Source organism: Quercus robur, chromosome 12 (assembly GCF_932294415.1).
Source record: "Quercus robur chromosome 12, dhQueRobu3.1, whole genome shotgun sequence".
NCBI classification, from domain to species: domain Eukaryota; kingdom Viridiplantae; phylum Streptophyta; class Magnoliopsida; order Fagales; family Fagaceae; genus Quercus; species Quercus robur.
The window spans coordinates 30594248-30662386 of NC_065545.1; the positions used below are offsets into that span (position 1 = coordinate 30594248).

Sequence of the window (68139 nt, forward strand, 5' to 3'; positions counted from 1 at the left end):
TAGTGAAGAAACGTAGCCCCTAGTGAAACTTTACGCTAGAACACTACATCCGGCCGTTGGAAATGAAGTGAAGGACTGCCTCAACCCACCACTAGTGCCAAGACACAAGCCCCTTCCCACAGACGGCGCCAATTGTAGGGCCACGATTTGTAGCGACCCGTAATAATGTTGGGTTCGCACGTAAAATGCCCAAACAATATCATTTATAGAGCGTGGGTTTGAAAGGCTAGGCCTTGGTCACCGGACGGTAGTTAGTCATGGTGTTCATATAGAATTAAATCGTGTTCGCTTCGAGGAGTCTTTCTCCTGAGGCGGACTGGGAGGCTCTGATTTTTGGCCATTTTTTCCCCGCCCCCCCTCTGGGGTCGCTTGTTCCTCTTTTTATATTAACCTGTATTCCTTATCCTTCGTCCACGTATAGGATCGACTTTCCAAGGTTGATACTTGTCCCATCAACCCATGCCCAAAGTGGTTAGGGGTGGTTGTAAAAGTTGAAGAGCATGGCTCTGTCAGGTGCAGAATATTGAATGTCAGTGATGACAGCTTTCCCTTTGTCCTTGGTCACTATACTATCCAGCGTCTCCTCCTCTATTGACATAGATATTTTAGATTTTTTCCCAAATTGTTCTTATACCGTTTTTGCCCTTTCCTCCAGGGGGACCTCGGAGATGCCGAGGACAGAATCATCCTCGGCTGTGTCTCAAGACTGTTTGGACTTTTATTGCCCATCCTTGGCTATACCCCTCCTCAGCTCGAGCCTTGGGCCCCAATGTAAAAATGGGCCAGGGCCACAAATTATTGGGCCCCACAGTTACCAAAAGTGATAACCTTGGGAGATTTAAAAAATATAGTGGTTGAGAATTTGAAAAATATAGTTGCTAGAACTGAATAAATGAAAAAAATTTAAAAAAGAAAAAAAAATTACCCAGTACTTGATTTATTGAAAGTAACATACCATACAAAAAGAAAAAGATAAACCACTCAACAGTTTATACTCTAAATACTAATTACTATCTTAAATATTTATAATCTACTTAAGAATATAAAATTTACAAAAGAAAAAAAAAAGTGAAAAAAAACTATCCAATACTTGATTTCTTAAAAATAAAGCACCATACAAAATGAAAAAAAAAAAAAAAAGATTAATCACTCCACAATCTACAATCTATATACTAATAACTATCTTAAATATTTATAATCCACTTAATAATATAAAATTTACAAAAGAAAAAAAAAAGTGAAAAAAAAAAATTTACCCAGTACTTGATTTATTGAAAGTAAAGCACCATACAAAAAAGGAAAAAAAAAAAGATAAAGATAAATAACTCCACTATCCACAATCTAAATACTAATTACTTTCTTAAATATTTATAATCCACTTAATAATATAAAATTTACAAAAGAAAAAAAATGAAAAAAAAAATTTACCCAGTACTTAATTTCTTGAAAGTAAAGTACCATACAAAAACCAAAAATTTTAGGATTAATGAACATAAAAAATTTTAAAAATATGGGCAATTTACACTTTTTACCTAATAATATTCTTACAAGACTTTTTAAAGGGTTAAAAAAAAATAAGAATAACTATCAATAATATTTAAATTATATATGTAAGAATTATATTATGCATTTTAATGTATATATTTTAAGTATATCCATGCATATGCATGGGGTTACAAGCTAGTTAATATTAATAAACTCCAATTACTTTTGTAAGGACACGATTTGCAACGACCCAAAACGATACTGGGTTCGCACGTAAATAGGCCCAAACAATATAATTTGTAGAGCGTGGGTGTTAAGAACTAGATTAACTTTCTTCTTTTATTTTTTTGGAATGAAAAGATTCACCCTCACGTATATAGAAGGCTTAGAGTTGGCGCAACGACCGTTTTTGTTTTAGCAATCGATACAGCTCTTCTGTTTTTCTTTTGTTCTCCTTCCTTAGTCTGTGCTTTCTTTTTTTCTCTTCTGTCCCCATCCCCTTTTACATGTTCTTCTTTCAGTTATATACCATCTTCTGTGTTCCATCCTCACCACATACGTGTAAATTGGGTTCTGGGGATTTCTTTCTGTCCCATCTAGCATCTCCTGGCACTTCCTATGGGCAGCTGTAAGGCTGCCTCCTTACTGTTCAGGTATCACCTCTACATTAATGCGGCCAGAGAGTTGGTTGAGAGGTAATCAATGCGGAGGCAGCTGTAGTTATAGATATTTGTTTCCCTTTTCTTTCTTACCCTTGGTTTGTTATCCCATCTTCAGTGGTGACAAAATTCCAAGGTTCGGTTGTAACAAGACCGCGTCCTGATCGTCCTTGGATGCATACTGCCGAGGAGTGTAATGTCCTCAAACGAATATGGAACTCCACTTTTGTGATATTGACTTCCACCTCCCTCTCGGTGATTGCCTTATGACCTGACCTGGCCTCCTCGGACGAATATGCATTCTCGGACGAGCCACAGGCCTAACGATCCTGACCTTAATGGGCTTGTTGATCGACTGGCCCCCACAATAGCCCCTTAAAATCCTACTTTTCGACTCCTTGGGAGAAAATGTGGATTTTGACGTCATAAGCCCGTACCCATGCGTGTTTTGGGGCATGCCCCTGACGCTTCAGCATCCCGATTTTGGCAGCATTAAATTTTGGCAACGCCCTTGTCTCCCACGTTCAACGGTGAGATCTAAATCAAACGGCAGAAGGCCTCCCTTATTTTGTGAGTGGGAACTTTACTGCTCACAATCCTCACATGACCATAGAGGCGTTCTCAAATTAACCCTGTACTTTACCTTCAATGATTACGTGGTTCCAGAGCTCATACATTGAACCTGCCTTTCTCTATTTTCGTTATTTTCCTAGCGACTACAAATAATCGTGCTTTGTCCGAGGTCCTTCCTTTGAACCTGTAAGTCTTCTCGAAGCTTTTACCACTTTTATTTCAAACCCAACAGTCTTTTCTGCTAAGTCTTTTAGAAAAATGGGGAAACAAAAGAATCCATTTTGATGTCTCGTTGAGTCCGAGGAAGGTATTAGAAACTTTCGCTCTAAGTATAAAATCCCCTCAACGGTAGGGATGAGGTACACAGCCTAAGGGGAATGGGCTGATGCCAGACAAACTGGGGAAGTAGTTGTTCCCATGATTGCCTTTATAGAAGCCGGGATGACTATCCCCATGGGTAGTATCACTAGGAATTACCTCAACTTCTTTAGGCTATCCCCCACTCAGTGTGCTCCAAACATATTTAGGGTCCTGGGAAGTATAGACGCTTTGAATAAGAGAATGGACCTAAAGTTAACCCATCATGATGTGAATTGGGTGTACAACCTTCATCACTTAACCGGTCAGGGGTACTATCTCAAGTCGAGATATCCTGAGGTAGGGCTGATTCAGTGCCTTCCCACTTCAAACAAGAACCTAAAGAAGGATTTCCTTATTCTCTCTGGGGAATGGCACGATGGTCTGCCTTGCCCGACGGTAGAGGGAACACCAGGTGGGCGCGTAGCCATAGATCTATAATATTCAGTTTGAGAACACATTTCGTTTACTTTTTTCTTTTTAATCATTTCTGCCTCCAACAATTTTCACTCTCGACTCAATGGTTTTGCAAATAGACGCTACACAAAGCCCAATCTCAGATTAGTCAATAAGGCGAGCCTGGATAAGTTATTGAAAGCTGAAATATATGTGAACGAGGCTGATGGTCAGCTCCGGGCAGCACACTTAATTCTTGGCTATACCCCCCTCTCTTATGCTTTACAGGCGCCGAAGTGCGTGACTAGAGCCCGCGACCCTCGGCTTCACCGTATCAGTGTTGCCTACGAGGGGTTCATTGTTCCTGAGGGTATTCCGCTTCCCCAGTACACACCTAGCACAGAGCCTCTTTTCGTAGCCAGCGTCTCGGCAGGAACCTCGTCATCCCTACCTACCCTCAGGGAAAAGGAAATAGAAAGGAGAAAGGCGAGGAAAAGGTTGTAGTAGTATCTGAGTTCTCGGACGATTTCGGGATTTTTGATCAACCCACAAGCCCTGAGGAAGATCCTGAAGAGATGGGGATACAAAGAAAACCCCAGAAAAGCTTGCTGGAGCTGATGGAAGGTCAGCTGGGAAAGAGCGCGCCTGCAAAATCAGTACCATCACAAGCTTCCTCTCTTCCAGCTAGGTCTCCTCCTCCTGCTCCTCGCCAACCTCCTCGGCCATCACCACAACCAGCGCTTCCTAACGCTGCCGAACAGAAAAGGCGCAGGGAATAGAAGGGCAAGGAGGTGGCAGACGCGAGCAAGTCTCGTCCAACTCGGGAGGAGGATGCCCAACGAGCTGCGAAGCAGCAGAAAACCAAGCACCAAGCCACACGGGGCCAAGAGAAATCTGATTCCCAATATCCTGAACCACAAGCATGGTTGCCAGCACCTATGCACGGTGGGGAGCCCCTGCGAGATGATGCATCTATAAGGGACTTTAACGGCGGCATAGGGTGTCACGTAGCCTCGGCCATAGAGGAAGCCTTATTGCTCCCAAAAGACATGGCCGAACTAAAAAATATGAGGAAGAATGAACTTGTCCTCGACAACAAACGATATTTGGGCATGGTAAGGAGCTAACTTTTATCTTTCTCATTCTGTGGTTGTACTCACCAATATGCACTTTTCATTGACTATAGCGTTAACCTTTTTCCTACAGATCATCCAAAATACTTTCAAGCTAGATGAGATGCTCAACGCCTGCTCCGATCAGTTAGATGATGAAAGAAAAAGACAGGTAACGGCTGTACAGACCTTGTCCAAATTTGAACAGGACTTGGCCGATGCAAAGAAAAAGTTACAGACTGAAGAGCAAGCTCGCAAGAGCGCCGAATCAGCATTAGAAGGCTACCAAAAGCAAGCCGAGAACCAGGGGAAACTTCTGCGTGAGGTGAATGCCGAACTAAAGAAGACTCAAGAGCAAGTGCTAGTTCTTAGGAAGCACCTGGAGGAAACTCAAAAGCTAAGGGAGCGAGCTGAAAAGTCCAAGGAGCAAGCCGAGAAGGCAAAAATCTGTACCGAACAGGCGATGAACGAGGCTGAGCAGAGAGGCTACGAGGTTGGCATAGCTGAAACTGAAAAGGCTTTGAGAGCTGAGGTTCCGGAGGTATGCCGTATCTACTGCGCAAGAACTTGGAGTGAGGCTCTTAACCATGTTGGGGTTGAAGCCTCATCTGAGTTACGTAAGCAAGAGAACGTATTCTATCCCGAGGCGATCCGCCCCTCAGTTCTTCTACCCAATCAGGCTGATGCTCCCTCTTTAGTTATTAACCTCAACGAGGAGGTTTCGCCTCACAGTTTTCTTCCCTGTGGCCAGCCTGAATTAGCTAAAGAGGGACTTGCCCCTCCAAGAGCTTCCTCAGACAAAACTACCACCACTTCGGAGGCAGAGACGGCCTCCCAAGGTTTTCAACGGGATTTGGACTCCATAGTTCTACCAACTGGGGGCGTTATCAAAGCCAAAGAGGGAATCACCAATTCAGAGACCGACATACCCGCCAGCCAGAACCCAAAGATCCAATTGAAATTGAAAAAGTAGAACTTGTTTTGTAGCTTAACTAGACATTTAGTAGGGAACTTCTTCGCTCATTTTCTTACCGCTTTTACTACTTTATGTTATTTTTGTACTCGTTCACATTGTTATTGTAATTTGGATAGGTTCATTTCAACTACCTTTTGCTTGTATGGGGCAATTTTACTCACACATATTGTCAATCGTTAGTTAGCAATAGGCAATAAGCATTAATACAACAGGGTCTTAGGGAGACATTTTAGATATGCACGTATTCTTTCCAATCAAATGCAATTCTTTACGAAAGTTCATAAACAAAATAAAATCATGCCTTCAGTACCTTGATTGTACGCCAACTTACGTCCAAAGATCTCTCTTTGATCCCCCATTGAGTGTTACAGGGCGTTATTTCCCGTTAAGTTCGTGATTAGAAGATCTATCACAACTCAATTACTGCTCAACACTTCAATACACATCATAGGACGTTAATTTCCACCAAGTTTGCGGTCCGAGGACCTGACATGACTTGGTTTCTGTTTAACATTTCAATATACAACATAGGACGTTAATTTCCACCAAGCTTGCGGTCCAAGGATCTGACATAACTTGGTTTCTGTTTAACATTTCAATATACAACATAGGACGTTAATTTCCACCAAGCTTGCGGTCCGAGGACCTAACATAACTTGGTTTCTGCTTAACATTTCAATATACAACATAGGACGTTAATTTCCACCAAGCTTGCGGTCCGAGGACCTGACATAACTTGGTTGCTGTTTAACATTTCAATATACAACATAGGACGTTAATTTCCACCAAGCTTGCGGTCCGAGGACCTGACATAACTTGGTTTCTGTTTAACATTTCAATATACAACATAGGACGTTAATTTCCACCAAGCTTGCGGTCCGAGGACCTGACATAACTTGGTTTCTGTTTAACATTTCAATATACAACATAGGACGTTAATTTCCACCAAACTTGCGGCCCGAGGACCTGACATAACTTGGTTTCTGTTTAACATTTCAATATACAACATAGGACGCAGGAGCACAGGATGTATGGTTGACGTAAATTAAAAGAGATATTTGAATTGAAGTACTTTTATTAATAGTAATACCTCTTGAGATTATTTACATTCCAAGGATGAAGTACAGCTTTTTCATCTAGATCTTCCAGATAATAAGTTCTTATTCCCGCTACAGAAGTGATCCGATATGGCCCTTCCCAATTAGGTCCCAATTTTCCCCAATTTGGATTCTTAGTGGCCCCCAGAACTTTCCTCAACACCAGATCTCCTACGGCTAATGGCCTCATCTTCACATTGCTATCATAGCCCTGCTTGAGTTTATGTTGGTAGTAAGCTAGTTGAACCATCGCACTCTCCCTTCGTTCTTCAATCAGGTCCAAGCTTTTTTCCAACATCGCATCATTACTATCCGAGGAGAATGTACTGGTCCTTAACGTTGGGAATCCAGTTTCCAGGGGAATGACGGCCTCGGCCCCATAGGTCATGGAAAAGGGAGTTTCTCCTGTTGAACGTCGGGTTGTTGTCCGATACGTCCAAAGCACATGTGGCAATTCTTCCACCCACTTTCCTTTCGCATCATCTAGTCTCTTCTTAAACCCATTGACTATTACTTTGTTAACCGCTTCAGTCTTCCCATTGCCTTGTGGATAAGCCGGAGTGGAATATCTGTTTCGTATACCCAGTTCTGAACAATATTCCCTAAAAGCATTGCTATCAAATTGGAGCCCATTATCTGAGACAAGAGTGCGGGGAACTCCAAATCGCGTAACAATGTTCTTTCAAACAAACTTCTTCACATCTACATCTCTAATGTTCGCCAAGGGCTCAGCTTCGACCCATTTAGTGAAGTAGTCTGTACCGACCAGCAGGTACTTCTTGTTTCCTATGGCCTTGGGAAAAGGGCCAACTATATCCAGCCTCAATTGGGCAAAAGGCCAAGGGCTAGAGAGAGGGTTAAGAACTCCTCCCGGTTGATGGATATTTGGAGCATATCTTTGACACTGATCGCATTTCTTAACGTACTCCTGCGCTTCCTTCCACATATTTGGCCACCAATACCCTTGGGTGAGGGCCCGATATAATAGAGACCTTCCTCCTATATGGCTTTCACAAATACCCTCGTGCAATTCTTCCAGGACTGACTCTGCTGTCTCAGGAGGCACACAAAGTAGATATGGCCCAGAGAATGACCGTTTGTATAACTTTTTATCTTCAGATAACCAGTACCGAGGAGCCCTCCTTCGTATTTTCTCAGCTTCCACCTTGTCTTCGGGCAATATGTCATTTTCCAGAAATTTTAATATGGGATCCATCCAGTTTGGCAACAGACTGGTTTGGTTGATTTGGCAAACCTCCTTTTCTGGTGAGGTGGGGGTACACAGGTCTTCAATGATAATCACCCGAGGAAAATTTTGCACCAAGGAGGTGGCAAGGGTTTCCAAGGAGTCAGCGTGTGTATTCTCACCTCGAGGAATATGCGATAAATCGAAAGAGTCAAACTTCGTTTATATACGCCTAACCCGGTCCAGATACCCCTACATCCTTGGGTCCCGGGCCTCCAACTCTCCTCTCACCTGGCCGACTACCAATCTCGAGTCTGAGAATAATTTCACTGCCTTCCCCCCCATTTTTTGGACCATACTCATTCCTAATATCAAAGCTTCGTATTCGGATTCGTTGTTAGTAGCCGAGAACCCTAATCTTAACGACTTTTCGATGATGACCTCCTTGGGGGATATCAACACCAATCCCAATCCTGCTCCCCGTTGGTTTACGACCCCGTCCACATACACCCTCCAGAAGGACCCACCTTGTGTGGATATTAGGCCAACCGATTTTTCATCCATATAACCTTGATTCACATTAACTTCTTCTGGGCATTCGGCGAACTCAGCCACCAGATCGGCAAGGACTTGACCTTTCACAGAGGTGCGAGGTATGTATTTGATATCGAAAGCACCCAGGATCGTGCCCTACTTAGCGATTCTTCCGGTGTAGTCAGCACTTCTGAGTACGGACTTAAAAGGCAGTTGGGTCAAGATAACCACGGTATGCGCCTGAAAGTAGTGCGGAAGTTTGCGTGTTGCATGGACCACCGCCAATATGGCCTTTTCTAATGACAAATATCTCACCTCGGCCTCATGGAGGGATTTACTTACATAGTAAACTAGCCTTTGGACGCTATTGTCTTCTCGTATCAAGATGAAACTAACTGCATGAGGAGCCACCGCCAGGTAAGCAAACAACACCTCATCCACCTGAGGGCTAGACATGATAGGTGGCCTGGATAGGTATTCTTTCAACTGCTGGAACGCTACTGCACACTCCGCAATCCATTCAAATCCTTGCCACTTATGCAATAAGCGGAAAAAAGGACGACCCCTTTCAGCCGACCTGGAGATGAACCGATTCAACGCAGCAGTCATCCCAGTCAACTTCTGCACCTCTTTTGGATTCCGAGGTGCTTGCAAACCGTTAATGGCCCTAATCTGGTCTGGGTTCACCTCAATTCCTCTATGGGTCACCATGTACCCTAAGAACTTCCCAGAACCTACTCCAAAAGAGCACTTTGAAGCATCTAAGCATAACTTATGTTTTCTTAATATCCCGAAGATACTCGTGAGGTCTTCCACATGTTCGGACGCCACTTTACTTTTCACGACCATATCATCAATATAAACTTCAATGTTTCTACCCAGTTACGGTTCAAACATCTTCGTCATCATGCGTTGGTAGGTAGATCCAGCGTTTTTCAAGCCGAAGGGCATCACCTTGTAATGGTAGTTCCCAATCGGGGTTACAAAAGCAGTCTTTTCCTGATCGTCAGCGTCCAGCGGTATTTGGTGATACCCTTGAAAGGCATCCAAGAAACTCATCCTAGGGTGGCCCACGGTCGCATCCACCAACTGGTCGATCTTCGGCATGGGAAATGGATCCTTAGGGCAAGCCTTATTGAGATCCGTAAAGTCGACGCACACCCGCCATTTTCCCATCTTCTTTTTTACTACCACCGTATTGGCTAACCATTAAGGATAAAAAACTTCCTTGATAGCCCCAGCCTGTTTGAGCTTGGCAACTTCACTTCTAACCGCTTCGGCGTGTTCCTTCGATGGTCGCCGAGAAGGTTGCCTCCTAGGCATAACGGCAGGATTCACGTTAAGTCGATGACAAATAAAATTCGGGTCCACCCCTGGGGCTTCATATGGGTTCCATGCGAAAACGTCCACATTGGCTCGGAGGAACTCCAGCAAACTTGCCTTCTCTTGCAAAGGCAATTTAGCCCCTATCTGGAAGAATTTTTCTGGATCACCAACAACAACTACCTTCTCCAGATCTTCACACTCTACTCCATTGGCTGGTACGTCCACGCCTGATACTAGGGACTTTAATTGCTATAACTCATTGTCGGCCGTAGCCAAGGTTTCTGCTTCTGGCCGATGTTGTATAGCCGCTACTAAACATTGTCGAGCAGCCGCCTGACTCCCTACTATTTCCAACACTTGGTCTCCGAATGGATACCTCACCTTTTGATGCAGGGTAGACGAGACCGCTTTAAGGGTGTGAAGCCAAGGTCTGCCCATAATAGCCGTGTACGGAGAAAAAACATCCACGACAATAAAGTCCACCTCCACCACATCTGTACCTACTTGCACAGGCAGCCTGATCAGTCCTTTGGGAGTGACCAACCTTCCCTCAAAACTTACCAGAGGTGAGTTGTAGGTTGTTAAGTCCTCTGGCTTCAAACCTAGCCCCTTGTACAAGTCTGGATACATTACATCCACAGCACTACTCTGATCAACCATCACCCTTCTGATATCATACCCGCCAATCCTCAACGTTACCACCAAAGCATCCTCATGGGGCTGTATGGTCCCAACCATGTCCTCATCCGAAAAGCCTAGAACCAAGGGAACATGCACCCTGACTCTCTTCAATGCTTGGGAATGATCCTCGGCCAAGGATCGAAATACCGACAATACCCTAGAGGGGCAAGACCCAGTCCTTCCAGGGGTCGCAAAGATAACATTAATCGTACCCAGAAGGAGTCTTGATGAAGCGTCCCCACGCACCTCTGAACCTGCCTGGCTCGCCCTTCCACTGGAGTGATGCAAGAGTTGCTTCAATTTCCCCTCTTGGACCAACTGAAGTGGTCCCATAAATTCCTGCAGTTATCCGTCGTGTGCCCATGATCCTGATGATAATGGCAGTACAAGTTCGGGTTGCGTTTCCTAGGCTCTCCCGCCATCTTGTTAGGCCATTTGAAAAATGGCTCGTTCTTTATCTTCTCCAAAACTTGTTGTACTGGCTCTCGAAATATTGCATTAACCACCTGGGCGTCCGCCGAACCCGACTGCCAACAAAATCCTTCCGGGATCGGCTGTTATTATAACGGTCCGACCTGAAGTCTCTCCTCTCCTGAGGGATCACCTTGGCCTTCCCTCTTCCTTGAAGTTGATCCTCCTCTACTCTTCTGTACTTATCTATCCTGTCCATCAGTTGGTGCACACTGGTAACAGGTTTACCCGTCAGGGATTTCCTCAAATCGTGATCAGCTGGGAGGCCAGCTTTGAAAGTGGTTATAGCCACACCATCGTTCTTTCCATCTATTTCATTAAACATTTCCCAGTACCTGTCCGAGTAATTCTTGAGAGTCTCGCCCTCTCGCATAGACAAAGCTAGCAAAGATCCCAAAGGCCGAGGAGTCCTGCTGCAAGTGATAAAGCGAGCACCAAAAGCCCGAGTCAGTGTTTTGAAAGATCCCACAGAATTGGCCCTTAAGCCATTGAACCACCTCATCGCCATCGGACCCAAACTCGATGGAAAAACTTTGCACATCAAAGCCTCGTCTCTGGAGTAGATAGCCATCTTCTGGCTGTAATAGCTTACATGTTCCACTGGGTCTGAATGGCCATCATACAGAGAGAACGTAGGCTGATGGAATCGCCGAGGATGAATGGCGTCGTCTATGTTTTTCGTAAAGGGTGACTTGGAAATTTGACTCAAGGCCTTGTTCATGGCCTCATTACCCAAACCCCTGCTAGGTGAACTTCTACGCCTACGTCGATGGCAACGCTCCTCCTCATAGGAGAAAGTCTCGCTTGGCGGAGTCCTCGATCTCCGCCTATAACTAGCCCCATCCGACTCCTCGGATGATGGTTCAGAGCAAGGTGGGGAGCGCTCCCGCCGTGCATGGCGCAACTCTCTCTTCAAATCGGCAATCTCTCACGTTGCAGATTCCCATCATGCTCTGCATGGGAAACGTGACTCTTCCCACAAGAGTGGCTTCTGGTGGTATGAGTTGTACGTACACTCCCCTCATGGCCTTCTCTCCGTTCGGGACCCCTTCGAGGATCGCCATGCTGGGAACCCCTTGACTCTGCTTGGTGCAGATTGACATCCTCCTGATGCGGTCCCACCGTGTGGTGATGTGGACCCACTTCCTCCATCAGAAACGTTGCACCGGAAGTCCTTTAAGTTAACACAAGCTCTTCCCACAGATGGCGCTAATTGTAAAGACACGATTTGCAACGACCCAAAACGATACTGGGTTCGCACGTAAATAGGCCCAAACAATATAATTTATAGAGCGTGGGTGTTAAGAACTAGATTAACTTTTTTTTTTTTTTTTTTTTGGAATGAAAAGATTCACCCTCACGTATATAGAAGGCTCAAAGTTGGCGCAACGACCGTTTTTGTTTTAGCAATCGATACAGCTCTTCTGTTTTTCTTTTGTTCTCCTTCCTCAGTCTGTGCTTTCTTTTTTTCTCTTCTGTCCCCATCCCCTTTTACATGTTCTTCTTTCAGTTTATATACCATCTTCTGTGTTCCATCCTCACCACACACGTGTAAGTTGGGTTCTGGGGATTTCTTTCTGACCCATCTAGCACCTCCTGGCACTTCCTATGGGCAGCTGTAAGGCTGCCTCCTTACTGTTCAAGTATCACCTCCACATTAATGCGACCAGAGAGTTGGTTGAGAGGTAATCAATGCGGAGGCAGCTGTAGTTATAGATATTTGTTTCTCTTTTCTTTCTTACCCTTGGTTTGTTATCCCATCTTCAATGGTGACAAAATTCCGAAGTCCGGTTGTAACAAGACCGCGTCCTGATCGTCCTTGGATGCGTACTGCCGAGGAGTGTAGTATCCTCGGACGAATATGGAACTCCACTTTCGTGATATTGACTTCCACCTCCCCCTCGGTGATTGCCTTATGACCTGACCTGGCCTCTTCGGATGAATATGCATCCTCGGACGGGCCACAGGCCCAACGATCCTGACCTTAATGGGCTTGTTGATCGACTGGCCCCCACAACTTTCATTTCAAACTTAATCAGTTCCAAATTTACCCCTATTAAAAAGAACTAGCCTCTGAGCATGCGCTCACGCACGTACTCATAGGCTCTTCTATTTTTTGAGTAAAGGTTGTTGAGGTACAAATTTTTGGGTCCTAATTTCATTAGCCCACTCACAGAAATATATACCCACACAAGCCCATAAACTATTTTGAGCCCACATAAATATTTTCCACAAATATTCCATAAATAAGCCTCATAAATTATCTTAGGCCCTCTCACACATATTACCCACATATTATCCAACTTGGATTTTCACAAAAATACCTATCATATTGTTACCAAAATTGGACTGCAAAATTATACCATCTCCACAAAAAAGCCCAAAATCATTTATCTTGTGGGAAAAATCCAAAAGGCCCAACAAAACTCTTTCATAAAGCCCGTTGCTACACGACACCTGTTAAAAGCCCGTTGCTACACGACACCTGTTAAAAGCCCGTTGCTACACGTCACCTCTAAAATCCTTTGCTACACGACACCTCTAAAAACCCGTTGCTACACGACACCTCCAAAGCCCATTGCTATACAACACCTCTAAAACCCTATTGCTACACGGCACCTCTAAAAGCCCGTTGCTACACAGCGCCTCTAAAACCTGTTGCCACACGGCACCTCTTAAAACCCATTGCTACACGACAATATTTTTACAAATTTTTACAAAGTCCAAATGCTATTTAAGCACTATTTTACAAAGTCCAAATATTATTTTGGCACTATTTTACAAAGTCCAAATACTAATTTGGCACCTATTTTATAAAGTCCAAATATTATTTTGGCACCTATTTTACAAAGCCCAAATACTAATTTGGCACCTATTTTATAAAGCCCAAATATTATTTTGACAAAATTTTACAAAGCCCAAATCTATTTTGGCAATTATTTATAAAAGCCCAAAATATTATTTTGGCAAAAACAATTACATTATGCTTAAAGCCCAAAACTATTTCTTGGCAAAATATCTACTAAAGTCCCTAACTCATGGGAAATATAGATTACTCATCTCTCAAAAATATTTCTTTCACAAAATGTACGGGAACTATGCTTATTTTTTCCACAATCAACTAACTACAAAAGTTCATATATATTACCTATGGCAAAACCATTCATTTTTGTATGGATGACCAAGCCTAAATAAGCTCAACTACAAAGCCCAGCTGAGCCAGCCCAACTCATACACAAATCCCAGCAACTGAAACTCACGTGAGCTGACCAGTTAAGTCTCAGCACAACCTGACAGCTGGAGCCCATCACCATTAATTCCAGCTTGTCCAATCAGATCAGAAGAGGGACATGTGTTCAGCAGGGGTTAAACCCTTCCTTGCCAAGTTCATTTTCATCATTTCTCATGTGACATAAAGCTAAGGTGAGATGACAAAAAACTGGAAAGCTTCAACCAGCTGTATCTCCTTCCTTCTCCAACCTATTCGGTCAAGGACCAAGGGCAATCATAACCAGGTCATGAAAGCTTTTGGAACAACTTGAAATCAGTTCATTATCATGCAAAAAAACGTGTATTTTCTGGTTCATGTACCAAGCACATGAACCCAAATGGGAAAACTTAGGAAAATGTGGTTTGGAGGGCACCAAAGGGATCCCAGCAGAGTTCCCAGCATAGGGCTCCAAGATTGACACTTAGCTTGGGATGACACAATCTGCCCTAGGAGCTCTGATTCTAGTAGCAGCAAAACTAAGATCATTAGCCTAATACATGCATTAATCCCATTAGCTAAGGACAAATCAGTATTTAATACCAAGTCGAAACCCCAGCTATTATTACCAAAAACAGTAAGAACATTCTAAAAGCTGAGCTTACCATTCTTGGTCCAAATCCTAAGAACGATTCTCTAAAGATCTTCTGAAGACCGAGGTTGATTTAGCAGAGATTATTTGCTAATCACCCCCTAAAACTCAACTATAAATAGAAACTCTCCACCAAAACTTCGGAGGAGGGACGGACGAAGAAACACAAAAATAGGGAAGAACTTTGTGAAAAACTTCCCTACTCTCTTTTCCTTAATTCTCTAAAAGCTCTTAGTGAGGTTCTGAGTCTCTGACTTCTTAGTTTTAAACTTAGAAACTGAGCTCTTAAGCCTATAGCTCACAAACACCTCTCACTTCTCTACTTATAAGCTTTACCCGTCCCCAGCAAAAAGTCCCAACAGTTTCACTAAACATTCTCTCTCACTACTCACTACCTGAGATGGCCCTCATTACCCACTACTCATACTAGATCCATAAGCATACCTTGGCACCATAATGATCTTGCTGCGCTAGCTGGAATCTCTCTCTCTCTTCCTTCATCTCACACTAAGTTTTCCTCATTATTTATTATAATGGAGCTCATAATATTCATTTACTCATTTACTATTGAAGGTTATGATGTAACTGTCACTATAGAATTTTTCCCTCATATTATTGTGTTAGAAGATTGTTCTCTAGAGCCAATGGATTATGAGTTTGAAAATGTGGATACTTTTCTTAATCTGTGAAATAACTAATAGTTGGAGGTTTATTATGTTTTGTCTACTGGGCTATTTATTGCAGTATGCTTTTTAATCATGTTGACGTGTCTGCTGTAGGAATTGTTTATGGGCCATTCTTGTCAGTCTCAACCTAAGCCCAAGGTATAAAATAAAGTGAATTCTTTGGATCTTCACCGATAGCCTTTGGGCCGTGCCTCGAGCCCATCGTCAAGTTTCAGTTTAGGCCCCCAACCCAAAACAAATCTCATTTGTTGAAAGAAAAAACTTTTTCGCCCCCGACAAAGGTTAATAATTTGAATCCATTATAATTTAAGATTATTATATTTTCTAGTCATAAAATACCTAGAGGTGTGATGAAAAAAATATTTCATCCATAAATGTATAATACTCATCACAATCCTAGGTATTTTATGATTAGAAAATGTAGTAATCTCAAATTATAATGAATTCAAATTATTAATCTTTACCCAAAAAATAGAAGAGCCTCTGAGCATACTTGTGAGCATGTGTTTAGAGGCTAGTAAGTGGATAAAGCAATTTGAAAATCAGTAAGAGAGTGATCCTATTTTTTCGGCAATATTTTAGTAGGAGTTAGAGTTGTATTTTTACCGAATTATCCTTTAATTTTATCTCTACTCAAACATAGGGATATAGAGACATTTTTAAACAAAAAAAAAAAAAATGAGGATCTCAGACAGGAGAAGCCTCTTAAATAGTACATACTACGTAGTATAGATAGAAAAATGGAGGAAACTCCTTAAACTGCAGTATAGATATATCTCACGCACGTTTAATATATTTTTTCCTAAAAACTAGCATACACTAAACCCAGTAATTTACTCATTTTCAAATTCTAAATTTTAGTTTCTTAAAATTTCCTTTATGTGTAATCTCATTAACAATAGATAAATTCAAATTGAAAAATTATATTAAACTCAAAAAAAAAAATAGTTTTATTTTTTTCACTTAAAATTTCCTTTATGTGTGATGAAGTTAGTTTTATTTATTTACGCTGTGTTTATTTCAATAGAAAACTTTGTTTAAAGATAATTTTTCATGTTTTTCACTGTTTGGTAGTATAAGAAAAAATGAGTTAAAAGAAAACTATTTTTGATTAACAGAAAAACTATGATTTATTTTTAGAGATCATTTTTCATTAAATTTTTTTAGAAAACAATTTTATCTCAGTATAAGTTAAATAAGAGAAGTTAAAATACTGTGTAAGGTTGAATTTATTCAACCATCTAATTGGCTTTATTCCGTGCCAAATTTGCTTGTAATTCAGCATTTAGTAACCCTGTATTTAGGTGGGATTGTTGTAAGGGTAGTGAGTGAGATAGTGTGAAGATTGCTCAAGAGTGTGCAAGAAAAACAGAGTGTCGCGGCTGGGACTCGCGGCTGGACTCGCGGCTTCAACCCGCCAGAAGATGCACACGTGCCAAGCATGCTGGAAGATGAACAGTCATGCTAGCTGGAGCACTACAGGACAAAACAGGACAACTGACCATACGGTTAACTCGCGACTGGAACTCGCGACTTAGTCAAGCCGCGAGGTCAAGCCGCGAGCCACCCCTGTTTTGGAAAAACCTGACGTTTCACATTCCTCTTCACTCCAGTATAAATACCCTTTTAACCCACGATTGAAAGAGAGCTTCCAGAGAGAATTTTGAGAGAGAAACCCTAAAGAAAAACCAGATTGTTTCACCCACAATCTCTACCTTAGAGTCTCATCAAATTCCCTCACTCTCTTCCTCTCCATTGTCAAATCCTTGAGAGGCCTTTATACCAAACCTGGTTCTCACCATTATCATCCCTGTGAGACAGACGTTTGGAGTTCTGGGAAGCAGTTAGGAAGGAGCCAATATTCATTGGTTGATGCTACGGTGTAGTAGCGGAATCCGGAAAGTTAGAAAAGAAAAAGGTTCGGCGCAACCTCGTTGGAGCAAGAAGCTTGGAGGGCTTAGGTGCATTGGGTAGATTAGGCTTGGAGGGTCTATTGCTGTCCTTGTATCCCAACTGTATTTTCTAGTGGATTGATTACCGCTTGGAGGGTGGCGGAGAGGTTTTTCGCCGAGGTCTTCGGTTTCCTCTTCGATAACATATCTGGTGTTATCGCTGTGTTTGCATCTTCCTTCCTCTCTATCTCTGCCTTTACATTATCTGCTGTGCTTTATTTTGTTGTGGCTTAGATAGTTGTTTAATCAATTCCATGTTATAGCATATGTTAAGTTTCCGCACACTAGTTGTTTAACATATTGCGTGTGTTGATTAAATTGGTTTTTGGGGGTCTAAACGTTCAAAAGTGTTTTTGTACACGTTTTTGAACTTTCATACTGTTTTTTAACTTATTTAAAGTTGCAGTCCAACGTAGAAAAATAAGATAGTTTTATAAAAAATATTTTTAAGAATTTTCTAAAAATTACGGAAACAAATTGAGCGTTATATTTCATTTCGTTTCATCACACGATCTTGGAACAAATAGTGTTCAAGGCATTTATAAGCGTACTACCCCACTTTATGGCTCGTGCGTCACACATAACAGAGGTTAAAAAATGTTATCCGCAACCACAACTGCATTTGTTTCCAAGGTTCCGATTGCTTTTCCTTCTCTTCCACCACCAAATCCAAATGTAAGTACGTGCGGAATAAACAATGATGGGCAAACTGGTCTTCAAAGAGTCACTGCGTCTAAAACTAATAGTCTCGGACTCAGACTAGTCACTAACTCGGTTTCTGGGGATAGCAGTGCCTCAGTTGACGTTGATGTGCCATTCCCTAGTGATTATTTTGAGCTTCTTCAACAAGTAAGCTTCTTTTGAAGTTATTCATAACTTTTGGTGTGTGATAATAATAATAATAATAATAAAAAATAAGCTTTTTGGTTCAAGTTTCAAATTTGGGTGTATATTTGTTGTTTTTGTCGTTGTGTTGCATTTTTTGCATGTACCTATTTGATCGTATTTTAGCTGTACGTAGTATCAGGCTTCTTTTTCATCATGAATAGTTGTATACGAGGGAGGGAATTTTTTATTTTTATTTTTGAAGATTGGTGTTTCAGGGAAAAACTTTGTTGTGGATCAAATAGTTTCCTTTTTAATATGAGGTGGGAGATGAATGATGATGTGCCAATTCTACCTATAAATTTAACCAAGTAGCACTTGATGATAATGGATGAATCAAACTTAGATGAAAAATGGAAGTACAATGAAAACTCAAATGGAACCTCTTGGAATCTTCAATTAATTGATTAGGATTTGTTTGAATGAATCATCTTTCCTTAGTTGCTATTGCATTACTAAAATTTTATCTTTTTGGGCTATTTAACAATGGACAGGCCAGAAAAGCAACTGAATTGGCTTTAAAGGATAACAGACAGTTGATGGTGAGTTAGTACTGGGTAATTTCCATTTGACTGAAAAATGAAAGCTACAAGGTCAATTGTGGGTTATGACCAAAAAAGTATCTATTACAGGAGATTGAATTTCCAACTGCCGGACTTGAATCTGTACCAGGTTCTCTCCAATTGCCTTGTGTTATATATATATATATATATATATATATATAACTCATATATTGCCTATAACTCTATGTAACTCATATATTCCCATCATCTTATATTGCCAATAACTCTATGTAACTCGTATGTGTCAGGTGATGGGGAAGGAGGAATAGAAATGACTGGAAGTATGCAATTGATTCGTGAATTTGTCAATTTAACAGCAAAAATTCCAAAACATGTATGTATCAGTGCTTCCAAATCTACTATCTAAGCCCATATCCTACCGATCAAATTGCTTGGACATTCTAGTGTAGATAAATATTATGCAATGGATTTTAAAATCTCCAATGTACTACCAAGGGCCATATCTTCAGTGTTAGGACATGCAATCATGTATCAATAACCCCTTCAACGTTGTTAATCCTTTATTCTTTATTTTTATCAATAAGTGACCCTCTTAGTCCTTTCCCTGGTCTAAGCACCCTCAAATTTCACAATAGTACTCGTTAATAGTGAAGTAATCAGTTCTTACAAAAAAGCAAATCAAATAACAATGAAAAATAACCCACTATTTGCCTATTAGATTCAATAATCAATATATTAGCTTGGATCACAGTGAAGTCTCACAAAATATGCTTCAAAAATAGATAGGGAAGAAGAAAACACACAGCTCTACCTTTTCACTTTGCTATTGCTGGAATTTGTAGCCAGCCTCTAAACTCTATAGGTTCAATCCTCTACTGTGCATGGCAGAAAGCAAAAAATAAAAGTCAGTAGTAGGCACGGATCTTAGCTTCCATGGTTATACCTAAATTTAAAATACAAACCTTACCATAACTAACAAAAATAACTATACTTGGGTTAGATTTTTTTTTTTTTTTCTTTTAAACTAAGGTCTTTGGGTTAGAATTGATTTTGTTTTAGTAGAAAATTCTTAATGACAATTGACAGGATGGAAGCTGAACATTGAGTTGGGTGTCGAAGGTAAATTATTGAAGGCCTTGGAACCCAAGTGAAGAATACAAATGCTTGATTCTTGTTTATTGGTTTGTATTAGTCTTAGTCTGGGTTTCAGCTAGATTTAGTAAGTGTTTATAATTAGTGAGCACCAAATTTTCAATCTCGAAATCAAAAGCAACTTTTGATATGACAGAAAAGTTTCCTTATGCGTGCAACTGAAACAACAATTTTATATAAGTAAAAGCTCACCTCAGGGTGGCAATCTTGGTGGACAATTGTCTGGTTGTTCGTATTTACATACACCTCACAGGATACTCTTACCTGATGAAAATGTTGGAACGCAGTTTAAACACATGGAGAAAGAAGGCGCATCATGTAACAAAATAAAGCTTGTAAGAGAATACTATGGAATTGTTAGAACAAAACTAAAATTTCCTTAACATACCGTTTCTTAATGCAGTGATTGTACTGCTACTGTTTTGCAACATACTTTAGTTATTGCAAAAAGCCACGCAATCACATACAAACATTTCCAAATAATCGCTCTATAGATTCAGAACTCAAGATTGTTTCTTTACTTATGTGAGCCGATGACTGGTTTATGTCAAGTAAAGCAAATAATGATGGTACATAAAAAGGTAAAAGGGTAAATTTGCTGTGTTCAAGGGCAGTGAGTTTACAATTGTAAACACATTGTTCTTTTTCATCAATAAAACACTTATTATCGATAAAAAAAAAAAAATCAATTGTTATTGTGACATTGTTTGAGATTTGCCTTAAAGATTTTGAAACTGCAGCATGGGCATATATAATTGAAACATATGACCTTGTGAAAAATCACAAAATATGAAAGAGAAAGCAATGCGGCCAATAATTGAAATTAGCAAACTCCAAAACCAGTTCCAAACTCATCAATCTATGCTAATCATTCAAAGGAAACACTCCCAATTTTAACCCTAAATCATACTTAACAGCCAAAAACAATAGAACAAAATTTCAAACTCCATTACCGGTTCCAAACTCATCAATCTATGCTAATCATTCAAAAGAAACACTTCCAATTGTAACCCTAAATCATACTTAACAGCCAATAACAATAGAACAAAATTAAAATCTTACCGGTAATGTTTTCAGAGAAGTTTTGGTTTGATTATAAAGTCCCAATCAAAAGAAACACTCCCAATTTTAACCCTAAATCATACTTAACAGCCAAAAACAATAGAACAAAATTTCAAACTCCACTACTGGTTCCAAACTCATCAATCTATGCTAATCATTCAAAAGAAACACTCCCAATTGTAACCCTAAATCATACTTAACAACCAATAATAATAGAACAAAATTAAAAACTTACCGGTAATGTTTTTGGAGAAGTTTTGGTTTGATTATATAGTCCCAATCAAAAGAAACACTCCCAATTTTAACCCTAAATCATACTTAACAGCCAAAAACAATAGAACAAAATTTCAAACTCCACTATCGGTTCCAAACTCATCAATCTATGCTAATTATTCAAAAGAAACACTCCCAATTGTAACCCTAAATCATACTTAACAACCAATAACAATAGAACAAAATTAAAAACTTACCGGTAATGTTTTCGGAGAAGTTCTGGTTTGATTATAAAGTCCCTCAGTTTTTTCTCTCCCTCTCTGAAAAACCACAAATTTACTCCAAATTAAGAGAATGAGTAAGGGGGAAAACCTAAAATTAAAATAAAAACATTACCAACCATTCTCTAAAACGCCAAGAGATGAAGCCCTTCCCTAGGTTCAATGAAATCCATAGTTGACTTTGATTAAATTTGGAACTCTTAACTTCAAATTGTTACTTATATGGAAGAGATTGCGTGCGTGAGGTTAAGGATTTGGGGGAAGGTTAGAGATTTAAAGAGAGAGGGAGTTCTTCGCATGGAGGGGAGTCGGGAGAGATATATATATAGAATATAGTCGGGTTATTCTCTTAAAAAAATTAAACTTAAATAAATAAAATAAAAAGAATTCTTTTAAAAAAATAGTGATGACGTGGAAAATTGTAGGAGCTTCTAAGGCTTCTGTTTTATATATATATATATATATATATATATATATATATATATATATATAGATAATAGATAAATAAATACTGAATATATCTATTCTTCCCAACATTTGATATTTCTTGGATTTCACTTGGCTTGGTCCTTTCAAACCAGACATTTGCTTTTTTAAAAGATATGGAAATATGCTTGTATTTTACGGTAGAAAGCAAGTTAAGTCTTTGCTTAAAAGATAGTTGAATTGTTTAAGAAGATGTTTAGATTTGAGAGATAAGAGAGAGGGAGAGAAGAGTTTGAAGAGGGTAGGAGATAGGAATATATATTAAAAATGCGATTAGTATGGTAGCAAAGTGAGATGATAACAATGGGTAGAGAGAAAGTAGAAAATGGATTATTATTTTCTCTTACTGGTATTATGGTCGTCTTAATAGAAAATATTTTGATAATATAATTAAATTGAATAACAAAAAAAAAAAAAAAAGTTACATGGAAGATGTATATTATGTAAGTTCAAGTTTGGTATTTTTTTTTTTTCAAAAACAAATATTATAAAATATTTTAAAAACTATGGCAAATTGTAAAAATAGTATAACAATTATTAATGAAATCTCTCTCTCTCTCTCTCTCTCTCTCTCTCTCTCTCTCTGTGTATATATATATATTTATATATATATATATATAAAAGATAAAAACAAAAAAAAAATCTATTTTTTAAAAATTTTAAAAATAAATTGTACTTGTACACCTATTTTTAGTTAATTCTATCCTATTGATTTTACGCTTTGTTGATAATATTTTAGATAGACCAACTAACTAAATTTAATCTCTTTTTGAAATTTTAGAAAACACTTATTGTAGGTTGCACATTTTGTTAGAACACTTATTGTTATTTTATCAAAAGAAATTAATAAGAACAAATATAATGTTGTTTTTATATAAAAATTATTGCAATAAGAAAGTTGCTGTTTGTTTTTTTTTTTATAATACACTACATGTAAAAAATAAGGATTAGATGGATTAGATGAAGAATTTAAATTGTAATCAAATTAAGATTTTTATCAACTTAGAAATTATAGGAGAAGAAAAATTGTATATTTTTCTAAAAAAATTTCTGCAATTTAGTGAAGCCACTTGGCGCAACCACGACTTTTAAGCCCAACTTTTATTATATAGTATATGATTTGAGAGAGAGAGAGAGAGAGAGAGAGAGAGAGATGATTTTTAATTTGGGTTTATCATTCACTTGTTTTTTAAATTTATTGAGGGAAAATGTTTAGGTTATGTTTGGTAATCGTTTTTGTTTTCTATTTTTAAAAACTTGTTTTTGGGAATATAAAGAAAGAACAATTTTCTTGTATTTTTGAAATCAAAAACATGCTTGGTTAGTTGAAATTAAAAAAATATTTTTTTTTGAAAAAAAGAAAAGAAAATACTAATGAAAATTAAATACATGTTTTCATTGACTTTTGAAAATTAGAAACTGAAAACAACTGTAGGGATCGGGGCTCAAAATTGTATATTGGGCCTTGGGTTTTAGCTGAGGACGTTGATTGGTTTGAGGACGAATAAACAATAGTAAATGTGTTAAGTTCAGAGTCCTATAAGTAACATGCAAGTGGAAAGGTTGGGGAAGGTGGTCCGAGAAGGATTGTCTCCTCGGATAAATGAAGCACAGATCAAACATATATTCTATCACTCAGAGTGATCTTCCATGAAATTCCATTGAGAAGGGTGTGCATTATGAATGTACTGGAAGAAGGGGAGCTAGGAAATATCTAAGGAAAAGCTGTTGCCACTGCATTGAATGCTTTGCAGCTAACTTTCTGGCCGCATTTATGTGAAAAAGACCCCTGAACAGTGCTGCCTTGCCTACCACAACTCATAGAAGGCCAGAGAAGGTGTCTGATGGGACAAGCACTCAAGTAGGGGTTCAAATGATCAACAAGTGTAGGATCAAGATCATCTGAAAGGAACTATATAATGTAGGAGATCTTCCATGGATAAGGGATTCGAAAATAACAAGAGAAACATTGTAGCAATTAAGAACCAACTCTATGACCAAACTTGTAAGGAATATATAAGAACTGATCTCCTAGGACAGTGCCGAGGACGATTTTCTCTAATTTAATTCAATCCGTGTCTCTGTTCTTGTTTACTGAGCCACTTTATTCGTGATCCAACTCATTTCAACCCAATTTTCCAACCCATTCTCTACAAATTCATTGTTTTGGGCTTTTTGGGTCTAGATCCATCCATCTTTTGGGCTCGGGACTTAAATCGGCTCCTTACAACAGCCATTTGCATGTTTTCAGTTTCCTTCACAAATTGAGTTTTGAGAACAATTTTTGTTTTCTGTCCATTTTGATTTGCCAAACTAGTTTTTTAGTCTCAAAAATAGAAAATTGTTTTTGGAAATAGAAAATAAGGAGAAAAAATAGTTACTAAACATACCCTTAGTCTTCCTTTATTATTTTATTGAAAACTATTCAATATAAGAGTATAATAAAATTTTACTAAAAAATGTTTTGTTTTCTACCCACTTTTCTATCAATTCTATAATTAGCAAGTATGTGCATATGAGAATATTGATATTTTTCTTTATTTTCTTTGACATTTCATTCTTCTCATTTTTATCTCTTCCCTAACAATCAAGGATTAAGTATTGTATTCTTATCACATTTTCTTTTTTATTTGAACCTTTACTTTCCATTCTTCTCTCACTATTTCCCATTATCTAAACATAAGGTCTGTTTAGAAACAGCTTATTTAGTTAAAATTGAAAACTTTTTACTGAAAATACTGTAGATAAAATTAAAAGGTAGCTGAAATAATACAGTGAGACTCATAAATAGTGCCCAAAAAATGTAATGAGACCCATGAATAGTAACAAAAATAAGCTAAATAGTAAAAAAAGTTGGCTTTATAAGAAAATGCCTAACGCACATATAAAATAAGGTTTTTGATATTTTTACTCTTCTAATGTAAGAGTATAACTTAGAGGATGAGTTAGGTGTATTCATTGATGATTTTTGGATACTTTTGTCCTTAAAACTTAACCATGATATTTGATTTTAGGAAAGAAAAGTGGGAAGAAAAGAAAAAAAAATATAGGTGGTGAATGATTTATTAACATTTTACATGGATCTTAACTGAACAAAGATGATAAATAAATGAAAAATCCACAGCATGCAAGGACTAAATAATCTGCTTCTTAGGTTTTGACCAACTAGTGGGATTGGTTGGAGGCACTTAGGTTCAACTCAGTGGAGAAATTCCCGAAGTAAAGGCACGTTTGGTACACTGTAATGATTATTACATGAGAATATGAATAAGTATTACAAGGAATACATTAAGTTGAAATGTAATAAGTATTACTATTCATTAGTTTGGTGATCATTTAGGAATAGAATTCTGAATATGCATTCACAATTTAGTAGAGTATAAAAAGAAGGTGTAATTAAATCATTTTTAAGTCAAATTTTCTAAAATACGCTTATTTTAGGGTGTTCAAAATAGAGTTAATAATTAACAACAAGGAAAATTTATCTTCTTTTCTTTTGAAGATGTGGCAACTAATGGCTTTTTAGGAATTTTTTTTAAAAGTTATTAGATAAGGTGAAAGAATCGATATTCAGTACTTTTGATAAGGAATAGTTATTCCTCATTTTGAACAATAGATATTCATAAGGAATAACTATTCATTATAATAAAAATATAACCAAACAATCAAATAATTATGCCATTAGAATATCTATTACATTACAGTGTCTATTACAGTCTACCAAACGTGCCCTAAGAAAAAATGTAGAATAATAAGATTCTTATTGCTTATCTTTGCTCAAGGCTTAAAAGGGTATGTATAGGGTTTTTAAGTAGGGGTTGATAACCAATTTTTTATAAAGTGGGAGAGGTTATAATAATACACCATTTTGCAGGTTGGTTGAAGGGATGTGCTTTTAGGATACTTCTCCTTAGTGATGTACAATAACAACTTGTTCTGATAGGGGTATTTTGGACAATAATTTAATACCACTAGATGCATCACGCAAGGAAGCCGACGGCATCTACAGACCCGTCAGCTCCATGGAAATAAATGGAAGACCTAGAGTGACGGGAGCACAAGCGACGGCCCCGCAATGATACTTGATGAACGCCTCTATAAGCCAACGGGAAGCCCTCGAACGAGGCAAAGGGCCAACGAGGTGAAGAGGTCGACGGGTCCAGCATGGCTTGGCTTGGTCCCCACGGATACCTATTCATGGAAACATCTTGCATGACACGCAAGATAAAACCCATTACTCACCCATATCTCTCTCACATGGAAAGGCACCCTAAAATCTTGGAAATCCTAAGTGCCAAACCCTCCCAGCAAGGAAAGATCCCTACTTTGAAGGGATTTCGATTCACCATTTATCATTATATAAGCACCAGACCTCCACTTTCCTTAGGTGTGTAGAAACTTTCTGACTCTTTCACTATAGAGTTTTTAGAGATTTCTCATTCACTAACTTGACCTTCAGAAGGTTTTTGGTCGGTACCACACCGATGCCTTTTGTTTGGTCCATTTGTTCTTATTCCATAGGTACCCATTGGAGCGACTTGGAGCCTACAACTCACTAACGATTTAGCACATCATCATGTTCCATTGGACTAAATGCAAAAGTGTTGACGTGACTCCACTCATCAAAACCATATATTAAGTAATCAAAAGGAACTCTTAATAGGGATAAAAAAAAAAAAAAAAAGGTAAATTACAGTTAGCACTCTTGAGGTTTGGGATAAAACTAAACAGGTCAAAGACATTTTAGAACTAAATAATTGAATTGGTCCCTGAACTATATACTTGTTGACACTTTATTTTGCAACCCGTATTTAACCTCACATGGAGGGTAAAAGGGTAATTTCACATTGGAAATATGTATCTTGATTCTGGTCATTAGATCCTTTATCTCATTTCACCAAAATGATCTTGATGTTGTAACGATCAAATCGACTGGTCATGAGCCATAATTGGACCATTAGATTGAAAGTTATCATCAAATCAAGTTTTAATGGCTAAGATGCACTATTGCAAATTGAGTCCGACTATATGTGATTATAAACAATTGATTTCAATCGGTTATAAGTATAATCAATTTGAAATCGATGATGTGTCATAATTTGATTAGTTAAGACTACATTTTATGGTAGGGTTGCACATACCTAATTAACTAGATAGTTAAACATTAATTATTCAATGAGTAATTTATGTAATTATATTTTAATTAGAGTAAATTTGGAACCAATTAAGTCTGAAATGAGAGTGATTGGAGCCATTTAATGTTAATTGGGAGCTAATTTGAGACCTATTAATGTTAATTGTGCTAAAACTATTTTCTAACAAATGACCTCTACTCACCATTTTATCGATATCTCTTAGAATATTTTGAATCTGTGAATGAGGTTAATTTTCCCAGAAACTAGATATCCAGGGCTTCAATTTGAGCACAAGAATGAGACAAGTCCGATAAGAATTGAGGCAGATATGATTTTTCAAAATTGGCTTTACAGGCTGTTACAGCAACTATGGGAAAACCGAACTTTGCTTGCTCTTCACTCTCATCAATCTCCACATTTAATGTACCAGATTTTCCCAAAAGCTAAAATAAGGTCTAGGTTCATGATTCTTTGTCAACCCTCATTAAATGACATTCCATTCATATTTCCTCCACCACTACTATATAAACCCCCCCTCTCCTTCATTCCAAGGGACACAAAAAAACCCCCTCTCTTCCGCTCTCTTGAGTTATAGGAAGTTGAGTAGTCTTGTCATATCTTTGTCTTCCTAAAACTCAAGGTATTGAGTGAGACTCACTCTTTCTCTCCTAACTCTTCTTTTCCTCCACCCTTAGGACTTCTACCAAGAGTCTCCTCCTCTACCATATGGATCTTGCATGAAGGTATAATCCCTTTCCCTAACTTGTTTTTTGTGTTGCCATGATTAGAATTTAGGATTAAAGCATAATAGTAACTACTTAAATTCTCTTGAATATGTTTGAATGTTCTTAAATGTTCTTATGTGTTCTTTATATATTCTTGGTTGTTCATCACATATTCATGCATAACACTAGCTTCGATCTTAAATCCACATAAAAAAAACATGAAAAATATGTTTGTTTAATAATTCTTTTAAATTCTTGGATCTAGGATATCACCATCTACACACATTCATTAGAGTTTATTTTTCAATCCAAATGCCATGCTTAATAGATTGAGTTAGGGTTTATCACATGCATACACATTAAATTCAACATGCAAATTGATTGATAACATATTGAATGATGTGATATGAATGTTGGCTACCATAATCTAGAAGATCGGTTTCATCGGGTAAGGTGGGTGTCTAACACCTTCCCACCTTGTAACATAGCCTCCGAGCTTAGATCAAGGGTTAGTAGATCAAATGCTTATCCATGTAATTTTGGATTTTTAGATTGTAACTAGGAAATAAAACCATGTACTTTATCTTAGATTGTATCTAGGACCAAAGTCATGTAATTTTCCTATGATCAATGTAAATTCAATTTCAAATAAATAAAATGAGGAATTTTTTTCAATTTTGGTTTTCTTATTTATTCCAATAATTAAATAAGTGGCGACTCCATTGTAAAACCTTTAATCTAAAGGGGAAAATATAACTAGTCGAACCTCTATTTTGAGAGGCAATAACACGACTTCACTCATTCACGTGGGTTTGGCCCAACATCTTATAAAAAGGGGCCGGAGGCGCGGTCTCTCACAATACTAAATGCAAAATTTTTTATTTCTAGGAGCGTATGATTTAGGGACCAAATTGGTTATTTTTGAAATATTTTGAACTTGCTTAATGTTAACTCAAATCTTAAGAGTGTCGACTGTAATTTATCCTTAAAAAATTGATCATAACAATTAATGTTGATTTAGTGATGATGAGGTAATCATTCTTTCTTAGACATTCATTTTGAGGATAGGGTGCTTGGTTACTAAGAACATTCTGATCAAGATTTGAGACCTTGCCCCATGTTGGGTGTTTGGACTTCGGACTTTCCATTTCAAACCTTTTCCAATTAGTTCGTTTCAAAGTTCATTTTAGATTTTAAAACTTCAAAGGTGTATAATTTGTCGTGCCAATCAAAATTTTAAATGATTGAAAAGTTTATATATATATATATATATATATATTCAGATTATAAAGTTTGAAATATGAAATATAATAATTTTTGAAATTGGGAGGAGAGAATGATGTTCATAGAATAAACAGGGGTTGCCACGTGGATGTGATCATGGGTTGAACTTGCTCAAATAGCTACATGCCACGTGTGAAGTGGCGCAGAACACAAAAATTAGACCAACTCTCAGCCACATTGTTGTGCTGCTCTAAAATGAAACTCAAATTTTTTTTTTCTTAAAAAAAAAAAAAAAACAATTTATCAAAAATTAGAGGTTGAGGGACAATCGAAGAACGTATTCATTCACAAAAAACGGTCGGGTCATCCTTTAGGTTTGCTTTTGAAGTTCGAAAAAAAAAAAAAAAAAAAATGGCGGTAGTGAGAACCACAGCAAACGTAATTCTGAGAGGCATCTTCAATCCTGCTCCTCTTTCTTCTTCTTCATTTTCTTTGTCACGATTGCGAGGTATCGGTGGGACCCTCAGATACGCAGCAGTCACAGAGCGTGGAATCAGCTTTAGCCGCATTCGATGCGCCGCCGCGTCGGACGGAAAGAAAGTGTCATCTCGGCTCGCGCAGGTTCAGCAGCTCTTGCAAGAAGCCGAGGACCGTGCTTTCTCCGCTGATATTAACCAGCCCATCCCTAAAATCACGCTCGGTATGTAATAATAAATTAATATTATATGTTTATCGTTGTCTATTAGTAATTCATGACTAATAAGTGAAAGCAATTTAGTTTGTTGTACTACTTATAATAATCCTAGTTAAGGTATTTCCACTCAAGTGTGCTACTGGTTTTGTCTCTGACTGGAATTAGGATTCTAATGGAAGAACATAAACAACTGTTTTTTGATTGATTTTGGTTTGGAATAGATTTAAAGGAATACTTTTTAGAGTATTTTTGGGCAATTGGAGCTGGAGGCTGGCTACAATGTCTTGTGTGATATAGATGTCATTGTGCTTTTGTTTTTTATTGTAAAAGTAGAAGATGAATTTTTGCATGTTTGGGCTGATTTGAATGTTTAGAATGTGCCAATATGAAGACCAAGGACTCTGTTGACCTTAATTTTCTTCTTTTGTTGCTACGGGCCTTGTAACTCAACTGGCACCTCCTAGTATTTTCATTAGAGACATCAGGGTTCGAATCCCTTTCTCCCATTGTAACTATCGAATTATCAAAAACATCTATCTTCCTTTGCTCTTTGTTTTTCTAAACCAAGCATTTATGCTTTCCTTGTTTTTGTGTTGTGAAAATTCCCTAATATATCACTAAGGTTTTTGATGGAGTCCATATTGCATCAGCTAAATTATCTTAGCACCAATCAATCTATTACCTTTTTAGTGTGTGTGTGTGTGTGTGTTTTATTCTGTAATTGAAAAGGAATTATTTGCTTCATCTTGCTTACCTGGAATTGGCCTCTTCAAAATTGGGGATAAGGCTCTTTACCAACCACCTCTTCCAGATCTCGCAGAAGCAGGAGCCTTGTGCAATAGATATAATCTTTATGTTCATTTAGCTTAGTTTTATCCTTCTTCCTCTATTAGTCCCAAACTTCTCTGATCAAAGCAATTATAAAGGACTGGTAAGTGGGACACTCTAGAGTTACTTCATGTAATACCAGAAGCTTTGTTACAAGGCCCAAAAACTGCTATAGCTCCTAATTCTATTCCATTACTTTTTTAGTTCAGGGGAAAGAAACTTGTCCACTAATGATTGCATAGCCTTGACCAGGAAAGGATAAGCCACAGAGGCTGATGGTTGCTGATTCTTTTCCCCTTTCACAATGACCTAGAATCCTTTCGCTTCTGTCCTTTTCCACAAAGGTTGATATTGGTAGAGCATTTGGTTTCCAATGTTAAAAGTTTGGCTTATTGCAATAGGTTTCTACGTAGGACTCAAGTGTGTTTTATGGGATATTACTATTGGCATTTGCAGTTGATAGGTTCTTATTGATTTGTCTTACGAGGAACAGAAATTAGCCAGCATTGAATTCAGACAAAATTTAGTCAAATTACCAATGATCATCAAGCCTGGCTGAATATCTTGTCTTCTTGGCAGACTTGGCTCTGGTATTGGCTTGATGATGATTGAAGGATTCTCTTTTTCTCATTATGACTCTGTAATCTTTTCCAATAGGAAAAGGAAAAGAATAGGGTTTGTTTCCTTTTCTTTTTTGAATTTCTGAACTGTAGTAAGCTATATGATTATATCTGGTTGCGATTCTGGGAATTACAAAGGAACTATACCTGAAGGTTGATATAGTTCAGCTTCTTTGATTAAAATACTGTCACAATGGCAGTCAACATTGTAATTCATCATATAATCTTTCTTGTGGTGACCTTTCAAAGTCGAACCAACTAACAATAATATCCTCCAATATTTTCTTACCATACTATGGATTTTTTTTATCTGATTATTAAATTTTTAATTCAGAGCATGTAACTGTCAATTTTGCAAGAAGTGGTGGACCTGGAGGTCAAAATGTCAACAAAGGTGAGTTCACTTCTTCCTCTTTTATTTTAAATCCGCGTTTAGTGCCTATTTTACTATTATCATTATTGTTCATGTTACTCCTTTTTTGCAATTTATATCATTCTTGCTGCTACTTATTATCTTTGCTTGTGGTCAAATCTGATTATTGTACAGTGAACACAAAGGTGGACATGCGCTTCAATGTTGAAAATGCATATTGGCTGAGTGACCGAATAAGGGAGAAGATTATGCAGATGGTTTGCTACTGTTCTTTCTTATTATGTGTTTATTTGCTTAGAACACATAGGAGAGACCTATGATGAGAAATTTCTTGCTCCAAAATGTGATCAATTCTCTTTGCATAGCCTCCACCCATTCCAACCCCCCCCCCCCCCCCCTCCTTTTTTTTTTTTCTTTTTCCCCAACCCTCTCACAAAAATATTTAAAAAAAGAAAAGAGAAATCTTGATGGTCCTTGCTAACCATTGTATCTTAGTGAACCCAATAACACAGACTCTTTCTTTGTCATGTTTTAATCAATTAATGTTTTTGTCTTATCATTTGTGATTGCTTCTGTAGTTTTTATTGTAAGCTTCTTTCTACTATCTCTTTAGTAATCTTCCTGGTCATAAACAGGAGAAGAATCGGATCAACAAGGATGGCGAGCTTGTGATTTCTTCAACAAAAACTAGAACACAGAAGTCAACTTCTGCCTCCTCCTTTTTGTAGTTGGTTTAGCATATAGATTTCCAAGACACCTGGTTTGATTCTACTTTTCTGTTTCAGGGGCAACATTGAAGATGCTTTGGCAAAACTTCAGGTACTAAAGAATGCACACTTAGATATTCTTTTTCTGCAATACGGAATTTGCCATTGCTTCTCGTCAGAGATTCAATAAAACTACCTTGACCCCAATATTGTTGTCTGGCACATTTTGAAATGGCTGTGCCTGAGAGTTGGTAAAAGTCAGTTAGTTTGGACATGATTTAGGTTGCGCCATCATTTCATGACCTGCTCACTACGTTTTTCTTGGTTGAGGCTTTCGTGAGTTCATTAGGCCTCATTAGGGAGATTGTTATTGAGGTACACAGTGACCATGGAGAGTTTGTGCCTTTGTGGAGGAGTATGATGCGTTAGGAATACAGGGAGTGGGGATGGCTTCTGCAGTTGGGAAATTTTGGGGTTAGTTAGTGGAGGCCATTAGAAGTGGCTGGTGTTTTTTCAGGTGTTTCTGTCTTTGAAATCAACTATCTGAGGTGGATAAATTTGTTGATGTGAAGTGGACCCTGATTTGTTTGCTATTAGCCATACAGTAGAGGGCAACGGTTATATGGGTTGGTTGGTAGGGTGCTTCCTTTGAGTCTAAGATTTTTTGGGACAGAGCAAGATGGGAGTGAATTAAGCGTAGTCGTTTTACATGGTCTCTAATGCACTGCATGTTCTGTGGAGGAATTTGGGCTTTGACTCATAATACAACTTGATTTCTTTTAGAGGTTCTGAGATGTTTAGGAAAGGGCATTCTTCCTTGGCAGATGATTAGGGAGGGTGAGTTCTTATTGAGGTGCTTTTCTTTGGTTGAACTGCTGCATTTTGATAATTCAATTGTTACAGAAAATGGGGATGGAAATTTGAACCTTGGTTCTCATTATAAAGGAGATAAGGCAATGCTATTGAGCTACAAGGCTCTTGGTTAGTTCCACTGTTGCATTAGGAAGGACTTTGCTAGTGAAACCTTTTTTCTAAAAATTTTTATTTGTAATTACACATGCACCCGGTGAGACTTGAACCCACTACCTCACCCTCTGCTTTGTTTTTTTAAAGAAGTGTCACTTGAGTTATTTATCAAAAAAAAGAAAAGAAAAAAGAAGTGTCACTTGAGTTGGAGTTTCTTGCTCGTGAAACAATTAATCAAGAGTGAGTGATTTGTTACTGGTTGGTGTAATATATGCACAAAGCATGTGGGGAGTCTGTTGAATTTAATTTTAATTTTAATTTTTTTTTTTGGGGTCAAAGATAATCATTTACTTCTAATTGCTTCGTTGCTCATGAGATTTGGTCCCTGTAATTGGCATTGTTATGTCTTACTTGGGCCATGCCTAAGGCCTTGTTGAAGCTGTTTGGAAGTTGGTTGGGAATGGGAGGGAGGAGTAAGATATGTACCTTGTGGTGAGCAGTGACATTGTGTTTAATTTGGTTAGAGTATAATAGCATCAGCTTTTCAGGTCTTTAGCTTTCCATTCATAAGCTGAAGATAATTTCCTTCATGATCATACGCTTTGGTTCATCTAACATTTGAGTGCTTTTTTTTTTTTTGGAGTTTCTAAAAGTTCTTTGTGTTTCTATACTTAGCATTTACTAAGGTTTGGTTCATTTACTTTTATTTCTATACTCTCTCTCTCTCTCTCTCTCTCTCTCTCTCTCTCTCTCTCTCTCTCTCTCTAATATTGACTGAAACAGGCAATAATTGATGCTGCGTCATATGTACCACCACCTCCTTCGGAAGAGCAAAAGAAGAAAATTGCAAAGATGTAAGTTCTACAGCATCTGCGTTTTCCAATTACCTTTGCAAGAGAGTCTGCAACATCCTTTTCCTCTGTCTTTGCAAGAGAGTCTTTTACTCTTGTTTCTGTATTATTGAAGGGCTGCTATTGGGGAGCAGAAACGCCTTAAGAGCAAGAAGGTGCTTTCAGACAAGAAGGCATTTAGAAGAAGTCGTAACAGCTGGGACTAATCTTCTACTTTACAAGATTTTAGTAATCTGAGATCATTAAATATGTAAGTTCACTTGAAATTCAATTTGGTTGACTATATTTGGTTACTTCTTCAAGACTGTGTTCTGTGTAGGAAATGAGGACAAGTATTATCTTTACCATGATATTAGTTGGAGTGGGGATGAGGGGAGGTGGGTTGCACATCAGTTGAGTGACGGGAAACTAACCATGGGCACTTTGGAAACCCCGTCTGAGATCAGCATGCTGGAAGGATGTCGAGACTCGAGAGTACTTTTTACATGGTCTTGTAAAAAATACCAAATGTTTGCCGAGTAAATAGTCTCTTGATGTAAGATGACTGGGGATAATGTTCTATTGATGTAAGATTACTTTGTTTTATAGAGTTTTACACTGATATGATTTATACAAATTGAGAGTTTGATTTGTTTAATCTGTCTCTGTACTTGAGAGTTGAGACTTGTTAATTGGGTCTACCTGTTTGCCTTGTAAAAGCCAGCAGTATTTGCTGTCCAAAATTTAACAATTGTGCGCATTTGCGGTTGAAGGAACAGAAAAAATGCCCTGATTCTTTTATGCGTTGCTATATTTATCCTTGCAACCTTCCCTTTTTATGTGCTGGAGAAAGGGATAGAAATCTCCCGTGAATGAAGACATTGACTTGTTTAAATGGATTTGTTAAGAGATATTTGCTTATTCATTTCCATGAAAAAAATATATGTACAACTCAGCCGTAGAAAGGAGGAATCAGAGAAGGAATGATGGAACGAAATGTTTAAAGGGATTTGTTGAGAGATATCTTCTTATTCATTTCCATGAAAAAAAAATATACGTACAACTTAGCCGTAGAATAGAGGAATCAGAGAAGAAAAGATGGAACGAAAGCTATCTTTTGGAGAGTAACAAGGATGAAATAATCAGTTTTATGGAATGTATCTTGATTAATTCTCATTAACTTATGTACAAATAACTATTTTTCAGCAGTTGAATTCATCATAGAACCTAAAATGAAAAAAATGAAAAAAACAGAGAAAACCATTCATTTCACCCTTCTGATAACATGTTCTTCTCCTGATTGTTGATCCACATGCTTGAACCATCTGACAGAACCTGAAGCTGAACTTGAACCAGAATTTCCCCCATTACCAATAGCACCCACATGTGCAATATCCAATCCCATCCCCACAGGGAGAAACACAGAACGCACAAGACGCCGTGATCCACCATCAAGAACGATTCTCCATTTGAAACTCGAAGCAGTTTTTAAGCTAGCATTCTTACACACCAAAACCGCACCCCGGCTGCTCAATTTTGCCAGCCTCAGTATTCTTGCAAAGTCCTTGCGCCCACAATCCACAACCATGAAATCTATGCCTACTAGCTCATCCATTACTTCCTCTGCCTCTCCAACAATAATTTCATGTGTCATGCCTGCCTCAACCATTCTTTCAGCATACTCTAACCTTGACTGCTCATCTGTGACTATGCACACGTGTCTTCCACCCGTGTGGCGCCTCGCCACGGCTAAGCCTATACTTGTGGCCATAATACTACCTTTTGACCATGTCTCAACTATGAAGTTTGCATTCCAACCCGCAGCCATGGCTGAAACAAGCTCCGCCACGCCTGATTCTTGATAAAGCTCACACTGCAAACAAAACCCAATAACAGATTTCATTAAAGATGTGGAAAACAAAATGGAAAGAAAGCAAAATGGAAAGCAATTTGCAATAAGAAACAAAGATTGTTAGAAAGTTGCTTACAAATTTAACAGTATCAAGATAGGCCTTTGATGCCGTCTCAGGAGACCAAACTAGCTTCATTTTTAGTCGTCTTCTTCTTCGTCTTCTTGGTGGTGTTCTTTCTATTCAAGTTGGGTTTTGCTTGGTTGTCAAGCTAGAATCTAGAAAGTTATTCTATCTATAGGAGACAGGTCTATCTTTTTGACTTTTTGTTTTGGGACGGAAAGGGTCTTTATACAAACAGTTTCATGAACCGTTGACACTGCATCCGCGCAAATCCGACGTGTGGATTGAGATTACTATGGATGAAGTGGTTTCTAATATATTGTGCTGTGACAATTGCGCACCAACCTGATTTCTAGAATATTTTTATTGCCAAATAGAAAATAGACACCAATGTTTGGATTTGGACCATGGCATTGCATTTACATTTGCCGTCTTTATTTTTAGTCAGTTTGTTTTTTGCCGATGTGGCAGCTGTTTGTTTGATAAACCTTACTCGTTTTCCCAGGTCTTTGTCATCAGTGGCTTGCTGGCTTCCACTACGAACTCGATCCATGAAATGGCATGACTCATGAATTTGGTTTATTGGTAGGGTACCATTAATAATTAACTACCTCCTTTTCGTTTTTTTTTTTTTTTTTTTTTTTTTTTTTTTTTGATTGGGACATTTCTTGTTGGGATTGTTTGACCATATAGAAGCGGTTTAATTTACCCACACAATGCAATTTCTTAACCGTGCAAACAATTGAAAAAAGAAAAAAGAGAAGTGTTAACATGGCTATCAATATATCATCCAAGATTCTTTTCCATTAATTTGAAAACGACCTATTAATCTCGCAACATTGATGTCCACATTGTATGAAAGGGACCCCTCGTGTCTTGTGTAGTCTACCGAAATCCTTCTACTTGAGCATCAAATATACATTCTTTTTCATTTATTCATTTTTGTTCGAAGAGAATTGATATCACTTAATGTGGAGTTTTGTAATTTAGTGATATTGTTTACTCTCTTTTATGTGGAGCACTATAATTTAAATAATCTTTTCTCTATTATTATAACTATTGAATTATATATATATATATATACTATCTTAATATTATTAATTTGTACATTTGATTCCTTCATTTTATTTATTTTCAAACCTTAAACTCTATTCTTTTATGTCCACATAGGGAGGAAAAAACCAACTATTCCTCTCAGAAATTTCCTAAACAGCTATATCTCAATCATGATCAAACGAAGAAAGAGTGAAAAACTAGATTTGTTGCGTGAGTGCCCAGGTCAAGAAAGGAGAATTAGTTGTACATATGATCTTCATCATCAAAGATAAATTTGGCTTATGTTTATTGATCTACTGTATTGATGTGACACGTATATAATACGTGTTAAAAATAGAACCATGTATCACTCATCTATCCCTTTCGATTCATTAGTTTTAGTAATAAATGATATAAGCATAGAAATTTAAAAAGGAAAAAAGAAAAAGAAAAAGAAAAAAACATGTTTCATGTGGATTTTGGTTCAAAAATCCTAATTTTGTTGTACGACATTTTACCAAAACATTTTCAAACCTGACTTCTTGAAATTTATATCATAATTTTAAGTTTCTTTATTTATTTTCTTGATCTTGAAAAACCAAAAATTTTTAGGTAAACTTCTTAAAAGGAAGAAGGAGATAAAAATTTAAATCAAGTATTATTCCACTAGCAGCAACTTAAAATTTTGGATTTCATGAGGGCCCTTATTGAAACTCCTAATAGTCCAAATCCAAAATGAGACCTTTTGTTTTTGTAGTTTTGGTTATTTTATTTTAATATCCTTAAACTATCTATTTTTTGTCCAAACAGGGGAGGAAAAAAACCAACTATTGTTCTCACAATTTTCCTAAATAACTATATCTCAATTCATGATCAAAGGAGATGAAAGGGTTAAAAACTAGTTTTGTTGTGAGTGTCGGTTTTTTCCACCAAATATTCAGTTTTTGCCCAAAAAAATATATATATTAAAAAACCTTTGCATGAAGATATTTAGTTATATATCCCCTTTTGGAACTCAAGTTTGCTAAACTCGATTTTTAAGTGGAAATTGAGTTTAGCAAACTCGAGTTCCAAGTAAATGTGGATCGTATGATGTGTAGTATTTTCAAACAGACGATCCACATAAACGGCTACTTGCTTGGAATTCAAGTTTAATTTGTTACACAACTAAATAACTTCAAGCAGAGATTTTTCAGTAACATTTTTTTTTTTGTTCCAAAAACTAAATATTTTGTAAAAAATGTCGTGAGTGTCCAAGTCAAGTAAGGAGAATTAATTATATGATCCACGTAATTAAAGATAAGTTTGACTTATTCCTATTGTTTGCGATATGTACATTATATGTGTAAAAAAAAAGCATGTGTCACTCGTATGTATCTGCTTTGATGCACTAAAGTAATCAACAAAAGCTTTAGTAATAAATGGTAAGTTTGACTTATTCCTTTTGTAGTGATACTTTGATTATGTAATATATTATAAACTTGTTTAAAAAATTCTATATACTACTTTCTTGTTTGTGTGTTCTAATAAGCATTACTATTTTCTAAAAAAAAAAAAATAGGGATGTTTATCCCACATTGGTTGCGTGCGTTAGAGTTTCAGTCCTTATAACTCCAGGCTACTACTACAAAAGTTAGACCCTTTTGTAGTCGTATTCTGATTATGTAATATATTATAAGTCTGTTTAAAAAACTCTATATACTACTTTCGTGTTTGTGTATTCTAATAAATATTATTTTTTTCTCAAAAAAAAAAAAAAAAGATATAGGCACATCTACATAGAAAATCAAAAAGGAAAAAAGAGAAATAAAAAACATGTTACATGTGAATTTTGGTTAAAAAATCTATTTTTTTTTGCACTACATTTTTACCAAAAAAATTTCAAACCTGACTTTTAGAAATTTGTATGTACTTAATTTTAAATTGTTTCCATTTATTTTCTTGATCTTGAAAATATAATTTTTCGGATAAAAAAGAAAGAAAAAGTAGATAATAACTCAAAATTTCGGATCTCATGAGTGGTCCAATAATGAAGCTCCAAAACAGTCCAAATCCAAAACGACGCCTTTTGTTTTTGTAGTTTTGGCAATCAATCGTAAATAAATAACTATATAAAGGAGTTCGATCTGTCAGAAAAAGAAAGAGGAAGAGAAGAACTCATTCCGTTCATACACTCACAAACCAAACCAAACGCAGTACGAAACTAAACTTTCTTAACTATGATATTCAGCTTGGATCATTTGAGAAAATCAACATATATCACTTCCTCTACTGTTGTAACATTGATTGGGCGGTGTTTACAGTGTGTGTAAAACACAGTGTGTTTATATTGATAGTTGATATCCCAGATGCCAGTCTTGTCAGCAAAGCATTCACATACGTTGACCTTAATTAACCTTATCTTATATTTGTCCGTGAAATACTGAAATCGTCAGGTCTCACATTGACTAATTTTATGGTTCACGTTGATATTTGGCTAATGGAAACCGACCACGTTGTTTACGTTTTTCTTTTGCTAGGACAAAGAGTCTACTCCTCAAGTCCTTTGCCGTCTATGTGTTTTTTTGTTTATCATGATGACGAACCAGATCAACACTCAAGTCTATGTGTTTTTTGTTTATCATGATGATGAACCAGAACATGTTGTTGGAGTAAACCCACCCCTCCACCCCCCCCCCCCCCCCCCCCCCTCCGGGCGTGAAATTCACAAGAAGTTGTTGGTAGTGTTCATATCAAATTCTTAATTTGTAGAATGTCAGAGAGTTAGGACATAAGAAACACAGACATAAAAATGGATGTGATATGGTCATATAAGTAATTTTTGAAAAATTATAATATGACTCGACGAGTACGACACTAATATATCACTGGTACGATATGGGTACGATACTCTAAATGAAGCGTCCGTGCATACTTTCTAGTTTAGGACTATGGGTTTGAGGGATCTATTACATTTTGTTAGGCTAAGCATGTTTTTGGATAAGTTTCAAATCCGCCCCATATTTTCATCATCAGTTTTATTTTTTATTAGATATACACAATGATTCTTTTATTTAGAAATTAATAAAAAGTTGTTCTATTATATAGTCTTGTTAGTAAGATAAATTCTTCATTATATCAAACGCGTATTTAAAGAGAACAAAATTTCTTTATTTATTTTCTCTTCGTTTTTTCTTGACTTGGCTATAGATATTCGGTCTTAATCATGCATGTCCTTTCACCGCTAAACTAGTCTGACATTAAAAACGGCATTTTGACTTTATTTTTAATAAGATACCGATTAAAAAAACAAATAAAACAAAACTAAGCCATCTGGTAGATCAAGTTTTACAATCTTTTAGAACTTTTTTTCTAGTATATATATTGCGAAAGTGAAGTTTGGCCTCCAACCAAAACCATTTTTAGGTCAACTTTCTTCTTAAATTTTAAAAAGTATACAACGTAGACATGTCTGGACAAAGATTTGAAGTTCATTGATTTTCTCCGAATATAAATTTAGCCTGAGAACAGCCTGTATAAGTAGAGTTTTGTTGGTCAACGTTTCATGACTATAACACTTATCTAACCTATTCATTTTAATATAAAATATAAAGCTTTTTTTGCTGCTGCCTAATTGAAGATATGAAGAAATCAATTATTAATTGATCAAGAAAGTGAAACCTAAAACAATAGCTTTACGTTAAAACAATGGATTCTTTTTTTTTTTTGCTGAAGTTAAAACAATGGATTCAATATTAAATTTAGTGCATAGTACCTGTCTGATATCTAACTTGGGTTGCATTATAACGTATGTCAATATATTACACTGTATATATAAAACCTATAACATCAATATCTAGCACGAGCATTCTCATTAAGAATACTAAATGCTATAAATGCTAAATTTTAATATCAAGTTTGCAAAAAGCACCAAAAAGTAAGCTACAACAAACATGCTAAATTTTTTAAAAAATAGCATCAAGGTGGTTTGTATAATTGTTTTTATTTTATTTTAATGAGTAGTTTATATTATTTTAAATGAAATGATAAAAAAATAGAACCTTTGATGTTAAGTGTATTGTAAAATGAGTTGTTAAAATTGATAAAGTAATTTTTTGAGATGTTAAATACTAAAATTTTTAAAAACTTTTTTGAGAGAGTTTCAACCTATGACGTCCGCTCATGATGATCGCTCTTTATCATCAGACCAAGACACCAATCAGTTTTTGGTGTAGGCGGAGATTGAACTCCAGATCTCTTATACAACCATCAGAGACTTTATTAGTTGACCTAACTGGAACCCACATTTTTAAAAACTTTGATGTGAATGCTCTAATGAAAACATACAAAGAATGCCGACTGCTATTCCTATTATATACATATATCAATGTTGTCACTCTGGATGGATAACACTGATCACGTATCAACTACATCTACATCAGAGAGGAAAACGAGTCATAATGAAATGGTAAGATAGGAGAGGGTGGCGGTGGCGAGGTATAAAAGAAAGCATTGTTGTCATTATATCTTACTCTGAGGGAGCATGATGATCATAACTAAAACATTGTCATTGCGTGACAGAAAAGAAAATGACAAATTATAAAAATGAATAATTTGATAAGAACAGAAACTACATTTGTCCTTAATAGAAAGATGCCTAGTGTAGTTTCATATTTATATAATCATTCTTATCCATTAAAAAAATGCCCGAAAATATATAGTCATTGTCATGTGGAATATGCGATTACAAGTTTTCTTCTTCTTCTTCCATTTTACTAATAAAAAAATTGAAGTTATATTTTTGTATGACGGGATAATAAAAAAATGAAGATAGACAATATGAACAAAACCATATTTTGAAACCAACCACAGGATCTTTGTTTTGTGATCCAAGCCTATCCAATGCCTTTATATATACAGACTAACTCCAGAGTCCAGAGTCCAGACCATCAAATTTACTGTAAAAGCAGCTTGCCATAAATTACACCCTTTAAAACCACATGAGGGACTAGCATTAGTGCACTCCTAAAATATAAATTTTTCTTTGGAAAGGTATCCATACATAAGTGGATACTTACCTACCAAGTCAACAGTTTTATTCCTCAAACATATATGAATCAATCTACTGATTGTCCCAGATGTCAACAAGTGGAAATTAAACCCCATCCGTGTTCTAAGAAAGTACTGTACATGATCGCAACAAATTTGAAATATGCTTTCCAGCTCCCAATCTCAATCTTTTCCAATTTTTCAACTGTGATATTTCTAGATGGCTTCATCTATTCTTAACCTGAACAACCACAACGCAACTTGGGCCACACTTTTTGCTTTCACTATTTGGTCCATTTTGCTAGCACGCAATCATTTTGTCTTCCGTAATGTATAAACAACCTCGGCATTCATTGGCCGCATTGTTCTAAACAATGTCATTAAATTCACAAACTTGTGGCGGACCCAAAATGTTTCAAACATTCCCAACCCCCCCCCCCCCCCCCCCCCCCCCCCCCCCCACACACACACACACACACACACACACACACACAAATAAGTTGATTAAAAAACTGGTAAATACATATTGTGATGAAATGTGTTCATTTTCAAGGCATGCTATGATGATATGTATTGGTATTATACGGATAAACAACACCATCTGTTGAAATATAATTTGTACATATCAATATACTATTTGTTTGTCATAGTACTAAACACGTGATATATAATTTTAAAATTTTGAATGAAATAAATGCATTTCTTTATTATAATATTTATGTTCATATTTTTATTGTTATTTATAACAATTAATTCTTAATTTTTCATTTACCTATTAATTTTTCTAAACATTCACCTTTAATATAAAAATATCACTACTAAAGTTAATGATTAAATTAATTTTAATTTGTCTAAGGCGTAAATGCTCTTTTCATCCCTACATTTTGGGGTCATTTCTATTTTGGTCCCTACATTTTCATTTTATTACTTTTAGTCCCTAAACCAATTAACGTGTGTCATATCAATCCTTGCCGTCAGCCAACTAACAGAAAAAGCTGACGTGGCTGATGGTATTATTAAAAAAAAAAAATTTATTTTGGCATTAAAAAATGCCACATCAATATTTGAATTAATTTTAATTAAATAAAAAAGTTAAAAACAAAAAATTACATGAAGTGAGATCTAAAAACATGAGAACATAAGAACTTGTTCTTCAATGTTCTTCTTAAATCAAGAAATAAACCCAGCAATGACATCAAATCCAGAATTAAAGAGCAAACCCAGAATAAAAGAACATGAACATCAAACCTACAGGAAAAAAAAAACATGAACATCACCAAATCAAAGAGCATGAACAAAAGCAAACATAGGAAAATGAAGATTGACACAAACCCGAGAAGAACATAGAAATCAAAACCCAGGCACGAGAAGTCAACTTAGAGAAAATCAAAAACCCAAAGTACAGAAACCACAATCCAAACCTACAGAAAATCAAATAGTAAAAATGAGTCCACAAACCCCAGATCTATGAAACTGAACTACAAAAAATCAAAGAGCAAAAATGGGTCCACAAACACCAGATCTAGGGGATCACGAAGGGATTGGACTGTGGCAACCAGTTACAGATTTGAGAAGGGATTGGACCAGAGATGGAGTTGTTGGAGAGATATAGGGTTTGGAGGCTCCGGCAATACTTCAGACTCTTCGGAACCTCGCCGAAAAGCTACATCGTCTGAAGCTGAAGGCTGATGAGCTGGTTCTTCTTCTCATTCCAGCACACAACTCCTTGGAGCTTGCAGATTGAAGCGACGGACGAGTTCATGAAGGTCCATGAACTCAGTTTGTTGGCCGGGTCGGAGAGAGAGTTCTTCACGCCTTGCAAGCACATCACATCGTCTTCAACGGAATTGCTTAGAGAAAAGCAGAAGATTGAAGCTAATGAGAGAATCAAAAAAATCTTCATAGTGTTTTAGAGTCAGCGTTTTGATTTTGATTTTTATGTTTTGTTTTGGTTGTTTTTACTTTGGGTTTTTGAGAGTGAGGTGGGTTTGCTGGGTTCATAGATGGGTTTTTCTGATTTTGAGATTTTGTTTGTTTGGATTGGTTGTGTTGTATTTTTTGGATTGATTTGGTACTTTGGTGCTTTGGGATTTGATAATTTTGTTGGGTTTGAGAAAATGGTAATTTTGAGATTTTTTAATTTTTGGATTTTAATTTCTGGGTTTGTGTTCTTAGATCTAAATTTGTTCTTGCTTAATCTTGTGTTTGTTTTCTAAGAAAAAAAAAAGTCAAATAAAGGAAAATTTTCTTCTTGTTCTTAAATTTGGATTTGTGTTCTTATTGTTCTTGTTCAAAGCACTCTTAAATCACAATTCATGTTATTTTTTGTTTTTAATTTTGTTTTTAATTTTGTTTTTAATTTTTTTTATTTAGTTAAAATTAATTTTTAATTTAAATGCTGATGTGGCATTTTTTAATGCCAAAATAATTTTTTATTATTATTTTAATAGTGTCGTTAGCCACGTCAGCTTTTTCTGTTAGTTAGCTGATGGCAAGGACTGATATGGCAAGCGCTAATTGTTTTAGGGACTAAAAGTGGTAAAATAAAAATGTATGGATTAAAATAGAAATGACCCCAAAATATAGGGACGAAAAGAGCATTTACGCCTTTGTCTAATCAACTTTCCTAGTACAACTTTCTCGAAGAAAAAAAAAATCCTAGTACAATTAATGATTCTACAGAGCTACTAATGTCATGTACTCATGTTATTAGCTGAGCATTTCGAACAGAGCCCTCTTGACTCTTGAGTCCTAACCTCCAACCCCAATAAGATTAGAGGATTAGGTCTTGTTTGGATTTTTTTTTTTCATCACTCATCACTTAAAATGTCTTACCCATTTTGGCATCATCACTCACTTGTCATCACTCAATATTTTTTACACTGTTTGTGGGCCCCATACCTGTCACTCGGTGCAGCTTTTTTTTTTTTTTTCCTAGTACCCAAACTCATTGAACCCAGTGGAAAAAAAAAAAAAAAAAAAAAAAAAAAAAAAAAAAAAAAAACCTAGAAACCCGAACCCAGTGAAAAAAAAAAAGAAAAAAAAAAAGGAAACCCAAAACCCTGAACCTAGTGAAAGAAGAAGGAAGAACGAAGAACAAAAAAAGGAAGAACGAAGAAACCCGAACCTAGTGATGAAGAACACAAAAAAAAAAAAGAAAAAAAAAAAAAAGAAAAACAGAAACCCGAACCCAGTGAAAGAAGAAGGGAAAAAAAAGGGAAGAATGAAGAAACCTGAATCTAGTGATGAAGAACAAAAAAAAAAGGAAGAACGAACTGAAGAACAGTGGAGAAGAAAGGAAAAAAAAGGGAAGGGGGGTAAAAGGTGTGGTTGACTTGACTAGTGGGTTCCTCCATGTGTGTCTAATTACCAAAATGTCATTCCGTCCCTAGACTAACACTGTGTTTGATTGGGGTGAATTTAGGGAGGAATCTAGAGTGGAAAATAGTGTTTTCCACTGTTTGGCAAAAGAAGGAAAATAGGGAGGAAGGAAAACCCAGGAGAAAATTTTCTCTCTCGGGTCCACAAATTTCATCCTCCCAAATCGGGAGGAAAAGCCTGGAGAGAAAAGTGCTTTCATAGCACTTTTACCATAATACCCCGTTCTGGAATCAAGTAAAAAAGAAAAAAGAAAAAAAAAAGAACAAAGAGAGAGAGAGAGAGCGCTGGAGAAAAAAAAAAAAAAAAGAATGAGAGCGCTGGAGTCAAGTAAAAAAAAACAGAGAGAGAGCGCTGGAGAAAAAAAAAAGAGAATGAGAGCGCTGGAGTCAAGTAAAAAAAAAAAACAGAGAGAGAGCGCTAGAGAAAAAAAAAAAGAGAGAGAATGAGAGCATTGGAGTCAAGTAAAAAAAAAAACAAAACAGAGAGAGCGCTGGAGAAAAAAAAATCCAGAATGAGAGCTGCACCTGGAATGTTCTTGAATGAGGAAGAAAATAAAAGAAGGGAGATAGAGATAAGGACAATGTGTGTGGAGGACGAGGAAAAAAAAAACAAACGTATGGATGAAATGAAGGATGAGAAAGGAGAAATAACATAATGAATAAAAAATCCTAATTGAAAAATGTTACCACAATATTTTCACAATAAATTTTAAATAACAGATTGTTATTAGTTAATATTAGTGAGTAAAAAAATAATTTCAGTGGTGGGTTCAAATTAGAACTAGTAACAACTTTCCACATAAATTTTGTTGTGAAAGTATTGCGAAAAATGTTGTGGCTGTAACACTTCTCGTTGAAAAATATAATTGTTGGTAAATTTTATATTATTTAATGAGTACAAATAAATCTATTTCTTACCTGTTATGTAATAAGGGTATTGCGGGGGCTAGTTAACCAGGAGGTACTGTTAAGACTGTACTAACTAGGCCTATGGCCCAATCCGAGGGCATTAGCTAATTCGAGGATGTCCAGATAAGATTATAAGGGGAAAAGGAATAAAAAGAAAAGTAGAGATAATATGAGATAAGCCAAACGAATGTTCGAGGAGAAAAGCCATCTCGGCAACAAGGGTCCGAGGTCAGTAAGAGTGTTGTATCATCATAGACTTTTTTCGAAGTTACATCACAACTAAGAGTTGGACATTGGACAAGGGGTAAGAAAGGAGAAGGGCAACAAATATCTTCAAAAAGCTGCTACCTCCGCATTAAATGCCTCCCAACTAACTCTTTAGCCACATTAATGTGGAGGTGATACTTGAACAGTGGTCAAGTAGCCTTACAGCTACTAGTTGATGGTTCTGGGAGGTGTTAGATGGGACAAGAAGTAGTTCCCAGAATCTAACCTACACGTGTATGGTAGGGATGATACCAAGATTGTAGTATATAGCATGGGAAGATGTACTAAAAAAAAGAAGGATGGGAGAAGAAATCAAGAAATTTTTACGATAAGACTGCGAGCTCTTATAACTTTGTTGATCAACAAGACAATATAATATAAGCTCCTCAGACCACTCCGAGGACAGACTTTCTCATCTTACTTGTGTTTAATAGCCTTAAATTAGCAAATTTTATCGTTTTTCTTCTAGAGTAGATCTAGTTCTTTCATCCACACTCTACAAATTTATTGTTTGGGCTTCTTGGGCTAAAATCCAAGCCAATATTGGGTCCAATCCAATTTCAGTCCTTACAATTGGCGTCATCTGTGGGAAGAGCTTGATCTATTCTAAAGGAGATTCGGTTACAACGTTCACGATGGAGGAGGCAAGTCCACACCAGGCAGCAGTGGGACCACACTAGGTAGATGTTAATCTACATCAAGCAGAATCAAAGGGTTCTCAGCATAGCAATCCGCGTAGGAGCCTTGAACAGAGAAGAGGCCGTGAAGGAAGTGTGCACACAACTCATACCAGTAAAAGTCAATCTCGAGGGAAGAGCCATGTTTCCCATGCAAAGAATGACAGAGACATGCAACGTGAAATCGACGAGTTGAGGAGGGAATTGCGTCATGCTCGACGAAGACGTTCATCGCCCAGCTCCAAACCGTCCTCTGAAGAGACAGATGGTGCTAGTTATAGGCGGAGATTCAGAACTCTGCCCAGCGAGACCTTTTCCTACGAAGAGGAGTACCACCACAAACGTAGATACAAAAACCCGCCTTGCAAAGGCTTGGGGAACGATGCCATGAATAAGGCGCTGAGTCAAGTTTCTAAGTCACCCTTCACACGAAATATAGAAGATGCGAGCCTTCCTTGGCGATTTCATCAACCCACATTCACCATTTATAATGGTCAAACAGACCCGATAGAACATGTCAGCCATTTCAGTTAAAGAATGGCCGTTCACTCCAAAGATGAGGCCTTGATGTGTAAGGTATTTCCACCTAGCTTATGGCCAGTGGCGATGAGGTGGTTCAATAGTTTAAAGGCGAACTCTATTGACTCCTTTAAGAAACTCACCCGGGCTTTTAGTGTTCACTTTATTACTTGTAGCAGGGTTCCTTGGCCTTTGGGATCCTTATTATCTATGTCCATGCGGGAGAGCGAGACTCTGAAGGCTTATTCAGGTAGATACTGGGAGATGTTTAACGAAATAGAAAGAGATTACGATGATGTGGCCATTAGCACTTTTAAGGCTGGTCTTCCAACCGAGCATGATTTGAGGAAATCTCTAACTAGTAAACCTGTTACCAGTGTATGCCAACTGATGGATTGGATTGACAAGTACAAAAGAGTGGAAGAAGACCAGCTACAGGGGAAAGGAAAGGCTAAGGTAATCCCTTAGGAGATGAGGGATTTCAGGTCGGACCAGTACAATAATAACCGACCTCGGAAAGACTTTGTTAGGTAGCCAGGATTTGCCAACACCCAGGTGGTTAACGCTGTGTTTCGAGAGCTCGTGCAATAGGTACTAGAGAAGATTAAGAATGAGCCATTCTTCAAATGGCCAAACAAAATGGCAGGAGATCCTATGAGACGCAACCAAAACCTTTATTGCCACTATCATTAAGATCATAGACACACTACTAAGGATTGTAGAAACTTGTGGGACCATTTGGACCAATTAGTTCGAGAAGCGAAGTTGAAACAACTCTTGCATCATTCCAGTGGTTGGGGAAGCCAAACGAGCTCGGAGCTTTGAGGAAATGCTTCTTCAAGACTCCCCCTTGGCACAATAAACGTTATTTTTGCTGCCCCGGGAAGAACCGGATCTTGTCCTTCCAGGGTGATGTCGGTATCCTGTTATCCAATCGAGGAGTTTAGTTCAATGTCTAAGAGAGCCAAGATGGGCATCCCATTAGTGTTAGGTTTTTCAGATGAGGACAAAGTTGAAACCATACAGCCTCATGATGATGCTCTAGTGGTTACGCTGAGAATTGGTGGGTACGATGTGAAAAGGGTGATGATTAACCAAGGCAATGCTACTGACATAATGTACCCTGACTTGTATAGGGTGGCTAAATTTGAAATCTGAAAACTTAGCAGCCTACAGTTCTCCTCTGGTGAGTTTTGAGGGTAAAATTGTCGTCCCAAAAGGTCGGATTAGATTACCTGTGCAGACCAGCACAGATGTGGTGGAAGTGGACTTCATCATCGTAGATGTTTTCTCTCCCTACACGGCCATTATGGGCAGACCCTAGCTTCATACCCTAGGGGCCATCTCCTCTACTCTTCACCAGAAGATGAAGTACCCATCCGGAGACCAGGTTTTGGAGATAGTAGGAAATCAGATTGCAGCCCGACAATGCCTGGTAGTGGCTATCCAACATCGGCTTGAGGCGGAGACCTCGGCCATCGCTGATAATGGTTTATAGCAATCAGAAACCCTGACGTTGCCCTTCAATGGACCAGCCAACGAGGCAAAATGTGAAGATCTAGAGAAGGTAATCATTGGCGATGATCCAAAGAAGTTCTTTCAGGTTGGAGCTAAACTGTCTTTGCAGGAGAGGGAGCAATTGGTTGAATTCCTTAGAGAAAATGTTGATGCGTTCGCATGGACCACGTGTGAAGCCCCGGGTATAGACCCAAGTTTCATCTGTCATCATTTAATTCCATCACCTCGAAGAGGCAGCCACCTCGGCGTTCGTAAAAAAAGCATGCCGAGACTGTCAGAAATGAAGTAACCAAGCTCAAGTAGGCAGGGGCTATCAAGGAAGTTTTTTTTATCTTCAATGGTTACCCAACACGGTGGTGGTGAAAAAGAAGACTGGGAAATGGCGTGTATGCGTGGACTTCACGAGCCTCAATAAAGCCTATCCCAAGGACCCTTTCCCTATACCTCGGATAGACCAGTTGGTGGATGCAACGGTCGGTCATCCTCGGATGAGTTTTTTGGATGCCTTTCAAGGATACAACCAAATACCGTTAGCATTGGACGATCAAGAAAAGACAGCTTTTGTCACTCCCATTGGAAACTATCACAACAAAGTGATGCCCTTTGGTTTGAAAAATGTAGGGTCTACTTATCAATGGATGATGACTAAAATGTTCGAACTACAATTGGGCAGGAACATTGAAATCTATATCGATGATATGGTTGTGAAGAGCAAAGTGGTGTCTGAGCATGTGGGAGATCTTACGAGCATTTTTGGAATTTTGAGAAAGCACAAGTTACGTCTGAATGCTTCAAAGTGTTCATTTGATGTAGGCTCCGGAAAGTTCTTGGGCTACATGGTGACTCACAGGGGAATTGAGGTGAACCCAAATCAGATTAAGGCCATTAATGGCTTGCAAGCACCTCGGAAGCCCAAGGAGGTCCAGAAACTGACAAGGATGATTGTTGCTTTGAATCGATTTATCTCTAGGTTAGCTGATAGGTGCAGACCCTTTTTCCTTTTACTGCATAAATGGAAAGGATTCGAATGGACCGAGGAGTGTGCTATAGCATTTCAGCAACGGAAAGAGTACCTATCTCGGCTGCCCATCATGTTTAGTCCTGAGGTGGACGAAGTTCTGTTTGCCTACCTGGCAGTAGCCTCTCATGCGGTAAGTTTTGTTTTGATACGAGTAGACAGTGGCATCCAAAGACCAGTCTATTACGTAAGTAAGTCACTTCATGAAGCTGAGGTGCGGTATTTATCCCTGGAAAAGGCCATCTTGGCAGTAGTGCATGCTACACGAAAACTGCCCCATTATTTCCGAGTGCACACCGTGGTTGTTCTAACCTAATTACCGCTCAAATCCATACTTTGGAGCACAGATTATACTAGGAGGATTGCTAAATGGGGCACGATTCTAGGGGCTTTCGACATCAAATATATGCCTCGTACCCCTGTGAAAGGCCAGGTCCTCGCCAATCTGGTAACTGAGTTTGCTGAACTTCCAGAAGAAGCAGAGGTGAAGCAACATGGCATGGATGAAAAATCAGTTGACCTAATCTCCACACAAGACTCCTTATCCTGGAAAGTATATGTGGATGGAGCAGCAAACCAGCGGGGAGCAGGAGTGGGGCTAGTCCTAGTATCCCCTGAAAATATCATCATTGAAAAGTCCTTGAAGTTGGGATTCTTGGCTACAAACAACGAAGCAGAATATGAAGTTTTGCTAATGGGAATGGTGATGGTCTAGAAAATGGGAGGAAGGGCAGTGGAAATGTTCTTAGATTCAAGACTGGTCGTAGGCCAGGTAAAAGGGGAATTGGAAGCCCGAGATACAAGAATGCAAGAATATTTGGGTCAAGTTAGGCATATATAGACAAAATTTGAATCCTTTGACTTATCACATATCCCTAGAAGTGGAAATATTCATGCAGATTCCTTAGCTACCTTTGCCACTTTCTCGGCACAAAATTTGCCCTAAGTGATAATTGTCGAGGATTTATGCATCCCCACCCTAACGAAGAAAGACTTGCTCTAAATCCATCAAATCAATTTAGGGCCGAGCTGGATAGACCCTATACTGCTATTCCTCGAAAGGGATATATTGCCTGAGGAGAAAGCAGAAGTTGAGAAAATACGAAGGAAAGCTCCTCGATTTTTGTTGTTTGAGGACAAAAAGTTGTATAAATGTTTGTTTTCTAGGCCATATCTGCTTTGTGTACATCTCGAGACATCAGAATCACTCCTAGAGGAACTACTTGAAGGAATCTGCGGAAGCCACACGAGGGGAAGATCCCTATCTCACCAAGCCATTACTCAAGGATACTGGTGGCTAGGTATACAGAAAGAAGCGCAAGAATATGTTAGAAAATGTGACCAATATCAAAGATTCGCTCCAAACATTCACCAGCCTAGAAGAGTTCTTAATCCTCTTTCCAACCCTTGGCCTTTTGCTTAATGGGGTTTAGATATTGTAGGTCCTTTCCCTAAAGCATTAGGAAACAAAAAGTACCTGTTGGTCGGCACAAATTATTTTACCAATTGGGTCGAAGCTAAACTTTTGGCTAATATCAGAGATGTAGATGTCAAAAGATTTATCTGGAAGAATATCGTAACTCGATTCGGGGTTCCCCATACCCTCATCTTGGATAATGACTTTCAGTTTGATAGCAAAGCCTTCAGGCAATACTGTTCTAATCTGGGGATAAAGAACAAATATTCCACTTCGGCCTATCTTCAAGGAAATGGGCAAGCTGAAGCTACCAACAAGGTCATAGTGAATGGACTTAAAAAGATGTTGGACGAAGCAAAGGGAAAATGGGTGGAGGAATTACCACATGTCTTTTGGATGTATCGAATAATGCCTCGACGGTCAACAAGAGAGACCCCTTTCTCAATGACATATGGAGCCGAGGCCGTAATCCCTCTGGAAACAGGTTTCCCGACGTTAAGAATTAATGCATTTACTCCGAACGGTAATGATGGGTTGTTAGAAAAAAGTCTGGACTTGATCGAAGAGTGAAGGGAGAATACAATGGTCCAACTGGCTTACTACCAACATAAACTCAAATAAGGTTACGATACCAATGTAAAGTTCAGGCCGTTAGCCGTAGGAGATTTGGTACTTAGGAAAGTTTTAGGAACCACCAAGAATCCAGCCTGGGGAAAATTGGGGCCTAATTGGGAAGGACCGTATTGGATCACTTCAGTGGCAAGAATAGGTGCATATTATTTGGAGGATCTAGATGAAAAAACTGTACTCCACCCTTAGAATGTAAACAATCTAAAGAGATATTATTATTATTAAAAATAGTCCTATTTAGTTTTCCTTTGATTTATTCCGATCATATATCATGTGTTTCCTCAGTTATGTTAGGTTCCTTGAACCACAAATTTAGTGGAAATTAATACCCTGTGACACCTATTGAAATATTAAACAAAAACTAAGTTATGTCAGGTTTCTCGGACCACAAATTTAGTGGAAATTAATACCCTATGATACCTATTAAAGTATTAAATAGAAACTAAGTTATGTCAGGTTCCTTGGACCACAAACTTAGTAGAAATTAATACCCTATGACACCTATTGAAGTATTAAATAGAAACTAAGTTATGTCAGGTTCCTCGGACCACAAACTTAGTGGAAATTAATACCCTATGACACCTATTGAAGTATTAAACAGAAACTAAGTTATGTTAGGTTCTTCGGACCACAAACTTAGTGGAAATTAATACCCTATCACATCTATTGAAGTATTAAATAGAAACTAAGTTATGTCAGGTTTCTTGGACCACAAATTTAGTGGAAATTAATACCTTATGACATCTATTGAAGTACTAAACAGAAACTAAGTTATGTCAGGTTTCTCGAACCACAAACTTAGTGGAAATTAATACCCTATGACATCTATTGAAGTATTAAACAGAAACTAAGTTATGTTAGGTTCCTCGGACCACAAACTTAGTGGAAATTAATACCCTATGACATTTATTGAAGTATTAAACAGAAACTAAGTTATGTCAGGTTCCTTGGACCACAAATTTAGTGGAAATTAATACCCTATGACACCTATTGAAGTATTAAACAGAAATCAAGTTATGTCAGGTCCTTGGACCACAAATTTAGTGGAAATTAATACCCCTTGCACTGGATTATGATCAAATTTGTAAGCCAAAGTAAAATCCATAAGCATCACTTGAAGCATTTTGAGGTATCCTGGACTTGCCTGTTATTCAAATGTTTTGATATTTTCTCAGAGTTGGAAACTTATTAGAATTGATAAATTAAGAGCATGTCTTGAGAGTTCTGTGGGTTCAACAGTCATGATTTACTCCGATTCTCAATTAAAATATATAAAACAATTTTTTCCCTCATATCAGTAAACTATGTTCATCTATGGCATATGGTTATGTATAAACAAAGCACAAACAAAGTGAAAATTACATAAATAAAAGATAAAATAATAATAACACATGTAAATTTGGAAAGGTGAAATCTACATCTCATTAAAATTTGTCCCAAAAAGAAAAAAAGAGAATTTCATTACATTGACAGCAACTACCCTATGTAAAAATAAAGAGTTATGGTTTTAACTTTATTTGGAGCTTGCCCTTGGGGGCTTTATCAGCTGCCTCAGGAGGAACAACTTTCTCTTTCTCTTTAGGGACTTCTCCAGCAGGTATGGTAGTTGAAGCTAGAGCCTGCTCGAATTTTCGAGAAGCTGCCCTATCCTGAGGAACCTCTGTAGCCTTGTTCGAAGAGGTATCTTTAGGAACTTCAGGCTCTTTGGACTGCTCCGGCTGATTGGGAGGAAGAGGATCCAAAGTCTAGGCCTTCTTGGCGGTGGCAGCAACTGTAGAGATCGCCTCCCCTTGGTTGGGAGGAAGGTTCAAAGCTCGTATGGCTTGGGGGAAAAAGATGTTTTCTGGCCTTCTCAGCTCAGAAGAAGCCTCCACCCCAGCTCGGTTGAGAGCTTCCTCCCAAGTCTGAGTACAGTAGGCACGACATATGGCAGGGACCTCTGCCCGGAGAGTATCCTCAATCTCTGCTACACCGATGTCATAGCCATGTTGTTCAGCCTCTTCCCTTGCCTTCTCGGCCTCTACTCTTGCTTTCTTCGCCTCGGCCTTTGCTTTTTTGGCCTAATCCATAAGCCTTTAGGCTTCTTCCAGTTGTTTCTTGAGAGCTACCATCTGTTCCTTGGAAGCAGTCAATTGATCAGTGGTCTCGCGTAGGCGCTTCCTCTAGTCCTCAGCTTGTCTTTGCGCACCCTCCAGGGCCGAGTCAGCACTCCGGCGAGCATGCTCCTCATCGGCCAATTTTTTCTTCAATTCAGCATTGCTTTGTTGGGCAATGGTGAGTGTTTGCACAACTGCTGTCCGTCTTTTTCTTTCATCTTCCAGTTGCTGGTAGCATAAATTGGTTATCTCCTCAAACCTGAAAGTGGCTTGGACAGCCTAAAAGAAAAGGGTTAATACCATAATAAATAAAAAGTATATATATATATATATATATATAATAATAATTATAAGTAAAAAAAAAAAAGGTTAACATCATACCATGCCTAAATATCTTTTACAATTGAGGAAGACCTTATTCTTCTTGATATTCCGCAGCTTGGACATTTCTTTCGGAAGTAACACGGCCTTCTCCACGGCCGAAGCAATGTGGCACCCAATGCCCCCGTTGTAGTCCCTGAGTGATGCATCATCTCTTAAGGGCTCACCGCCGAGCATGGGTGCTGGGAGCCAAGCCTGTGACTCTAGAGGCTGAGTGTTCGCTTTCTCCATGCCTTGTTGTGACACGTGGCTAACATTTTGCTGCTTCACAGCTCACTGAGCCTCGTCTTCACGAGTTGGATGAGATCTCCCGATCTCCACCATGTCTTTACCTTTCTGCTTTCTCTTCCTCTTTGGATCAGCAGGTTCGGGTCTAGAAGGCAGAGATTTGGGAGGAGGAGGCAGAGGAGATTTGGGAGAAGGAGGAGGAAGTTTAGGTTGAGTAGACTTCCTCGGTGCACCTCTTCCGGGTTGATCTTTTATCAGTTCGATCAAACTCTTCTGAGGCTTCCTCTGGATGCCTATTTCTTCTGGTATGCTCTCGGGAGATGGTGGCTGGTTGAATACTTCAAATTCATCCGAGGAGTCTGTTAGGTTCACAATACCCTCCGAACCTTTTTCTTCTTCTTCTTCTTCTTCTTCTTCTTCTTCTTCTTCTTCTTTTCTTTCTTCCCTTTCCTCAAGAATGAGCTGGGGTGAGGATGCTCCTATTGAAGGAGTGGCCACAAAGAGTGGTTGAGTACGAGGAGTACCTTCAGGAATTGGGACACCCTCTAGAATAATGAACCCTTGGTTGGCAACACTGATACGGTGGAGCCGAGGGTCGCGGGCTTTGATTACGTACTTAGGGGCTTAGAATGCGAGCGAGAGGGGTGTGTACCCAAGAATTAGGTGGGCTGCTCGGAGTTGATCGTCAGCTTCGTTCACGTACACCTCGGCTTGCAAGATCCTATCTAAGCTCTCTTTGTTGACTAAGCTGAGCTTGGGTTTAGTAGAATTTCTATCTGCAAAATCATTGAATTAGAATAAAATTTCGTCAAAAACAGGAGTGTTGGGAAACCCAAAAAAAAAAATGCAAACCAAGACACATAAATCTACGGCTTTACCCCCACCTGGTTCTCCCTCCTTAGTCGAACAGGGTAGGCCATCGTGCCATTCCCCAGAAAAGATTAGGAAATCCTCCTTTAGGTTTTTGTTTGAAGTGAGGAGACATTGGATTAACCTTACTTCGGGATGCCTCGACTTAAGGTAATACCCATGTCCCTTCAGGTGGTGCAAGTTGTATAACCAATTTACGTCGTGGTGGGTCAAATTTAGGTTCATTCTCTCGTTTAAAACTTCTATACTCCTTAGGACCCTAAACATATTTAGGGCGCACTGAGTGGGAGATAGCCTAAAGAACCTAAGGTAATTCTTAATGATGGTACCCATAGGAATGGTCATTCCTCCCTCTATAAAAGCGATCATGGGAATGAACACCTCTTCGGTTTTTCTAGCACCTACCCACTCCCCCTGAGCAGCATACCTCATGCCTACTGTTGGTGGGATCCTATACTTAGCCCTAAAACTCTCCATACCCTCCTCGGACTCGACTAAATGTTTGAACTTACCCATTTTTTCTAAAAGGCTTTGAAGAAAAATTAAAAAGTTTAAAACGAAAACTAAGAGGGTTTAAGAAAACTTACAGGTTTAAAAAAGGGGGTCCTCAGACAAATTTCTAGTATTTGTAGATGCATAGGGAGATGAAAGAAGGAGAAAAGTTTAATGTATGAGTTCTAGGATTGTGTGATTGTTGAAAGTAGGAAAAAGAATTGATTTGAAAAAGCTATTTATAGCAGTGTAGAAATTACAAGCGGGAAAGTTCCTGCTCGTAAAATGAGAAAAATATTCCACCGTACAATTTACATCCTATCGTTGAACGTGGGGGACAAGGGCGTCGCTAAAATTTAATGATGGCACACTTTGAACGCCGAATCATCAAGAGCGTGCCTTGAGCAGGTAAAAAGACATATAGGAGGTCAGGAATACAGAATAGGACCATAAACAAGATGGGCTGAGGACGTCAAAATCATCCTTTCCTCCCGAGGAGTCGAAAAACAAGATTTTGAGGAGCTATTGTGGGGGCTAGTTAATCAGGAGGTACTGTTAAGGCTGTATTAACTAGGCCTATGGCCCAATCCGAGGATATTAGCTAATCTGAGGATGTCCATATAAGATTATAAGGGGAAAAGGAATAAAGAGAAAAGTAGAGATAATATGAGATAAGCCCAACGAATGTCTGAGGAGAAAAGCCATCTCGGCAACAAGGGTCCGAGGTCAGTAAGAGTGCTGTATTATCATAGACTTTCTTCGAAGTTACATCACAACTAAGAGTTGGACGTTGGACAAGGGGTAAGAAAGGAGAAGGGCAATAAATATCTTCAAAAAGCTGCTATCTCTGCATTAAATGCCTCCCAACTAACTCTCTAGCCGCATTAATGTGGAGGTGATACTTGAACAGTGGTCAAGCAGCCTTACAGTCACTAGTTTATGGTTTTGGGAGGTGTTGGATGGGACAGGAAGAAGTTCCCAGAATCTAACCTACACGTGTATGGTAGGGATGATACCAAGATTGTAGTATATAGCATGGGAAGATGTACTAAAAAAAAAGAAGGATAGGAGAAGAAATCAAGAAATTTTTACAATAAGACTACGAACTCTTGTAACTTTGTTGATCAACAAGACAATATAATATAAGCTCCTCAAGCCACTCCGAGGACAGACTTTCTCATCTTACTTGTGTTTAATAGCCTTAAATTAGTAAATTTTATCATTTCTCTTCTAGAGTAGATCTAGTTCTTTCATCCACACTCTACAAATTTGTTGTTTGGGCTTCTTGGGATAAAATCCAAGCCTATAGTGGGTCCAATCCAATTTCAGTCCTTACAAGTATAATAGTCAATTTATATAAACTACATTTCTATCCTCTCATTTTTCTTTTCAACCAAACAAAAAAGTTTTTCACCCTCCTACTTTTCTACCCCTCCAATCAAACACACACGAAGGAAAACTAAATATTTTCTATTTTCTCACTTTTCTATCCTTCCACTTTTTCACTTCTCCAATCAAACAAACCTTAAAGTGTTGGCATGGTAAGTGAAATATGGCCAAAATGCTAGAGGTGAAAGCCCAATAGTGAAAACTGTTTTGGTCCAATGGGTGGCTTGGCCCATCAATGTACTAGTTAGGCTAGATAAAAATGATCCCCTTTTCTTTTTTTTTTCGATCTCCTATTCTTCTTGTAAGTGGGTTTGAAGCTCACTATGTGTTTCATGTAGGGCCGACTGAACCGGAAACTTAGGCCATTGCTAATATAATATATTTATTTATTTATTTTAATATTTTAATTAAGGTTGCATCACCCTGGGAAAATTTTTTTTAAACCCCTCTCTATTGGCCAATAGAATGTATTGTCTATTAAAAAGGCTTTCATGGTATCCAAAGATTCCAAACACGCAAACACTTTTGTCCCTTCGGGAACATCTGATAAAATTGGAACCGGTGGAGATTCCGGTGGAACTGTTTGTGTAGTTGGCAGGAACAGTCTACGAAGCAGTGAACAAATTCTTGTGGTAATTTTGTTCCTTTTTTTTTTCTTTAAAAGAAAAAGTTACTATTCAGGCAAGCATTAGCATTTGGAATGCCAAAAAAAAAAAAAGTTATATTTTACAACTTAAAAACTTATTTTATCTATTTTACCATTTCATTTTACAATTCACCCAGCATCCTAGTTTTTATTTTTACATACAAATCAATAAAATAATACTAGCTTTATCACACATGCTTTACGCGTGCGATGAAGCTCTTTTTTTTGGGTTTATTATCATAATTTTTCATTCATCACAATTTGAGTTATACACATTTAATATTATACATTTGGGTTTAGTGTTATAATTTTTCATTCATAACCAAATTTTCTATAACACCTTTCATATAGTTTAAGTATCACAAAAGATCAAAGAGTATATAAATTTTGTTCAAAGACTTACCAATTTTGACAGGAAAATGTCTTACCTTTGAGAAGCATTCAGCATATGAAACAGTGAGTATGAAAGAAGATAGTGTCAATTAGAAAGAGGATGAAATAATGAAGAAGAAGTTTATAGAATCCTTATGCATTCCACAATTTCGAAAAGGAGAAGAGAGCAACAAAAAAAAAAAAGGAGAATTTTTTTTAGAAGTTTTTCCCCATTCCTTATGTGATGTGAATGTGAGTAGTTTTTATTTTTATTTTTCATGGAAGTTTTTTTATTTGTTTTTTGGGGAACTTAGGGTTTTTTTTTTTTTTTTTTTTTGGGGCTTTGTCTGTGGGTAGTTTTAGTTCTAGTAACAATTTTTTTTCAAAGAACGTGGGGTAGTGGGAAGTTTTGGCCCTTCTTGGAGCTGTGAAGTGGGAAGTTTTTTTTATTTATTTTTTATTTTATTATTATTTAGGGTACATTTGGTACACTAAATGTGGATTACAACAGGAATGATAATCTTTATTACCAGGAATAAAATTTGTTGTAATGGAATAACTAAACATATTCATTAGTTTGGTTGTGAGTTGTAACATTAGAATAAAACTTATGATCTATTTTAGGAAATATCTCATTCATACAAATATATTTCCAAAAAAATCATATATTGTAAATTTTAGAGAGATGAGTTATTTTTTGATGATTTTTTATTTCTATAATTGTTAGGTGGATATGGAAAGTTTTTTATTTGAAAATATATTAATGTTAGAAATTATTACATCTACTAAGAAATAACTATTACAATCCTTTTAGAGAGGAATAGTTATTCCTCATTTTAAAGAATAACTATTCATAAAGAATGACTATTCCCTATAATAAAAACATAATCAAACTATTGAATAGCTAAACCATAGGAATAACTATTATTACAGTGCCTATTACAGTTTACCAAATGTGTCCTTAATGAATGTTGGTTAGATTTACAGTTTAACCCCATTTTATATCTTTTTTTTTTTAATACAAAATAAAAATTCTACTCTAGCCTAATCTAAGTGTATATGTGTGTGAAAACTCCCTCTTGGAAACTTAAACCTTAGCCCTTGCCCCCCACACTCCACAAACACTTATATTTGTGGAGTGGTCATCGCACTAAGGGTGTGCGGTGGTACCTCATTTTATATCTTAAGAATAAAGATATGTTAATTAAATTAGGGGTATTTTTGAAAGTAAAAAAAATATAATAACTAACTTTCCGAATCCTTTTAACATATAAAGATAAACTACAAAACAAATAATATAAAAATTTATTGATTTCTCTCTCGTCTATTCATCTTTGTCTCTCCTCAACAACCAAACTCACACTAGCACCACCAAACCAACCACCCAGAAACACCAAACCAACCAAACAACAACAACAACACCACCACTACCACCTCTAAAACACTATTAAAACAACAAGGCGAAAAGCACATTTTGGTCCCTACATTTTCACATGATTCCCACTTTGGTCTCTATATTTTATTTTTACCGCTTTTAGTCTCTATTTAGAAAAACGACTTCTGTTTTAGTCTTTTCCGTCAGTGCCGTTAGGGCACTGACCTATGTGGCAAACGAAATTATTAAAATAATAATAAAAAATTTTATTTTGTCATTAAAAAATGCCAAGTCAGCATTTAAATTTTAAAAAATAATTTATTAAATTTAACTAAATAAAAAAATAAAAACAGAAATAAAAATAAAAAATCACATTAATTAAGATTGAATTGTGTCTTGAGCTAGAACAACAAGAACATAAATTCAGATCTAAGAACACAAAATTAAAATCCAAAAATCACAAACCCAAAAAATAAGAACATCAAATTAAACCTGAAAAAGGAATTAAACATGAAAACAAACACAAAACACAAACCCAAAAAATTAAAATAAAACCAGCACAACACTCCCACTCTCATTTTATACTTATTTTTCTTCGTTCTTTCCAGATCCATTACTCTCTCTATTTGAATAAAAAAAGTTTTTTATTCTCACAACTCTCTCTCCGAACTCAGTTCTCTCCTCTTTCCTCTCTCTCTTCTCTCTTCCGATGGATGTGATCCGGCGATGGTTCTGGTCTGACGATGGTTCTGGTTCGGCAATGGTGGTCCGATAGTCATGCGTCCGATGTGGTCTGATGGTCTCCCTCTGTTCTCTGTTCTTTGTTCTCTCTTCATGGGTCTGCGTGGATTGAAGGAGTCGTGGGTCGGAGTGTGGGTATTTGGTTTGGGGCGTGGATCGAAACAGTCATGAGTGTGGATTGAAGGGTGGGTCTGATTGTTCGTGGGTCATCCTCCGCCGGGTTCCACTCCTTTAATCAAATTTGGGTTAGGGTGGTGGTGGTTGGTGGTTCCGATCTGGGTTTGGTTTGTGGCTTGCTTCGTGGTTTGGTTCTTCATTTATGGTTTGGTTTGTGATTTATTGGTGGGTTTTGTCACTGTGATTGTCCCTGGGTTCGTGGTTTGCTTCAGACGTGGTGGTTGATGGGTTTTTCTGAGTTTGAGATTTTTTTGTTTGGATTGGTTGTGATGTATTTTTGGATTGATTTGGTAGTTTAGAGTTTTAGGATTTGATGATTTTGCTGGGTTGAGAAATTGGTGATTTTGAAAATTTTAATTTTTCAATTTTAATTTCTGGGTTTGTGTACTTAAATCTGGATTTGTGTTCTTGGTCAAGACATACTTAGATCTCAATTCATATAATTTTTAGTTTTTAATTATGTTTTTTATTTCTGCTTTTTATTTTTTTATTTAGTTAAAATTAATAAATTATTTTTTTAAATTTAAATGCTGACTTGGCATTTTTAATGACAAAATAAAATTTTTTATTATTATTTTAATAATTCCATTTGCCACGTAGGTCAGTGCCCTAACGGCACTGACAGAAAGGACTAAAATAAAAGACGTTTTTCTAAATGGGGATTAAAAGCGGTAAAAATAAAATATAGGGACCAAAGTGGGAATTGTGTGAAAATGTAGGGACCAAAATGTGATTTTCGCCAAACAACAAACCAAACCCCCAAACCCACCATTGTAACACCAAACTGAAATTACAAATCCAAACCCAACCAAATCCCAACCCACATAACAAATCACAGCTAAATACCCATCACCTGCAACCACCAACAACAACCCATAACCACCGAAATTTATACCCACCACCAAAACAACACCACACACCATTGAAACTTTGAAACCAACCCAAGAGCCACAACCCATTCAAACCCAAGCCTCAAACACTGATTCAACCCATGGCGGCAACTCCAGAGATCAAAAGTCACAACCCACGACAAGCAAGCAAAAGCCACGACCCACGGCAACAAACCTAGGCAAGCAAAATGTCGCCTTCAAATGATCATATAAGTCTTTGACTTGCTTCCAAAAGCATGTTTGTATACTCACTTAAAAATCATATAAGATTAAAAATGCTAGGCTAACAAATATACTTAAAAATAATAATATTTACTAATATTCACATTCTGGAGCAAAGGTGGGATATAAATTTTAAAAGATAATAACTTACCCATATTGATGGTTCGAAAGCCATATTATAGGAGATGATATTTTATCATGAACAACGATCTGTTTTTTGGGCCATTAGCATCGTTGATGCAAAAATACTTAAATCCAAAAATTTATCTGATAATCGGATAGCTTATCACAAAAATGAAAATTTTCAAAAAGAGGGGTACTCCATCACTGTATCTTTTTGTCTCACAAAATTGCTTTTCTTGTATTGAAAACTTTTGGAACCCTTGAGTTTTTTTTTTTTTTTTTTTTTTTTTGAGAGAAACCCTTGAGTTTATATAAGCATAAAGATATAAATTCTTTCTGTATGGCATTTATTTGTAAATATTACTAAATATATTCTTCATCACCATTAATGCATGATATGCTCAATTCTACGTATTATTATTCTTCTAGTCTTTTGTAATTTTTTTTAGGGTAAACTATATATTTAGTCCTTATCTTATACACTATATTTCAATTTGATTTCAAACATTTCAATTGTGTCAATTTGGTCCCTAACCTTTCAGTACCGTATCAATTTAGTCTTTGTCGTTATCTTTTGGATGAAAATTAATGATGTGAGAATAAACTAAAATTTTATTTTGGCTGTATGCCATGTTAGCAATTTTCATCCAAGAAATAACAGTAGAAATTAAATTGACATGACACTGAAAGGTTAGGGACCAAATTGACACAATTGAAAGGTTAGAGATCAAATTGAAATATGATGTAAAGGATAGAGACCAAATATGTAGTTTACCATTTTTTTTTTATAAGCAAACCCTCTATGCAACAACTAATAAACATCTGTATTAGCATTAATTCTTTATATTTTATAAATATATTTCTAAGATAACTTACTAACATTGGTTAGGATAGGACACAATTATTACTGTTACATTTTGCAAATGTTCCCAAATGTGTTGTTTCTTAAGCATGCGTAGAAGACTAGTAATTTGGATTTCTTCCTAGATAAGGCCTTCTTGATGTTCTACACAGATATTACTAAAGTCACCTACTAAAATCAGTTAGGCCTCATAATTATGATCAAATGTTGGACTGCTCACAAATGTGTTCTTTCTTAAGTATACGTAAAGGTAGGGACAGACCCATGATTTCAAGCTAAGGGGGATCGGAGTATGAGCAGGAAAAAAATTTGGCTTATGAGTTAGCAATCACTACAACAAAAAATGTTTATTACCACAACAACAAAATTATTGCAATAACATTGAAGTCATTACAATAGTTTATGCGAAGTGTTGTAATAAAATTTGAGGTAATAAGTTTGTGCTACAAAAAAATTTTGTTGCAATAAACCTTAATTATTTTAATGAAAATTTTGATGTAATAATATATTTGCTATTGCAATAAAAAAATTTATTAGTAATAGGCTATTATTTCATGAATTTTATTACAATAGATAGTAAATAATTGAAATAAATAATTTGGGTTCAAATTATTGCAACGGTATATTTATTGTAATAGTTAATTTTTTTTTTAATTTTTTTTTTACAATAGATTGTAAAATAATTGGAATTAGATCATTGTAATAATATATTCATTGCAGCTTCATGTTTGTCATTGCAATAAATTGTAAAATAATTGATATTTTAGTTATTGCAATGTTAAATTTGTTACAATAAGCCATCTCTTTGAAATTTCTATTATAATATATCACAAAATATATAATTAGTATCAAGTTATTACAATGGTTTCTTCAATTTAAGTTATTTAAAAAAAATTGATTTCTTCAATTTAAGTTATTGCAAAAAAGTTTCTAAATTCAATTTAGTATTGTAGGGTGACGAATTTTGGGGCTCTGGCCCAACAGGTGGGAGATTCTGGCCCAAAAGTCCCTCAACAATGAATTTGTAGAGAGTAGGTTATAGAACTAGGTCTTTGACAGGAGAAACGAAGTTAAGACCAAGCCATGCAACCAGTTGGACGTAGGGATATTCCTTCAAACTTTTGGAGTAACGGTTCCTGAGGCTGTTCCTGCTACTTCTCTCTCTTTTCTCCTTCTTTATCCTTTCTTCTTGCTCCTTCCGATCCATTTTCCATGGGGATCTCCTTCCCTTATATAGCATCCTTCCTGAGATCATGTCCCTACACTTGTCAGTCATCCGATCCTCCACTCGAGTGCCTGTCCCATAGGTCATTCTCCCTTCTTTCTGTGAGTTGCACTGGCCAAGATCATTCTGCGTTCCTGTCCCTTCCACATTAATGCAGCTGGAAAAGTAGTTCCTTGGCATTTAATGCGGCAGTTGTGATTGTCCCCCCCCCCCCCTTCCTGAGTGTCACGCACTGTTTCTTCGTATTGGGTGAACTTTCGCCAAATATGGGGTGCAAATTGGACACTTTCTTGGTGAGTCCGAGGAGGTGTTCCTCCTCGGACGCCCCTTAGCAGGCCCGGCCCATCATGATTGGGACGGGATATCCTACGCCCAAGCCTTTTCTTCTTTATCGTGGCTGGGCTTGGTACGTGAGCTACGGCCCAACATCAACCGACAGACTTTACCCACCACAATAGCCCCTCAAAATGCCGGCCCTTTTTGAGTCCGAGGAGAAAAGGGGGGATTTTGATACTCACTAGACGGCTCGTGGCGAACCACTGTTTCACACGTGGAAGGGGGAAGGCACGCCTTTACGTGCTTCATTAATGCTGTGGGCAGTTGGTGACTCAGGGGGAGGTAACCGCAGCTTTTGAGGTTTTACACTCGCTCAATCCAACGGTTGGAGGCAGGATCTACGGTGGACAGCGTCTCGCATGCCTTAGACGCGAGCGCGTCTGTTCGACTTCTACCGAGTATAATAGGTCTTGAGGGCGTTTGTCTCTCATTTTTGACGAGCTTTCCAATATTCAGAACTTCTCAGAGCCTATTCCTTCAGTCTGTTCTTGTTTCCGCTGCCATTCTCTTGAAGACTCCTTCGAACCTCTTACCCGTAAGTTCGCGCTTCTTCTCCATTATTCTTCATTAATCATACTGCCTTCAAGTTGTTTTTAGGATTAAAGGGGATGGGTAGGCTTGAGAAACTGGTAGATTCTCCGGCCGGTATGGCGGGCTTCAGGGCGAAGTATCGTATCCCACCGGAGGTAGGGTTAGAGTACTGTCATCTGGAGGACATTTTGATGAAACGGAGAACAGAAGAAGTCGCAATTCCAATGATAGCCTTCGTGGAAGGAGGAATGACTATTCCGATGGGGAGAATAACTAGGGACTATCTGCGTGGTCATAGGTTGGCCCCCCATCAATGCACCGCTAATGTATTCCGGATCCTGGGGTGTGTCGAAACCCTGAACGATCAGATGAACCTCGGACTTTCATGGCATGACGTGGTTCATCTTTACGAATGCCATAAGCTCGGCGACACATACTATCTAAAGTCTAGGGTTGACGCAGTGAGGTTGATATCTTGCCTTTCGAAGTCTAGCAAAGGCTTGAAGGACGACCATTTGATCGTCTCCGGGCCGTGGTCTGACGGCCCTCACTGTCCGACTAGGGAGGGAAAGCCAGGTGGGGTGTCGTAGAATTAGATGCCGTGGGGAGGATTTTGGTTTCAAGCTCCTCCACCCCTTTTTCTTTTACTTGCTTTAGATTTGTTGATTTGATTGCATGTCTCCTCGGACTAACATAAATCGTTTGACGGCCTTTGCAGACAAGAAGCTAACCACTCCTCGGCTGAGCCTAGTCAATGTCCCGGCTCTAAATTACCTCCTGAGGTCCGAGATTTTTGTTAGCAGGGACGGACAACTACGGTCGGCTCCTTTAATTTTGGATTATACTCCGCTCACTCGAGCCCAGGTAGAAGCCGGACAAGCTATAAGGGCCGGTAGTCCGAGATTAGCACGGATTGACGTGTCCATACCAGGGTTCCTCGCTGATACAGACTTGCCTCCAATTCAGTTACCCCCCCAACACGTTTTTCCCCTAGTAGTTATCCCAGAGGTGGATTCCGGCTCTTCGCATTCATCCTTAGAGGATCAGATAGACCGGTTCCAATTTACTGAGGAAGGGGAGGCTTCGGTTAGAGTAGTAGAGATCTCCGACTCTGACGCTGATTTGGACCGTGCCTCAGCGGCTCCTGGTACTGGTTTGGTCATCGCACAGCCTGATCTTAGCGAGGACACAGAGGAAGAAGAAGGAATGGACCTCCAGCCGAGGACTGGCCTCAGGGGTCTTTTATCCAACAGGTCCAAAGGGCAGACCTCTAAGGAGACCTCGAAAGGACAGGTCGTCTCCAAAGCCCCCGCTCTTCCTCCCCCTCCCTCGTCGGGCGCGGCGCTGAAGCCTATGCCTAATCTAAAGCGAAAAAGGCCTGTAGAAGAGGCAGAGGAGGGAGAGGTTGCCCGCGAGAAGGCCGGACCTAAAAAGAAAGGCAAGGAGACAAAAGAGCCCCGAGAAAACAGAACCAGGTCCACTGAGAGCCGAGATGAGGCGGTCACTCAGAGGGGACCACGAACATGGTCTCCTCGGATCGAGCTAGATGGCGCTCCAATCCTCTGGGATGCGACCCTTTGGGAGACTCAGCGCGAGCAAGCTTCGTTCATGGCTGAAGCGTTGCAGCAGCCTCTACTCTTGCCCCGCGATATGGAAGGCCTCAGGAAGATTCGTCAGCCAGAGCTTTTCATGTCACTGAAGAGGGACATGGCCGTGGTATGTGGAATCTTTTATCTTATCTTCGTGTTGAGAACCCTCTCATCGTCTTATCTTGGTATCGTCTTTATTTCCGTCTGAGTGCAAGTCACCCAACAGATTTATGTTGCTGAGGAGTGGGCCAAGCAAGCTCGAGAGGATGCGCATAAGGAGGCTCAGTCCCGTGCTACAGCTGAGAGGGCCGCGGGCGATCTCAAATGAGATCTTGATCGTAAGGATCATGAGCTGAAAGAAATAAAGAAGGCCAATGCGAGTGCAGAGGCTGGCCTGAAGACTGCTGAAAAGCAAACCGAAGAGCTGCGCAAGCAGCTCCGACACTCTGAGGAAAGACTGTCAGCGGAGCAACAAGCGGTGTCGGAGCTTAAGGCTGAGCTTGCCAGGGCAAAGGAGGAAGTCCGCTTGTCCAGGGAGGTTGCGGAGAAGGCTGTGGCGGCTTCGTACGAACATGGGGTTCACGATACTGAGGAAAGATTGACCGAGGAAGTCGCCACTGTCTGCAGGGACTATGTCACCACGACCTGGGGATTGGCCATGGATAAGGCAGCCGTCCCCGCAGATTTTGATCTCAGGAAAGCTGAGAACATCTTTTACCCTGCGGAGATACGTGAGACTCCTGGGGAGGCTACCTCCACTGAGCCTCTTCCAGCAGATCCCCCTATTCCCGAGACTGGAGGCATGGAGCAAGCTACGCAGGGCCAGTCACCCGAGGACAGTCTTTGTATCAGCGAGATCCTTGCCCAGGCCCAGGAGATCGCCCCGGAGAACCCAGCAGTGGATGATCTGCCTGCCCCAACTCAGGGCCCTTAGGGGCGTAGAATAGGAATTCGTTTGCCCCCTTTTGTACTTTGTTTTGTTTGATCCTTGCTAATGTTTCTGAACTGAATTACTTTGAACATTTTAAGACAAAAGTTATTTAATTACATATATCGCTGCTTTACTTTATTTTGTTTTCGTCATGAATGAATATCGATCTTACCCTTTTACTGCTTAAAGTCGAAGAATAATGAATGAAGATGTTAGAATTGCGACACTTTGTAGTT

The 68139-nt window shown here is 38.0% G+C and overlaps 4 protein-coding genes across 6 annotated transcripts; 2 read left to right on the plus strand and 2 right to left on the minus strand.

The window, feature by feature from the left end:
- Nucleotides 1-10836: 10836 nt before the first annotated feature.
- On the minus strand, nucleotides 10837-11574 carry LOC126708370 (uncharacterized). The gene has a single exon (XM_050408161.1). It carries the CDS (start codon nucleotides 11572-11574, stop codon nucleotides 10837-10839), a length of 738 nt encoding a protein of 245 aa, XP_050264118.1.
- A 6336-nt stretch (nucleotides 11575-17910) lies between these two features.
- Nucleotides 17911-19166, plus strand: LOC126708371 (uncharacterized). Its single transcript, XM_050408162.1, has 4 exons — nucleotides 17911-18200; nucleotides 18731-18778; nucleotides 18869-18908; nucleotides 19048-19166. The coding sequence occupies exons 1-4, from the start codon at nucleotides 17949-17951 to the stop codon at nucleotides 19164-19166; spliced, it is 459 nt and encodes a 152-aa protein (XP_050264119.1). The 5' UTR covers nucleotides 17911-17948.
- Nucleotides 19167-29324: 10158 nt separating this feature from the next.
- Nucleotides 29325-34714, plus strand: LOC126708696 (uncharacterized). 3 transcript variants are annotated; one of them, XM_050408563.1, is made up of 8 exons: nucleotides 29325-29738; nucleotides 31515-31574; nucleotides 31728-31810; nucleotides 32189-32253; nucleotides 32339-32372; nucleotides 34010-34080; nucleotides 34193-34327; nucleotides 34381-34714. In XM_050408563.1, exons 1-7 carry the CDS (start codon nucleotides 29450-29452, stop codon nucleotides 34281-34283), a joined length of 693 nt encoding a protein of 230 aa, XP_050264520.1. In that variant the 5' UTR covers nucleotides 29325-29449; the 3' UTR covers nucleotides 34284-34327; nucleotides 34381-34714. The 3 variants fall into 3 exon arrangements, with proteins under 3 accessions (XP_050264520.1, XP_050264519.1, XP_050264518.1); XM_050408562.1 differs by having other exon boundaries at nucleotides 29326-29738; nucleotides 34397-34714; XM_050408561.1 differs by having other exon boundaries at nucleotides 29326-29738; nucleotides 34193-34714.
- A 476-nt stretch (nucleotides 34715-35190) lies between these two features.
- LOC126708697 (uncharacterized) lies at nucleotides 35191-36264 on the minus strand. The gene is made up of 2 exons (XM_050408564.1): nucleotides 36045-36264; nucleotides 35191-35929 (listed from the first exon to the last, which is right to left on the minus strand). The coding sequence occupies exons 1-2, from the start codon at nucleotides 36102-36104 to the stop codon at nucleotides 35321-35323; spliced, it is 669 nt and encodes a 222-aa protein (XP_050264521.1). The 5' UTR covers nucleotides 36105-36264; the 3' UTR covers nucleotides 35191-35320.
- Nucleotides 36265-68139: the final 31875 nt, after the last annotated feature.

What these genes read in the sequence shown, in the direction of transcription:
- LOC126708370 (XM_050408161.1), bottom strand. Translation starts at nt 11,574, where the DNA reads ATGAACAAGGCCTTGAGTCAAATTTCCAAGTCACCCTTTACGAAAAAC.
- LOC126708371 (XM_050408162.1), top strand. Translation starts at nt 17,949, where the DNA reads ATGTTATCCGCAACCACAACTGCATTTGTTTCCAAGGTTCCGATTGCT. An exon ending in ATTTTGAGCTTCTTCAACAA is followed by an intron (nt 18,201 to 18,730) that starts GTAAGCTTCTTT and finishes AACAATGGACAG; the next exon opens with GCCAGAAAAGCAACTGAATT. An exon ending in CGGACTTGAATCTGTACCAG is followed by an intron (nt 18,909 to 19,047) that starts GTTCTCTCCAAT and finishes CGTATGTGTCAG; the next exon opens with GTGATGGGGAAGGAGGAATA.
- LOC126708697 (XM_050408564.1), bottom strand. Translation starts at nt 36,104, where the DNA reads ATGAAGCTAGTTTGGTCTCCTGAGACGGCATCAAAGGCCTATCTTGAT. An exon ending in ATCTTGATACTGTTAAATTT is followed by an intron (nt 35,930 to 36,044) that starts GTAAGCAACTTT and finishes TTTTGTTTGCAG; the next exon opens with TGTGAGCTTTATCAAGAATC.
- LOC126708696 (XM_050408563.1), top strand. Translation starts at nt 29,450, where the DNA reads ATGGCGGTAGTGAGAACCACAGCAAACGTAATTCTGAGAGGCATCTTC. An exon ending in CATCCCTAAAATCACGCTCG is followed by an intron (nt 29,739 to 31,514) that starts GTATGTAATAAT and finishes TTTTTAATTCAG; the next exon opens with AGCATGTAACTGTCAATTTT. An exon ending in ATGCTTTGGCAAAACTTCAG is followed by an intron (nt 32,373 to 34,009) that starts GTACTAAAGAAT and finishes TGACTGAAACAG; the next exon opens with GCAATAATTGATGCTGCGTC.